The sequence below is a fragment of the Rattus norvegicus genome, chromosome 8, assembly GCF_036323735.1.
Source record: "Rattus norvegicus strain BN/NHsdMcwi chromosome 8, GRCr8, whole genome shotgun sequence".
Classification (NCBI taxonomy): Eukaryota; Metazoa; Chordata; class Mammalia; order Rodentia; family Muridae; genus Rattus; species Rattus norvegicus.
The window spans coordinates 101,405,870-101,477,958 of record NC_086026.1 but is presented as its reverse complement, the minus strand read 5'-3'; positions in this window follow the sequence as shown (position 1 = coordinate 101,477,958).

Sequence of the window (72,089 nt, the reverse complement as noted above, 5' to 3'; positions counted from 1 at the left end):
TACTTGGTGTATATCTATATCTATATCTATATCTATATCTATATCTATATCTATATCTATCTATCTATCTCTCTCTCTCTCTCTCTCTCTATATATATATATATATATATATATATATATATATATATATATATATATATATATATATATATATCAAAAGCTAGCAGGCAAACGAGTTCAAGAGGTCCTGGATGGAGATTACTGAGACGGTTAGTTCCTGCAAGTGCTGACCTGCTGAGACAGGGTAGTAGGTCATACAGTTATCCTCACCATGCTCCAAGGAGGAAGCCTGCTGTGGTTAAAGTCTGTATTCTTATTAAAAATATACTGTATGGAGCATCTGTTGTTCCTTTTAAACTCCTGCCTAGAAAAGTTGCCTGTAAACAAGCATTACATTAATGCCTCCATAGACCTCTTACAGGTAAAACTGTATGACATTAACCAAATGGGTACTTTTTATTTGTTTTTTTCCCCTTGGCACAGATGTTAATATTCACTTTGATATAAATATGCAATATTAGGCATTTATAAAGCTCAGCGAACTACTTTGAGAATATACCCTTGTATACTTATGTCTGTCTTGATCAAACCTTGCTTTTGTTTCTATTAATAACAATGGAATATTGGGATCCTCCAGTTTGTAGGAAGGTCTTGATTCTTTTTGCAGAAACTGAATGTTCTTTGAAAGGAAAGCAAGAACAGCTGAACTCTCTTTGAGCATATGTAACAGGTTAAAATGGTGCAGGATAAACTGTTGACTGAATCTGACTGAAGGGAGACGGTTTATTTAGAGTGACTTTAATTGAATGTTTTTCCTACCACAGGAAAATGAAAACTACGGTGATAAATATAAAATGCTTTCAAATGGAATCACTATGTAACCCAGAGCATGACATTGACTTACTGTAGCAGATGTTTCTGATTCCGAATTCAAGAATCAATATATTTTAACATCGCTGCAAACCTCTAAGGAACTGTATGCCAATAACAGATCTAAAGATGCCCCCATTTATCTTTGCATATTTTGTGACTTAAACTTATTAGTATTATAAACATAAATACTATAATAATAAAGCAAATAAATTAATATTGCCTCAATGTTTGTGATGTATTTATAATTGTTATTTTTAAAAGATTACCACTAACAATTACTATAGAGTTGCAATAAAATCTTGCAAAGGTGATGCCTTTTTTTTCCCCTTATCCTTGGCATATGAACTATTTGCTTCTAAAATGAAGCTATTTTATCCCTTGTCATCACACAGCCATAAAAATTGCAAGCAGTCAGAGGTTAGCAATGGCGGCTCTGCAGACGCAAAGCAAAGCTTAGTAACAGATTTTCTAAGCAGTTCAAAGAGTCCGGCTTCCATCTGTGTTTGGTGAAGGATGCACAGACCTTGGGGCATCGGAGGCTCAGCTTCATCTCTAACACTTGGAATAACAAAGGTGTTAGCTTTCAAAGCTGCCTTCTCCCCTCCTGGGGTGGCTCTGCAGACCCAGTTCATCGAAAGTGGGAGACTTCAGAGGAGACATTCTCCTCCTAGACTTTGCCTCCTTCTGGGGGATCTTTGGAGGGTGTCACAATGGTGGCCTCCTCAACATGGGTTATTGCCAGTAGAGGCCATGAGCTAATGAACCTTATAAACAAATCCCCTTTTCTGATGTCTTGAGCAAATTGTCCACATAACCGCAGCCATTTCTTTTCCTCCAGATGAGTGGTGCTATTTAATCAGGAGAAAGTAGAGGGTGCTCTCTACCCACGATAAAGTGATGAATGCAGAATGAATATCAATTTTTCCTTTGATTCAATTGCTTTCCAAAAACCAAAGCGAGGTATTATTTGCTGGGAAAGGGCTAAGAATCCGTGTCTTTGGTATGTTTCAAATGAGTGTTAGATTCCAACGAAAACAAATCTACAGCATATGCATGCGTAGAGAAATAGTCTTTCTTAACTTTGTTTCATATCCCTTGTGGTGGTTGTCTGGCTTCTTGACATGGTGTCTTCACGAAGATAAGGTAATGTAAATGCGACACAGTTAGCAGGCTCATATTAAATGAGTGTATTTGTGATTTTTATGATAATCTGTCTACAAAACAAGATGGAAAAGTCAAGAAGCTATTTTCATTTCCACGTGGTAATTGTTTGATATCCTGAGATATCAAAAGGTCTCCCAAACTATATTCTCAGTTTCTTTTAGAAAATTCAAAACAATCTCAAATTGTTCTTCAATGAACTCCAAATTCTAGTAACAATAACTTAAGAAATTTTGAGAATATGTCTAAATCATGTGTATGAAGTATTGTTGTCTGATATTTTACGTGTTAACCATCTGTTTTTATTTTGAAAGATGAATAAAATGCAATTTAATATAAGAAAAATGGATTCAATATCATATGCAATAACATTTGTATATAAGGATTATGTCCTTATGTCAAGGATAATTGTTTTTAGAAATAGCTTATAAAGAAAAAGTAACGAATATATGTAAACTGACAAGTAAAAATACATTTACTTAATTAAAATCACAGAAAACAAAATTTAAAAGAGTAAACTGTACTTCCAACATCAAAACTTAAATTATTCTTTCCGTATAACAAAACATTTTGTCTGAAGTAAAAATAAATCTTAGGGAACAGATAAAAATATAGGGTAAATTAAAGCAACCTATACATTTGCAAAAAGACATGAAAATATGTTCAGCTTTTGTGTATGAACAAGGCAGAGAGGAAATGTGGAAGGCTTTACTGATCTCCAGTTGGAAATAATATCCTGTCATTCTCCAGCAGCAATAGCTCTCAATGTGTGCCAGCAAGAAGATGTGCATTCAGAACCAGCCAGAAGACAGTGCTCTATTCTTAATGCTTCTGCGTGTGAAACTTTCATTTCATTTAGATAAATGATAAACTTTCATTTCATTTAGATAAATTTCTTTTCATATTTCTCTTTCCTTACTAAAATTCAAAATTACAAAAGTCATGCACAGTAATAGCATCAAACAGTGCAAAATAAGATATTTTGGGACAATATCTTGAAGGGATTGGGAATATGAGTGAATAATCACAATCATTAAGTGCCTGTGTCATCCTTACTTCTCATACTTACAGCTTAATGAGGAAGGAAAATAAATTAAAATAACAGTGTCATTGATAATTGTAGAAATACAGATGGTGCATGTGACAAGGGCACCTGATCTAACTATAAGGAAAATGAGTTGTCACTTAAGGCTCCATTTTTATGTTAGTATATGCTAAGCTAGTTGAGCTGAAAAGATGATTATTTTTACAATTTTAGGATCTTTTATCTCCACCTAATTTTTGTGAATTATTTCCCAAGTATTGATCCTTGCTCACAACCACTCTTTTAGCCTTCACGTTGACATTAAAGGCATTTGGGTGGTTAAGGAGTTACTCTATTAACTTTAAACAGCATATATTCACGAGATTTTTTTTTCTGGGTTCAGACCTTGGAAAAGGGATACTGGTTTTATATGATATTCATGTACATTCACTTCATAGTAAACGTTATAAAGGCATTTATTAAAATGTTTAAAAAACCACATTCTTTGCAACTATGAAACTTAAATTGTTGCGAAAGCAGATCCTGACAGTGAAGCAACTTTGTGAAAGTGAAGTCAGTTGATTGTCATAGAACGTTTGAGTGGAACTGACTCAATACACACCTCTGGCTCGGGACTAGCAGTTTCGAAAGGTGTTCATGAGGAATGATGCCTTAATTCAAGGGCATCACAAGCAAGTTTGGATAGCAGTTATTTCTATCTTTTGCATCTTCACTATGCTAGTCAGATGCCACTGGTAAAAAAAAAACCCTGTGTGGTCAGCTGATGGTCATTTACCCAATCACTTTCTAGCTATGACTATCCTCTCTAGGGCATGATGAAAGAGTATGAGGACGGTATTTATCTTAGTGACAGAATGAGAGAAGTATGCCACTAATATTTGGTAGGTTGAATAGGGAAAGGAATGTTACATATGGTACACTTAGCATAGTCCAGGGAAAAAGAAATTTTAAAAAATTAAAGTCTTCTTGTGCTTCCCAGGTAACTCACAAACTTTCTAAGTTCCTGTCTCCACTGAAGCCTGGGATAAAAAAAGAGAGTTCCACTATAACTACCAAGACCAATTTTGTTATAAATGTAATTTGCATGTCTAGAAGTGGTCAAGAATTTTATGTTGTAGTTGTTATGTTTTTACAGTATAACTTACAGTTCATATGTAAAGTCTAAAGTACAGTCAAACACGTAAAATATTATGAGTTAATTGTACTTTTAATAGTAAATATAGTGTATATTCATAATTGTATAGTAAGAAATTAAAGTTATGTTTAATTTCACCCCCTGGATATTCAGAAAATTTTGGTGTTTTTCTTTTCATGCATCTATTTTCACATTCATTTTTACAATTATCACCAAGTTTTGCATATGGTTTATAAGATAATTTTGTTAACTCAATAATAAATCAAAGTTAATGAACTTAAAAGACTACAAATAGAGGAGGGAGAAGATGGCTTTTCCCTCAGTGTCTTCTGGACACATTAGTGCAGCCATAGATAGGAACTTCCAGCAGTTATGGTCACAGACACATACATGACTTGTATAAGGTTAGGCCAACCCAACTTCCAGTTACTTTTTAAAAATAACCGAACTTACTAGGTACAGATTCATTTTTCTAACATCGATCTCTGTGAAACATTTCTTTGGTTGATACCTTGTCCTTAATATGCGACTGATTGTCTTCAAAACTCTGTTATCACAACAGGTGGGCGTGAAATGCCATTTGGTGAAATCATTGTGACAAACATTGTCAAGAGAGGCACCAGAAGGTTAATTACTAACACTTTTTAGTAAAAAAATCAGACTAAAATCTAAATATTAGGTCAACATTTGAAGCTTTTTAGACAATTTTAGTAAAACTGGTATGAACAAAAATGTTTCAGAAGACACTGCTTTCTCGTCTGTAGTCTCTCGTCGCCTCTGGGCTTACTCTCACTCCATATTTCTTTTTCTGCAAAGATCTTTATGATTTTGCAGGAAAGCATGCAATGTAGATGTCACTATAGGGTTGAGCATTCTACAGTATGTTACTTTTGTTAAATCAAAGTTAATGAATTTAAAAGCCTATGACTGGACATGGGTTGGCACCTTGGGCAATTATAGTTTCTGTGTTAACCACCATCTATTGCAAATAGAGGTTTCTTCACAAAATCCTACCTCTAGCCAAGGAAATTTTTAGCAATTCCTAGCTGCCAGGGGATGGAGATTATATTTACCTATAGTATAGGCACTATTAAGTCAACCACAGTACAGTAATTTAGCCATGTGCTCAAGAAAAAAAATCACATATTGGATTTTATACCTCTAAAAAGTAATGAAATGCTAAGTTGGATGGGGAGAAAGGGGACTAGGATCTGAGAAGGAATGGAAGAAGGTGAATATGATGAAAATGCATTGCATACAATTCTCAAAGAACTAACAAAAGGTCAATAGAATTGTATTACATTCTATTGACTGTGAAGTGTTAACATACCCACTTTGATGTTAATATATTGCATGGATCTAAAATAATTTCCATGCTCGCCAGCATAGCACCGAAACAAATTCATAGAAGGTATTTGATTTGCAAGATTCAAGCATTGTTTTTCTTCTATTATGAACTTGTCATAACCTAGACCCACCGGGGAAGAGAATTTTAGTAAAAAATTGCCTGTACTAAGTTGACATGTGGGTATGTCTGTGAGGGATTTTTTTTATAACTGGGTTAATTGGGGGGAAGACTTATCCCAAATGACTCAACATTAATAAAATCTCATAATGTGAGTGAGCATCTTAAAATGAACATTTTTGTTAACCTAGAGTAATTCAAATTATTGTTGGGGAAATATACCCAAGATGCAGCAGGTGCAGCAATCACATGTGTATGATATCCCCTTTGCCTCAGGAGAAGTAAATCTGTTAATAAATTCTAACTACTGGAAATTGAACCTGAGTCCTCTCAAAGAGCATCCGGAGCTCTTAATTCTTGAGACATTTCTTCTAATATGTGCATATATGAACTTATCTAACTGAACTCACCAAATAATGAGAGGTGACTGAACCCTACCCAAACATCTCTTGTCACTCAAGGAAGCTTTCAATATTGGAAATATGTTACATCTAATTGAATTGTTGGCCAAAGCAAGGGGACCAGAAACACCTGCTATTTGCCAAAGCGATTTGTTGGCCTCCACATATTGACAGTAAGACCCTATTACTGGAGTCAACAGGATACAACTCTTTGAACACAGACAACTCAAAATCGCTGGTGCCTACTTCGAGCCTTCACGGCTATGGAATTGTGCTTACTGTACTTTCACACTACCAAAGGGCAAAGGTAAACACCAAACCAGCTGTAAAACCTGTGATCTATAAACTGTAAGGTTATTATAATCTATAAAATTATTATATATAATATAATATTATATATAATATAATCTGTGCTCAGAGAGGATGCTAAAAGACTGTATAAGCCAGATGCTGGATGGGGGTTTGAGGAAACAAGGCACTCCAAAAACATGCCTGCAAAATGTGTAAGTGCAATAGTGGTACAAAACTTGTGATCGTAACCATTCAATATCTGTTTAGATTTAAGTCCCCCTCTGTGAGATGGAACCCATCTCTAAGACTGCTTAGGTGACCAAGAATCCTGGATAGGCCAGAAACCAAAGAGAAATAAAATTCTACTGTTTTACTAAAGTACCATAGCTACAAACGACTCTTTTTTTCCTTTTAAAAAATGGATATTTTTTATTTACATTTCAAATGTTATTCATTTCCAAGTTTCCTGGCCATAAGGCCCCATCCCATTCTCCTCCCCTTCTTTCATGAGGGTGTTTCCCCTCTTCAGCCATCCCCCATTCCTGCTGGACTGGGCGTTCCAGCCTTGGATATGGAGACAAAGTTTGGAGCAGAGACTGAAGGAATGGCCATTCAGAGCCTGCCCCACCTGGGGATCCAGCCCATATATATATAGTCGCCACAGCTAGATAATATCTATGAAGCCAAAAAGTACATAATGACAGTAGCCTAATATAGCTGTCCTGAGAGGCTCAGCTAGAGCATTTCAAATACAGAGGCAAATGCTTGCAGCAAACCATTGAAATGAGAATGGGGTCCCCATTAGAGGACCTAGAGAAAGGATTGAAGGAGCTGAAGGGGCTTGCAACCCCCTAAGAACAACATTACCAACCAACCAGAGATCCCAGGCACTAGACCACTATTCAAAGACTACACATGGACCGACCCATGGCTCCATGGACACCAATGGGAGGAAATGACTCTTAACACGACTTTCCATCCCACAATCCCTTGTGCCCTTTCTTTCCAACTTGTGCCTGGCAGAATGGCTCCTGCAAAGAAGGGTGGCAAGAAGGGCCATTCTGCTATCAACAAGGTGGTGACCCAAGAATACACCATCAACATTCACAAGTACAACCATGGAGTGGGCTTCAAAAGGCATCCTCCTGGGATACTCAAAGAAATTCTGAAATTTGCCACAAAGGAAATGGGGGCTCGAGATGCACATATTGACACCAGGCTCAATAAAACCATCTGGGCCAAGAGAATAATGAAAGTCCATTCCACGTCCAAGTACGTTTGTCCAGAAAGCATAATGAGGATGAAGTTTTACCAAACAAACTCTACACTCAGGTAATTTACATGGCTGTTACCATATTCAAAAATCTACAGTCAATGTGGATAAGCGCTAACCTGCTGAATGTCTAACATTGCAGAACTGCCAAAAAACAAAAACAAACAAAAAACAATATTCTGCTCTGTTTTTAATCAGTGCCTTTCTCAGCCTTTGTGAGAGAAGCTTCCTTCTGCATCAGATGGAAACAAATACAGAGACCAACAGCCAGACAGTTTGCAGAGTGAGAGATCTTGGAACACTCAACTCCTAATGGAAAGTCTCCAGCAAACCCCTTCCCTCAGGGATCCTGAAACCATGAAGAAGAGAAGGCTGAAGGGTTGTAGAAATCAGAGGCTGGATGGGGACAGGAAACACGCCTTTCTAAACAGAACTGGACCAATGAACACTCAGAGACTGTGACAGCATACAGAAGGCCTGAACAAGTCTGGACCAGATGAGGTACCAATGATCAAAAAAGTGGACACAAACCCCCGTCCATACCCTAAAAGTTATCTCCAATTGATAAACACTTGCAAATGAAAATTATTTTCTTCCAATGGAGTCTCACTGGGGATAAAAAACAAAAATCAATGGCCTTATGTAACATCTTAAAGTTTGAATTACCTAGAACAAACATTGGAATGACATTTTAAGATACAGATGTAAGTGTATTACAATAAAATAGGAATTAATCCCAAAGATTAACAAATGAGATATTATGAAATTAAATTCTTTGATAAGAAAAAATGGATAATTACCCAAATGAAGACACAGTCTAGAGAAGGGCAAAAACTGTCTTTCATAAGTATCTATCAGAGAACAGAATAATATCTAGAATATATGAAGTACCAAACCCAAATACCCCCAAATTCAATCAGTAGATGAGCTAATAAGTTGAATAAGCTCTCAAAAGATTCATAAAAATGAGAATAAATACTTGAGAAACTGGTCAACATTCTCTAGTCATTGAGAAAATTCAACCAGGGTCATTTTTTTTTTCATGTGCCCTGGACTACCTACCTTTGGGGGTTGGAGGTGAGGTGGCACTGAGTCAACAACAAAGACTCCAGGAATGGGTGAGAAACACCACAGCAAGCTTTCTGAACACTGTTGTAAGCTCCTTTAATACTCTCCACTCCTGTCACCACTGGTATCAAGAAAATATCTTTTCTAAACAACAGTTTTGAATTGGCTGACATTGTCTGCACCAGCAATCCTTGGTCTCTCAGACAGTCCTTAATTAGCTCCTCCTATAGGAGATGGTCTTATGGCTGCACGGAATTCAATGCTCAATCCCTTTTGGAGCTAAGTGTTCTAAGATCTCTCATTTCCTGCATGCTGTCTGTCTGTAGGTCCCTGAATTTCTACCCATCTACTGAAGGAGGAAGATTCTCTGATGATCAATAAGGCAATGATTTATAAGTATAATAAAATGTTACTTGGACATCATTAGTCATCAGGAAAATGCAAATCAAAACAACCCTGAGATTCCACCTCATACCAATCAGAATGGCTAAGATAAAAAATTCAGGTGTCGGGGTTGGGGATTTAGCTCAGTGGTAGAGTGCTTGCCTAGCGAGCACAAGGCCCTGGGTTCGGTTTCCAGCTCCGAAAAAAAGAAAAGGAAAAAAAAATTCAGGTGTCAATATATGCTGGCGAAGATATGGAGAAAGAGGAACACTCCTTCATTGCTGGTGGGATTGCAAACTGGTACAATCACTCTGGAAATCAGTCTGGAGGTTCCTCAGAAAATTGGACATAGTACTACCTAAGGACCCAGCTATACCACTCTTGGGTGCATATACCCAAATGATGATCCAACATACAACAAGGACACATGCTCCACTATGTTCATAGCAGCCTTATTTATAATAGCCAGAAACTGGAAAGAACTCAGATGCCCTTCAACAGAAGAATGGATACAGAAAATGTGGTACATCTACACAACGGAGTACTACTCAGCTATCAAAAATGATGACTTCATGGAATTCTTAGGCAAATGGATGGAACTAGAAAGTAGCATCCTGAGGTAACCCAATCACAAAAACACACAGATGGTATGCACTCACTGATAAGTGAGTGAGTGCTAGCCCAAAAGCTGGAATTACCCAAGATATAGTCCACAGACCACATGAAGCTCAAGAAGAAGGACGAGCAAAGTGCAGATGCTTCACTCCTTCTTACAAGGGTGAACAAAAATATTTATAGGAGGGGATATGGAGACAAAGTTAGGAGCAGACTGAAGAAATGGCCATTCAGAACCTGCCCTACCTGGGTATGCAGCCCATATATATACAGCCACCACAACTAGATAATATTGATGAAGTCAAGAAGTGCATGCTAACAGGAACCTGAAATAGCTATCTCCTGACAGGCTCAGCCAGAGCATGTTAAATACAGAGGCAAATGCTAGCAGCAAACCATTGAACTGAGAATGGGGTCCCTGTTGAAGGAATTAGAGAAAGGATTGAAGGAGCTGAAGAGACTTGCAACCCCATAACAACAACAATACTAACCAACCAGAGCTCTCAGGGACTAAACCTCTACCCAGCGACTACACATTGGCAGACCCATGGCTCCAGCTGCATATGTAGATGAGGATAGCCTTGTTGGGCAACAATAGGAGGAGAAACCCTTGGTCCTGCTAAGGCTGGACCCCCCCCCCAGTGAAGGGGAATGCCAGGGCAGGGTGGGAAAGGAGAGTGGTTGGCGAGGGGGAATGCACTTATAGAAGGGAAAAGGGATGGGATAGGGGGCTTATGACCAGGAAACCGGGAAATGGAGTAACATTTGAAAAGTAAATAAAAAATATCCAATAAAAAATGTTACTTGGAGTCATACAATTGCTAGTTTCTTTTAGCAGAACAGTAGTATTTGGGTTCATCTTAGGACTTTAGGCTACCCTGGTTATATTTCTTCAATGACTAGAGAATGTTGACCAATTTCTAAAGCATTTACTCTTGCATTTCTTATAAATTAAGGGAAAAAACTGCTTTTGGAGTCTCACCCCCATCAAAATGCTCATCAAGAGAGAAAATTATGGAGAGGGTAGGGGAAAACGCAAATCCCTGTTCATTGCTGGGGGTCTTGCTTATGCACATTCTATGAAAATCACTGTACTGCCTGGTTGTGTGTGTCAACGTGACACATGGTAGATTCACCAGAGAGGAAGGAGTCTAAGTTGAAGAAATGCCTCCATGAGATCCATTGAGGCATTTTCTCAATTATTGATCACTGACACAGGATCCAGATAATTGTGGGATCCCTCCCTGGGTTGGTAGCCTTGGGTTCTATAAGAAAGCAGACTGAGTAAGCCATCAGAAGCAAGCTAGTAAGCAGCAACCCTCCATGGTTCTGCATGAGCATCTGCCCCCAGAATTCTTGTCCTGACTTCCTTTGGTGATGAACAGCAATGTGGAAATATAAGCTGAATAAACCCTTTCCTCCCCAATTTGCCTTTTAGTCACAGGGTTTTATTGCGGCAATAGAAACCCTAACTAAAACATTAATATAGAAATGCTAAACTACCATGTAGGATTTCCTTATCACTTCTATATATATGCCCAAAGACTCAAAATACTCTAGACTCACATGCGCACTAAAGTTTATTGCTGCATTATCAGAACAGTCAGAAAATGGAACCATTAGATTCCCATTGACAGAATGGGAGTGGCACATCTACACATTTTATGCAGTCATAAATAAATTAGTCATGACATTTGAGGGAAGATGGATATAAGTGAAAAATACTATTTTAAGCAAAATAAAACATGTTCGGCAAGGGTATGAGGAACACTTATCTAAAATTATATGTCAAACCAAGATATCAAAATTTATATACATGTGCACATAGGTATATGCATTTAATTCTATGTAGGTATATGGGGAAGACCAAAAACTAGAAAGAAGGAAGAGTTACTAAAAAGGGGGGGTGGAATTAAGTAATAGAACATATGTAATAGGAATGCAGAAAGTAGACTCACTGGAGAAAAAAAGAAAACCTGCAGACGTTGAGAAGGAGCGTGGTGGATGGTAGCAAGGGAGAATAATGATGAGCATGAGCAAATAACATGTATGAAGATGGTATGATGATACTCATGACTTCATGAGCCAGCCCAAATATTAATTAAAAGTCATTACCTACTTGTATGTGAGTGATATATGTATGTATCTGTTCTTGTGCGTGAGGGTGAATATGTACTCGTGTGCATGTGAAGTCTTCCAGTTGGTGCTGGGTATCTTGTTCAATTACTTCAGATTATATTTTGAGGCAAGGTCCCTTTCCATACCCAGCACTCACTGATTTGTTAGACTTGCTGGTAAGCAAACTCCGGGGCTCCTTGTTTCTGATTCTTCAGTGCAGGCTCCTTATAGGATCCTCTAGTTGCTTTTTATCATGGATGCTGTGAATAATGTCCTCATGTTTGTATAGCAAGTGCTTTATAAAGAGCTGCCTCGTCATCATCCAAATAACCAATTTTTAATAATACGTTGGAAATATTAGCAATGGACTGCTTTATGGTATGGATGGAAACTATAGTAATTTTGATTGACAGTTGAATCTGTGACATTGATTACTCTTCACAGGTATTAAGCATTGTTGTATTTTATTGTATATATGTATTAACTGTTTTTCAACAGTACACTCCATAAAGATCTGAAAATAATGTGTCATAAACATCTTGGAAACAACATGGTAGTATGGCAGAATAATATCTTAAATTAAATTCTGGTTCAATGATATTTTATGCATTGAGCAAATACACATTTGTTTACTACTTGTTTGTAAATGTGTGTAATTATAAAGGTGTTTATTGTAGCATTTAACATGCATTTTACATTTATGCAATATGAAAGGATACCTTATCAGCACCACACGTGAGTGCATATCCAACCAAATCTCTGGTAATAATATTTTGACTAATTTGATGATGTTAACTGTTGGTGGGATCATTCTCCCATTTTCTGTTGGCCGAAAGGTGATTCTCACTCTAATTCTGCTCTTAGGGAGCCTTCCACAAGGGATTGACCCTGCTATGGATTAGAACCTCTGACACTGTCTCTAACTGCTTAACACTGTACTACTCTTGTACTTTTAATGAACTATATAGAGGGAAACAGAGAGATAGGAAAGGGATAGGGCAAGCTATGCAATGTGCCATTGTTTCTAGATGTTTTGTTGACTTTTTTTTACATGGCAGAAGACAAGAAAAACTAATGATTGCTTAGTAGCCAGTCCAATGTAATATTTATTATTAAAATTCTAAACACATTGCTTCCAAGGCATTGACACCTAAACACTGCCAGAAGTATCAAATGACTTCTCATTAATAACCATTATATTAATCACTGTTGCCCAGAATGAGAATCTGACTGCGAAATCCCCTGGTAGAAATTGCTATAATCGTTCAAACTACAGGAATGAATATTTTTCCACATAATTATTGCTGTCATCTTATTGAAAAATATCCCATTAGAAGGCAGCTTTTAGTTACGTAAATCGTGTTGATTAATTTTTAATTTTCTGCATTTATATGACATTGCACAAGTAAAGATCTTTGATAATTTAAATGGTTAGCTGAGCAATTATTAAAATAACTCACAGCAATTCAAACATTCATTTACTTAGTAGAAGTGCCATACATCATTAACTACTGATTAAAACAAAGTTTGGGGAATTGCAAAAGCTAAATTGATCGCAAAAATATGTATTTCAGGGTCTCTCTTTGCATGTCATGCAGTGTGCCTCAGCTGCAGGGAGAAAACGGACAGAGCTCTGGTGGGAATGTTTCAGAGCAAGGGGAGTCTAGGGTACAGTAGCATTCTAAAATGCTAGCCTTGTTTTCAAGCACATATTTGCCCCTCTAAGCAGATGATATAAGCCATCTCCAACAAAGAACTATTTAGTTATCTCAGTTTCTCTTTTATTGAAAACAAACACAAGATTGGGGACATGTGACTGGAGAATGAGTTCTCAGCTTTAGATGTTTACTATATGCTTCACTGATGTTCTCGAGTCTTCATAATAAGCACGAATTCTTGTTTGTACATTGTAGGGTATCCTACTGAATTCATAATGCTACACTGAATGCCATCATTTCTCAGTATACATAATTGCTTAGTGCTTAGGGAAAACTGAATAATAAGTGACAGACCCCTGGGATATCTCCATTATCATTCTTCAAATATACAACCGCCTCTCAATGACAGGGATACACTCTGTACAACAGGAGTTGTCATCACAGGATACAGGACATGGCCTCTTGATGTAAGCAAGAGATATAGGAAATATGAGGCCTGGGAGGCTGTTGCCATTATGACTTGGAAGACTATTGTTGGTACACTGGCTTTAATAAGTAGAAGAAACATAGGGTTAGGGTTAGGGTTAGGGTTAGGGTTAGGGTTAGGGTTTAGAAAAAAAAGTAGAAGAAACATTCCATAAAATAATGATTACACATTAAATATAGGCCTGGGCCTTAGTCATTTATTGTCACCCTTAGTTGTTACAAGATACATAACTAAATGCATGCGGTGTAACTTTGTACTCTTCTGAAGAATGTTAATTAATATAAGCATGGCTGTAAACATTGAATAATGCATTGTACTGTGAAATTAGCATTACTACAATGCCAGCAGCATCCATTTTGATTCAAACATCTTCATTTAAACTTCTTTCAAGGGACAGTTAACTGGGTTGTTAAGGTGTAAGAATTTCAAAGAAAATGTTTGAAACAAAAACATTTGTGGGAAAAATGATTGATAAGTGTATATAGTAATATTATAATGGCTATTTCTGGTTGTCAACTGGACTATATCTGGAATGAACTACAATCCAAAATTGGAGGGCTCAATTGAGATCCAGATCTTGAAGATGGAGGAAACAAGTTTCTGACCTGGATCTTGGCATGGAGAACTTGAGGCATAGTGGCCATGAAAAGCTTAGGTCCAGGCAAGTCTTTAATCCTAGGAGATTGAGGCAAGCAGATCTCTGAATTCAAGGTCAGCCTAGAACAAAGCAAGTCCCAGATACAGACATGGTGGTTTGATCTGGGCCACACCTTCTGCTGGAGACCTACATGTGACATCCAGAAAGGAAGATTTCACTCTTCACCTCTTGCACTCACTTGCCAGCGCATCGGTTGGAGCCTATTTCTACAGAAGACCAGCTGAAACAACTAGCGTAGTGGGACTAAGCAACTACCAGATTCTTGGACTTCCCGTTCACAGCTGGCCGTTGTTGGGTTAGTTGAATACAGACTGTAAGTCATCACAATATATTCCCTCAATATAGCAATATAGACAGACATTTCAAAAGTTCTGTGTCTCTAAAGAACCCTGGCTAATACAAATATAAATGGATATTATTCTATGTACCTACGTTCTGGAATATTGCAGATGCCCAGTAAATATCCTTGAATGTGAATTTCAAAGAAGAAGGAGGAGGAGGAGGAGGAGGAGGAGGAGGAGGAGGAGGAGGAGGAGGAGGAGGAGGAGGAGGAGGAGGAGGAGAAGAAGAAGAAGAAGAAGAAGAAGAAGAAGAAGAAGAAGAAGAAGAAGGGAAGAAAAAAGGAAGGAAAAAAAGAAAAGAAAATAGAAGGAAAGGGAAAAATGGCTTTAAAATCTTTTTATTTTTCTAATTTCTAGGAAGTACTTTTTTAACATCGTAAGTCCTATTTTTACACTTGTGATTCACAGATTTTATCTGCAAACCATCCAGGAACCATATCTCCTTTAATCCTCCAATCTGAAATTATGTCTGATTTTTCCTCTGTAAACAGTTCAGGACGTGTTTACCTGCAGTGTTACAACATAGTCCACTCTGAGAATGACTGTTCTTAATTAAGAGAGTCCTGCTTGTGTGAGGTCAATCTTTGGCTTCTATGAGGTGGATTTACTCCCTCTGTGCTGCTTGCTTCTGTTGATCCAGCACAAATCAAGGGGAGGCAGTACAGGGGAGTAGAGGACAAGATGAAAAATAACAGGACAATGTCCTTATGGTGGTCACAAATCGCACAAAATAGACACATTGTATGATTTACCTAAACCAGGGCTCTTTCTTTTTTCTTCTTTTATTGGATATTTCCTTTATTTACATTTCAAATGTTAGCCTCTTTCCCCTTCAGAAACCCACTATTCCCTCCCCCTGCTTCTATGAGGGTGATTCCGCACCCACCCATCCACTCCTTCCCTCCCAACTCCCCATGCTGTCATTCCCCTACACTGAGGGGGGATTGTCCAGCCTTGACAGCAAGGGCTTCTCTTCCCTTTGGTGCCCAACAAGGCCATCCTCTGCTACATATGGGGCTGGAGCCATGGGTCACTCCATATGTACTCTGCTTGGTGGCTTAGTTACTGGAAGCTCTAGCGTGTTTGGTTGGTTGATATTGTTGTTCTTCCTATGGGGTTGCAAACTTCTTCAGCTCCTTCAGTCCTGTCTCTAATTCCTATTTGTCAGGCTCTGACAGAGTCTCTCAGGAGACTGCTATATCAGGCTCCTGTCAGCATGCACCTCTTGCCATCAGCAATAGTGTCTGGGTTTGATGATTGTATATGGGATGGATCTCCAGGTGAGGCAGGCTCTGAACGGCCATTACTTTAGTCTCTGTGTCCACACTTCGTCTCCATATTTCCTCATTGTTAGTATTTTGTTCCCCCTTCTAAGAAGGACTGAAGTATCCACACTTTGGTTGTCCTTTTTTTTGAGCTTCAAGTGGTCTGTAAATTATATCTTGGGTATTCTCAGCTTTTGGGCTAATATCTACTTATCAGCAAGTACATACCATGTATGTTCTTTTGTGACTGGGTTACCTCACTCAGGATGAGTTCCACCCATTTGCGTAAGAATTTCATGAAGTCACTGTTTTTAATAGCTGAGTAGTATTCCATTGTGTAAATGCACCACATTTTCTGTATCCATTCCTCTGTTGAAGGACATCTTGGTTCTTTCCAGCTTCCGGCTATTATAAATAAGACTATGAACATAGTGGAGTATGTAGTAGTAGTAAAGTAGTAGTCTTTGTTGTATGTTGGATCATCATTTGGGTATATGCGCCCAAGAGTGTTATAGCTGGGTCCTCAGGTAGTACTATGTCCAATTTTCTGAGGACCCAGCAGACTGATTTCCACAGTAGTTCTACCAGCTTGCAATCCTACCAATGATGGAGGAGTGTGCCTCTTTTTCCATATCTTTGCCAGCATCTGCTGTCACCTGAGTTTTTGATCTTAACCATTCTGACTGGTGTGAGGTAAAATCTCAGGGTTGGTTTGATTTGCATTTTCCTGATGACTAAGGATGTTGAACATTTGTGTAGGTGTTTCTCAGCCATTTGATATTCCTCAGTTGAGAATTCTTTGTTTAGCTTGTACCCCAATTTTTAATAGGGTTATTTGATTCCCTGGAGTCTAACTTCTTATGTTCTTTGTATAAATTGAACATAATAGCACCATTTCATTGAGTTTTCTGCTCTCGAGTATTTAGATGTTAATTTTAGAGGCTTAAACATTAAATGCTTCTCTGGAGACTGAGACAAGATTGAAAGTCTAATTCTGACCTGAACAAGTTAGAAAAAAAAGTCTGGATCTATAAACTCAGTGATGAAGTTCTTGCGTATACAATGACCTACATTTCATCTTAACACTGTATACAAATAAGCCAAAATATGTTTTGTTGTGTTACAGTTGCTCTCTACAACAAAGCTGTCTCATTAATATGTATGACAAAGAACTTATAAACTGAAACTCACGAGAAGACAAAAATATGGAAAAGGGAACAAAAACAGCAATAATAAAACATCATTGTACCACTAAGAGTTTGTGTGTGTGTGTGTGTGTGTGTGTGTGTGTGTGTGTGTTAATACTTTGAAGAGTTAATCTTGGACTAAATGAATTGGGCTTTCTTCTCAGTCTTTGGTAGGCAAACCTTGTCTTTGGTTCAGTTGGGCCACTACTAGGTGCCCTCATTTTAGCCATTTTTGCTGCATTTCTGCAAATTGTGTAATCGCCAGGACTGTGTTCATGGTCAAAGAGTGAAAAGGACAAAGCGTATACAATCAAAGTGTACCTCTTTTTTCTGTATTGGTTTTATTTCCTCTGATGATGAGATGTGATGAGAGCTGTACCCAAGCTGTAAGAATACATGGCTTGGGTTGAGCCTAGAGTGTTTCTATCTCTGTACGACTGATCTAAAAGTCATGCTTATCTAATCTCTAACTCATTCTGTCAAATATTTCTCTCATTTATCACTTTGTCTGCCCCTCAATTAATTTTCACTTTCAAACTCGGCTGCTTCCTTCTTCAAACTAACTTTACTCTGACTGTTTGGTACTTAAGGTGTATACTAAAGTCAAGTCTATATTCCATCCAGATCATACTGTAATCCAGCGTGTGTCCACATTCCTGCCAGGTCACATGTGCCCAGAAGGTCTTTGGATGTGATCCCTTGCCAGAACAACCATGTTGCTGGAGAAAAATTCTTCTACAGTTTTCCCCTGAAGATAAAGCATTTCCAGAGTTCTTAGTGGACTTTGTGTAAGTCCACTCATCAGAAAGAATGCCAAATAACCACAGCTCTTCAGTGGTAGTGAACAAAGCAAACCTTTATATTTTTGAGGTAGCTTATGAAGCCTGGAAACTGAGAAAAGAAGGAAAATGAATGATGGAGCCAAACATTGGAGGATGAAAAGGAGGGGTCATTTTAGTGGAGATGGGTACACCAATCATGAAGGTTGTAAGAGCTGTTGATGGTAAATCTTTACACTGAAGGAATCATTTAGACAAATGTCTCAATTTTGACACATAAAATTCAAAGATGTTGGATGAAACATGATATACACATACATAGCAAGAAACAATCATAATTTAGTTTTCTTAAGAGGAAAACTGTATCCCCCACCCCTCTCCCTATTTTTATCTCTTTTTATATATCAATCTCTTATTTTACAATAAACTTTTGTTACCACTAAAAAAAAAAAAAAAAAAGAGGAAAACTGTAGAAATGTACTGAACCTTATACATGATAGAAAATAAATTTTTGTATTGGAGTAATTTCCCAAACATTTTTAATAATAATAATAATAATAATAATAATAATAATAATAATAATAATACTTTGGCTCATTGTTGCCTTCAAGCAATATTTTGGCACAATGTTAGAGTGGTTTGTCTTCCAAGTACATTAAACGTAATTAATTCTGATGATTTGTAATAAGTTCTGCAATGGATGATCACAGTAAATGTGACTAATATGTTGTTTATTCTGTTAGTAAATGTTATTTAAATATCCTGCTTTTATTTAATTTTATGTTTTCTACCACTTTCAGCCTGTTATCTAATCCAAAATAGATATTCATTTGTCAGTCTTAGCTACTTTATTAGCATTTTCCTTTCCTTGATAAACTAGCAAGGTTCTTGTAAGGCAAATAAAGCACCTTGGGACAGAGAAATTCTAGGCTACCCTGCCCCAAGTGCCATGTGAGAAAAGGGTTCCCTAAACAATCTATTTTATGACATAAAAACTGGGCTGTGTCAGTTATTGGGTAAAGGCGGACTAGAATCCATGCTCCCCCTTATTTTTTTTTGTTTTACCACCACAACTGCCAGATACACATTGGATCAGCTCAGGCTTTTGAAAGAACTCTTCCACAGAAAATGCTCCTCTTCTCTCCATGACAATGAGAATTTGACTCAGAGATCTGGAGATAACCACCAGCTTCTGAAGCTCAGAGTTAATGGATCTTATGTGTAATTTTTTTTTACATATTATCAATTTATTTGAATAGCTATTAATTTAAAAATGTCATCGCTGTAGGAATAACTTCATATTCTACAAAGTGCAAAGATTTATTTTGATAACATTTAAAAATATGTCTTGGACTTTCAAGAGCCCTTAAAATTTTAACTATTAACAATTCCATTTGAATGATTATTTCTGTAAGCAAGAATTTGGTGAAGCCTCTTAACTAGACCACTGCTAGTGTAGAAAGAAAGCTTTGTGGGGGATCAAATTGCCAAGGCTATCTCTTTGGGGATAAAGAGAAGCAAAATGGTGAAAAAGCAAACAGATTTTATATGACAGTCAGCAGGGTGGTGGCTTTGCATTGATACGAGTTTTTCAGATTGAACATTAACTGGATGTCCTTGTCCAAGGCAGGGATGCATCAGATTAAGTGAGGTTCCAGTAAACAGAAACCTGTCTTATGAGATTCCTAAGGAATGCTGAATTTAGACTTCTGTTTACCCAATAACAATTCTTCAGTTTACTCAGTCATAGTCCATCTGCTTAGGACATTTTCACCAGCACTGCCATTTTGAGTGCCTATTTTGAACCTACCTGTTGCTTCACAGACTAGTAATTAAATTTTGATAGCTTTTTTAAAAAAAATAATAACATTTAAAAGTAGGGGGTTTGTGGAGGGGAAACTGGGAAGGGGGATAATACTTGAAATGTAAATGAACAAAATTATCAATAAAAAAGCCACTTTTAGTCATAAAATAAAACTTTCATATATAACTTTTATTTCAATAGATTATAGTTATATACTGAGACTATGTTTACATAATCTTCTATTTGACATATTTGCACCATTTAGTGTGGTTTTTAATAGGCATCCAAATTTTAGTATCCTGATATTTTAGCATACTCCCAGAATTAAGTGAGACAAAGAAACATTATTCTTTTGTGTTTAAAGATAAATATTTATTTCGTTAGCTTTCTGGGCTTGGAACTAGTCACAGTACCAATAAGTGAAAGAGACAGATATTTATAAGTTAATTTACTTAAGAACTTATACATATTACATAAATCATCTGATTTGTATTTGTAGTATGCAAGATAATAAAGCACAGGATATTTCTCTGGAAGAGAGAAAGCCAATGTTGGATCATCATTTTGTTAAAATAAAGTCACTTCTTAAATTAAACCATTTGCTCTTTGCTTAAAATTAGCTTAACTTTGAGGTAGTTGTAATCAGCATTTCAAAGTTTTTAATTCACAGCGTGACCGAGTAGGGGAGGAGTCCCAAGGTCACTTTCTTTAGTGCAATTTTTTCTGAAGTGATAACATCATTAAAGATAACATCATTAAAATCCACCATCTACCTTTGCCTACATAATAGTTTTGCCCTTTGTGGCTATGTTTTTATAAACAAGAAAGCAGAACAAATGTGAGCATTTATATGAAATAATATTGAGAGATACCTTGTGATGTTTGATCAAAGTGATGGTAGCTCCATCTTCCAAATTTGACTGTGGAAAAAAAATCATATTTGGACAGATAAGTGAGGATCCCAGAAGATAGGGAAGCAGTCTTTGTGACTCTCTGAAAAAGAACGTGTGGTAGAAATTTCTAGAAGAGGAGAAGATGGACTACAGGTAATCTTTCAGAACTCATCTCCACCCACTCTGGCATGTATCTTTGGGTTATCACCAAGGCCTTTAATCTAAATGAAATTTAAATATGTGATGACTGATGAAATGCTATACCCAGTCCACCAAATCATCTGGTTTAGCAGAGTTTAACCATGACTGGTTAGTGCACTTGAATCACGGGGAATGTTTGGTAATGATTATTTTATTGCCCATAGGAAGAGAGATTCAAACTGGTGGGATTGATACAAAGTCTGTCTCTGGCCACAATCCCATAAAATAGGGTGGTTGCTGATATTCCAAGAGAAAATGACCTTGTATACTAAGCATCTAAATGTCTAAGGAAAAAATTCTTTCAAAAGAAAGGCAATCAATAGAAATCTGGATTGTCTATCACGAAGGGAGATACAAGGACAAATCACAAATGTCCAGTATGTGGCATTAACTGATGGTAAGAAAAACTTAAAGCAGGGCTGGACAGATGGTTTAGCATTAAGAATACTTTCTGCTCTAGCAGTGAACCTGAGTTTGATTCTAACTCCCATCGTGGGTGGCTTACTCCTTCCTGTAACCACAACACCAAGGTATTTCATATCCTCTTCTGGATTCTAGAGACACTACATTCATACTACACACACACACACACACACACACACACACACACACACACACACGCACGCACACACACACACACATACACACACACATACACACACATACACACACACATACACACACACACACAATTAAATAATAAGGTTAAAAAAAGAAGATAAAGTAAGATTGCCATTGCCATGCCTACAGGGGAGAACAAAAACTGAGAAATCAAAAATGTAGGTTCTAAAGCTTTATTATTTTTACATGGATTTCAGAATGGAAAGAAGACATGTGACTTATATTGTCAGTGTTTATAAACAATTTTAAATACAGCAATACAACAGTTTAAGATATTTATATTACTGTGGACCTCTTATTCCAAAGAATATACCATGGATCCATCAGATATGTACACTTTCATGTGCAATAAACAGGAAGAGAGCTAGGTTCTTGAAGAACTGTCCAAGGAAATGGAAAATCAACCATAGAACAATCAACATGAGCCTTTGCTTGTGTCTAAAGAGCATAGAGAAAGCACAATCAAAACTAAATAGGATTGTGAAAATACTTATATGTAATATCATTCTCCTTTCCTACGTGATACTGAAATAAAATGAATTTTTTGCTGCTTGAAAAAAGAAAGGGAGGAGTGGAGAGTTGACTCAGCAGTTAAGGATACACTCTGCCTTTTGGGAGGGTCTGAATGTGGTTCCCAGTAACCATGTCAAGAGGCTCTCAACTGTTTGTCACTACAGAACCAGGAGCTCCAATTCCCTTTTCTGGCCTCTGTTGGCACCAGTACAGAGCATGTTCCCCACAGAGATACATATATGAACATAATTATAAAATCTTCAAAAGCTAAGCAAGATCTGTGCTCCATTTTTTATCCCTGAATTTCTTTTAGTCAGGAGCAATACTGGGTCAAACATTTTGAAGGGAGGTTGGTAACACCATCCCTCCACTGGAGGCCCTGTCTACCTACTAGAGGTGGTCTCTTTAGGCTCCTTCTCCCTACTGTTGGGCATTTCAGCTATGGTTACCTCCACTGCGTCCTGGGCACTGATGACAATCCAGGCCTCTGGGACTTTCTAGAGGTGTCCCCACCTCACACACCACATAACTGCATATTTCCATTCATTCTGGGTTTCTCACCTGTTTCCCCACATACCTGATGCTGTGCCCTTTTCCCTCCCCCTCCTCTTTCTCACCCAGATCCCTCCCCTCCCTCTGTCTCCCATGATTATTTTGTTCCCCTTTCTAGGTTGAATTGAAGCATCCTTACTTGTGCCTTCCTTCTTGTTAAACTTTTTACAGTCTGTGTGTCGTATCGTGAGTATTCTCTATTTTTTGGCTAATATCCACTTATCAGTGAGAACATACCATGCATGTCCTTTTGGGTCTGAGTTACCTCACTTGAGATACTATTTTCTAGTTCCATACATTTGCCTACATTATTAATGGCTAAATAGTATTCCATTGTGTAAATAGACCACATTTTCTGTATCCATTCTTCGGTTGAGGGACATTTGGATTGTTTCCAATTTCTGGATATTACAAATAAGGCTGCTATGAACATATGCATTACATGTCCTTGTGGTATGGTGGAACATTTTGGGTATATGCCCAGGAGCAGTATAGCTGGGTCTTCAGGTGGATTATTTTTCCAATTTTTTTGAAGAACCTCAAGATTGATTTCCAGAGTGGTTGTTCCCGTCCGCATTCCCAGCAGCAATGGAGGAGTGCTCCTCTAAATGGAGAGAGATTGGGAGAAAAGCCACCCAGTAACTCTCTCTACTTGTGATTTATCCCGTGGACGAGCACCAAATTCTGACACTATCATTGATGTCATGTTGTATTTGCAGACAGAGGCTGTCCTCTGAGAAACAATACCAGTACCTGACTGAGATAAATACAGATATTTACAGCCAACCATTGGCCTGAGGTTGGGGACCCTTGTGAAAGAGTTAGGTGAAGGACTGAAGGTGTTGAAGTGGATAACAACCCCATGGGAGACCAATAGTAACAACCAGCCAAGGCCTCTGGGAGCTTCCAGAGACTAATCCACCAACCAAAGAGCATGCATGGGCTGGTCTTTGGCCCCCGGCACATATGCCATGCTGGCCTGAGTGGGAGAGGATGTGCCTAATCCTGTAGATGCTTAATGCCCCAGGGAAGGGGGATGTGTGTGTGTGTGTGTGTGTGTGTGTGTGTGTGTGTGTGTGTGTGTGTGTGTGTGTGTAAAGTAATTGACCATGGAATGGAGGAAATAGATATATCATCCCTTCTAGTATACACACACTGGGGGAGAACAAATAAGTTAGTGAACAGAAAAGACACAGTAAACTTCAGACATCTAGTCAAGAAGTGGCAAGACTGATATTGAGGCAGTTAAATAGAAATGCAGCTATTTCCAAACTTTAATCATAAATCATTTTCGTGCCAAAATTCTTAGCTGTGAATCAATGATCTTGAAATATAATGAGGTCTATAGGACAGAAACTCCTCTTGTAAATTATTTATCATGCCACTACATGTTCTCAGGGAAATCTGTCTTTCTGCATTTTTACTGAAGGGGTTAAATCCTCTGCTATACTATCTAACGAACAGTTCAATGGAAGATATGTTTCTAAGAGTTCAAAAAGCACCATCATTCTTCTACTGCTTTTTATGCACACAGAGCCTGTGTTAGTTTGTATCAAAATGGCCCACACAGGCTCATAGAGGATAAGTAGCTTTATTTGAAGGATTGGGACCTGTGGTTTTGTTGAAGTAGGTGTGGCCTTACTGGAGGAAGTATGTCAAGATGGGCTTGACGTTTCAAATGTGAAAGCTAGGCCTAGTGCCACTTTCTCTCTTCCTGTTGCTGATATTGAAGACTTAGGTACTCCCCATCATCACCTGCATCTCCAGAAGCCTACACACCACCATGCTTCCAGCCATGTTGATAATGGACTAAATATCTCCACTGTAAGACAGCCCCCAACTAAATATTTTACTTTATAAGAACTGCTGTGGTTGTGGTGTCTCTTCATAGCAATAGGAACCCTAAGACACAGTCTATTTTCATCAAAACGTTAATTTCATCCTTATTTCCTTCTTTCTTTCCTCCCTCCCTCCCCTTCCTTTCTCTCTCTCTATAACTTCCTTTCTATCTCTGTCTTGCTTTTCCCATCATCTTTTCCTTTCAGTAAAGATTGAATTTGGGGCCCCAAATACCATGGGAAAATAATTATTATGTTCATGTTTTTCTCATATTTGGTTACTGAAGATCTATTTAAGATTGGTAAGTTTAAAAATAGAAAGGGTTCTTTTTTGACAATTTGCTGAAAAAACTCATTTTTTTTTGGTGTTTGTGTGTGGGGGTCACAAAATACCAACATCATGTAACTATGTTTAATGTTTCTTTCTACAAATTGAGATATTGGAAAAAAATAAATACCATCCACACTGTAAATAATAATATTTCATGAGTTAGTGTCATTTGAATTCATAAACTAGATTAACATGCACAGATACAATTTCTATATAAAAAAAGACTTTTTGAAGAAACTCTTGAAAATAATTATTTCCATGGCCTCCTCTTGCCCTCTTTCTCCTCGGTGGTCGCTCATTCTTTTTGTTTAAGAGCCCCAGAAGTGGTAGGGGGTAGGAAGAAGAGGTAGACAAGGCTATTTTGTGTACAGTTATAGGTACAGGCTTTTGTGGTTTCAGTTTTGAAGCTGTAGCCTATGGTTCTCTGAATCTATTTACACAGATGTTGAGGAAGACGGATTGTAACCATCTACCACTGGCCTCATGGTCACCTTTGCCTTTGAGCAATCTCTGGGAGGTACATTAATAATGACTGCGTTAGACACTCATTTCTAAGTTACCATGTTTTTATTCCATGCTGTCCATTTGGAATGTAACCTAACCCATATTCTTTAGTCTCAGCCATGTTTATTTAGTATTATATTAGTCCACTTGGAAATTTGTAGTTTTCTCATTAATTTCAGGATACTGTACAATGTATACACAAGGCACACTGATTCGGCTATTCAAATGAATGTTTTGAAAAGCTTATGATTGAATTTTGATGTTGAATGACAACATTTAGCAATAGAAAGAAAATAAATATTACCTGATTTAACGGTTTAAGATTCTGATATTGAAAGTATTCTAAGAATGTACTATTGAGCAGAATGCTAACTGCATGCTAAGCTACATTACAGTCATTAGTTGAACTGGCCACTGAAGGGCATTTAGTTCCACCTTTTCCAGAATCCTGTTATATTGGTTACTGTATGACAACTTCATAGGAATTCAAAGAGATAGAATCTTGTGTTTAATTATTCCCTTCCTCCCTCCCTTCCTTCCTTCCTCCCTCCCTCCCTCCCTCCCTCCCTCCCTTCCTCCCTCCCTCCCTTCCTCCCTCTTCTCCATCCCAATATGGATTAAAATGGCTAGGTTTTCCATGACCTTTTCTCTCTCTCTCTCTCTCTCTCTCTCTCTTTCTCTCTCTCTCTCCCTTCGTCCCTCCCTCCCTCCCTCCCTCCCTTCCTCCCTCCCTCCCTTCCTCCCTCTTCTCCATCCCAATATGGATTAAAATGGCTAGGTTTTCCATGACCTTTTCTCTCTCTCTCTCTCTCTCTCTCTCTCTCTCTCTCTCTCTCTCTTTCTCTCTCTCTCTCCCTTCGTCCCTCCCTCCCTCCCTTTCTCTCTCTCTCCCTCTCCTTTCTCCTTTTTTAAAAATATAAGAATGTTTTCTCTACATTACAGGATCTCAAATCCTGCTGTTATGCCAAATGCCCCATTCTGCAGGGAGTTTTCACGCTGCCAGCATTGTGATACTGAGCTGAGGATGTACACTAAACAGGGCTGCCAGGGCAATGTTCTCAGAGCAGTCTTTCCACCATCCAAATCAGAAGCTTGCCATCCTTGACGGCACTGCGGAGCCTGGGAAGGTGCTGGGCATAGCTCTATGTCAGGACTCTGATCTTGCTCACAAACTGGTCATATGGACCTCCTGCTGCCATGCCTAATAACTCAAGCACACATGCCTACCTCTTTTCTCACCTTTTACCAGGAAGGAAGCATTGTCTCTGATTGTCCATCAGGACTAATCCTCTCTCAGCATGATACTTGTTCGCATAATTACAGAGAGTGAGCCAAAAATGTACATTAGGAGCTGCTGCTTTTCAAAAAAAAATAGTATATGTATATATGAAAAGGTCATTTTATTCATTTCACTTCTCTCATAGTTAAAATTTCATCCACTATTATATTTTTAACCTTTATGCTTTTATTATTTGTGTTTAATTAAAACCACATTCAACTCCAATAAGCTTTCATAACACCTTTTATGAATGTTATCATAGCCTGAGACATTTAAAGACTTACCCTGGCTCTCGGAAAATATTAGGCATTTGTTCTGGGCATTTTTGTGCCAGTTTTAGTTATAAAACTGAGCTGTTCATAATGCTCCCGAAAATAGAGCAGAATGACTCAGTCAAAAGGCCTCTTTCCAAAAAGCTATACAGTCACTGGGATCCCTTTTAATTGGCCTACAGAGAATAAAAGGGTAGGAAGTGCATATCTCCATAGAAAGAATGCGGTCCAAGCACAGAAAACAAGACAAAACGAGGAAGCAGGAGTAAAGGTTCAAATAAGTATAATTTCTACTTACTAAAAAAGTTATAGTGGACTTCAGAAAAACGTCTCAAATTTTGTAACCAATAAAAAGGGAAGAAATTACAGCTATTACTCTGACTTAGGAAAGTGTGATGTTCACTGTAAAAAATACTGGTAAAGAAGATTAGATATGTCAAATCATACTGTGGTCATTCATTCATGGCATATTCTTGGCCATACCATGGCACATTTTATGTTAATATCTGCATAAGATTCAGAAAGAGTACAGGGTCAGGAAAATAATTGAAGACACATGAAGCTTCATATTGTCCAGTTTGTAAAGAAAGGAAAAGAATGCAGTTGGAAGGTTTGTTGAAGGCTCAGGCAGGGTGTGTAATACAGATTGAGTAGTGTCCAAAATATTAAGATTTCCAGAGTATTTACTAGAGTGAGTTAGTTCTTTTTCTCTCACCTTCCAGTATGTCTACGAGTGTGTAGAATCTTTCGACATCATTGCTTCTGTAGAGCTTCAATCATAGTTTTTGAAAGTGTAACTCTCAGCCTTTCATGTTTGAAGACGTGATTTTTTAAGCTCTTGGTTTAACTCAATTTCTACTCCAGGAAGGAGAAACATTAGCTCGCTAAAGGTTATAGCATGCAAACACTCCTCATTATGTCTTCAGGTTTAGCATTTAATAGAGGCATCTTGATAGCATGAAGGCTAAAAGTTTTGAGGAGATACTCATCTAATCCTATAATGTTAATATAAAGAAATAAAAATATATGTATTGTTTGTGAATTGCATGGTTGCTAAAATTGTATGACTTAAAATTGATTTATCAAGAGCTCTTCATTGTAATGAATAGAAAACAATTTAAAATTCCACTTTTATGCTTACTGATTTTGAGGATGTCTTAGAGTGTATCTTTAATTTATGGTGTGAAGGAGACTTGATTTCCTATGCAGGATCTCGCTGCTCTGATGCCCATTTGTGTAGTTTTCTCAACTAACACTGGCTGACCAGTTACATGTCCTCCGATGTCTCCCATATTCCCCAAACCCCTAAAGTGCTGATCTGTGTCTCAGCCTGGAAGTCTGGAACTGCCAGGCAGACACATGACATTGATTGTTACCCTCAGGCCAGATGCTTCAGGCAGCTGCTACAGGAGTCCTTCTGCTTAACACATGCAAGGCAGAAGGTAAAACTTAGTCTGTGAGAAAGGAGCCATATCAATAGCATAAATGATCTCAGGGTAGAACGCGACTAACAAACTCAGATCTTCTTTGAGATCATTCCATGCTTTTCCTTATCACAAGTAAGAAACCCAAGAGGAAATTCAGGCGTGCCTCTTCCCTCAAAAGTAAGACGGAGCAGAACACACGTCTCTGCCTCATGATTTCTCCTCCCTTTACCTTCCATCACAATATGCTGTAAGATTCATATATGTTCACAGCCCACGAACCAATAATCATTTGTAGTGGTAAATCCACAATGAAAATGAAGCATAGCTGCCATGGGAAACTTGTCAGAATGCTGTCAAACATTCATAAATACGTGTTATTTTTTCAAGATCCTGTAGCCTTGGCTGTGTCCCTTCCAACCTTAAAAATCATCTCATTGTCACATGACCCATCCTATTTTCCAACTCGGAATTAGAATAGAGTCAATGACACTTGTAGCAGGAAATGATCTTTAAGTCTTGACATTAGTTTGGATAAAGTATCAAGGATTTCAGGGCAAGTCATTAGGTGCAACATCAACTCAAAGTTGAATCTTTCCCAATAGTGGTTATAGTTTGGCTAATTCTTTTGATTTTCTGAGCTATCACTGTAAAGTTGGATCTCATGCCACAAAACTGAGTGCATACTATTGCTCTCATGACAAGCTTACAGCTGGTAAAACAATGGCAACCTTACCCCTGTTCCAAGCACTTGACTTTCTCTCTTCTTGGTCTATCTATGCCCAGATTAACTCGAACTACATTTCAACTCATTTTAACAAATAGTAATAATGAATATGTTTAAAAGTAAAACTTTCATTAGTATTTTATATTAAAGTCAACTACTTTAACTATATCACTGCATTTACAAAGAAAGGATATGTATAAAGAAACATATTTTTTATTTTTTGTACCTGTTTTGCATATGTCCAGTACTTGAACATTGTGATAAGATGTCTGCAAAATTCACTCTTGAGACCACACAGTTAAATTACAATATGTAAAGAAAACAACCTTCTGAATTCCTTTTGTTTATGATCTTGTGTTAAACACATTCTTTGCTATTCTTTGCTGTGTGAAACCTGTGAGTCAAGGATGGGCCTGTTGAAGACCTTAATAAAATGGGCTCTCTATTGAATGGTAATTATCAGCTTAATGAAAGGAGCATGTAAAAAACCAGAGTACGTAAATATTCTGAATATTTTTCCCTTTGTATTATGCTTATTTTATTTTATGTGTATGTCTGGTGACTATATGTATGTATATGTAACACTCTAGTGCTTAGTGCCTTTCAGAAGACAGAAGAGAGCAAGAGATTCCCAGGAACTGATGTTACCAATTTTGTGGCAATGAGGCTGGTGTTACCAACTCCATGTTGTTCTGAGCTAGTTATACATAAATATTTCTTTGCTGTAACACTGTGACTATAAGCCACTCTATGGGTGCTTGAAATCGAGCCCACCTCCTGTGGAAGAGCAGCTAGGGCTCTTTTTCCTCACTTACTGAAAATTGATTCTTTTGTCATATAATATATCCCAGTTCCAATTTCTCCTTCCTCTGCCCCTCCCAGTTCCTCAGTGCTATCAAGCACTGATCCATCTCTCCAGCCCCAGGATTCGTTTACAAATACATTGTTGTTTCAGTTTGTTCACGAGTGCATGTGTGTGCTTGTGTTTGTGACTGTTCGTTTGTTCGTGTATTGTGTATGTTTGTTTATTTGTGCGCACATGTAAACACGAATGTGTGAACATATGTAATCACATGTGCCTGGTTGCCTGGTGGTCTCATGTGTGCACATGTGCACATGATTATGTGTTTGAATGCGTATATAATATAACTAGTACTTTTGTATTTCTTAGAGATTAGATACAAGACAAGTAACTAGAACAAATTCTCTGTAATTAAAACAGGAAATGAATACTCCTTGAATAAGATTTGTTTCAAAGTGAAACTAAATAAGGACACCCCCTGTTTCAGGGAAAAGTTGTGGAATCCTTTTCCAGACTGTTCCCCCTCAATGACCTGATGTTGACCCTTACTGAAGGAATAGATTTGTTTTGGCAGACCCCTGTAGCCAGCTACCTGCAGAGACAAGGCAATCCCAGCTCAGGGAATGCCTAATAAAATAGTCAAATATTCTTTTCATTTGGGTATAGCTTTCACATATGGTCTTCTCTTCTGGTCAGCATAATTTACACATGTGATTTTTTTTAAAACATAGTATTTTAGGATCTAAAACAATTATAAAATGATCAGTAATATAATCATATATTCTGCATTGTAACATTCCAGTCTAACAATTCCATCCTAGAATAATTGCAAATAAGATGTAAAATGAATGAGAGAAAAACATAACAAAAATGTACCAGATAGCTTTCCTGTAGTAGCTACCCCTATATCTTTCTTTGTTAGCTTTTCCTTAAAGATTGAGTGCCGGGGATATCGCTTGATCCACAGTAGATGGCCATGCATCATATACCCCCTTGTGGATATCATCCTCAGAAGATTTATTGTAATAAAGAAGATAGAAAGGGACAGCACAGCATATATGTTAAATTCTGCAGCAGCAAGTGTTAATATGTAGTTAGACGCTCTCTTCAAGGGGGTTCTTATCACTGTCTCCCTGGGTAGTGTAAAGATTAATTAGTCAAAGTTTGGAGGCTCTTTGAAGCTAGAAAACACCGAAGAAGTGCTAAGCATTATCGTGGTAACTGGTGAGTGAAGCAGACGAGATTTGCAATCTCAACAGTTCTTTGGAATGTGTGTCTATCCTGATTCACAGTTTTTTTTCCTTACAGTGTTTTATGGATTGAAAAGTTCTTATCGGATTTTGAAGATGAAAAAGCCAGATACAGAGGTGTATGTCTTTAACACCAGCAGTAGGTAGATAGAGACCGATCCTGTAAGTCATTTTTCAGCCTTTGACCTCTACAAATACATACATGGGTAAGTGTGTACACACACATGCACACACACACACGCGCGCACACACACACACACACACACACACGCACACACACGCATGCACACGACAGATACCAAAGGCAAATATTCATGAATTCTATAAAGTTTATAGATATTTTGTTAGTATGATTCAATCATTAATGATTCTAGTAATCTCAAATATGAAATGCAATCAATTGTTTCTTTTAAGACCTATAATTAACTAAACAAATATTATTTTCTTTATTCATAAAGCAAATTCTGTACATATTCTTCTCTCCCAATGATTTTTATAGGATGTAATGATTTCATAGAAATAATGAGCTAAGAAATGTGCTAGTTATATATTTTATTTTATATTTATACTCATAATGTTTTAAAGTACTGTAATTTTCATGATTCGAGGCCCTAGGAGGTAGAGATAGATGGTCATAGGAAATTTTAAAGAAGATAATTATTCAATAAGGCCAATTTTAGTTATACTGAACATTTTAATGGCTAATATTCATTATGAACTTATTTTTGCTTCTAAGTAAAATTTAAAAAGTATGAATACAGAATCAAGTAGTTCCAGCAACAAGAAACTATTGATAGGAACTTTGTTCTGCTTATCTTACATAGCATTAAATACCACAGATTCACTCTCTTTTATCCCTCTCTGTAAGGGCCATCATGATAAAACTAGAATTTACCTTTCTATTATTATATTCACTGGAATATATTCACTTATTAATACTATTTATGAGCTCAGAATGGGTTCCCCTTCACAATTTTTTTTTTTTGGCAGAAACTTGCTGTTACTAACAAAACAGGCTGCTGTGTTCTCTTGTGCTTCATAATGTGTTTCACACACAATGAAATCCATTCCTGCCTGTAGGCTCTCATTTGTAAGAGCATCTAATGAATATACTAGAAGAACAGCTGGGCACAGACTCATCTGTAAGGAGACCCCCTATACAACTTTTCCTCCAGGAATGTCACCGTGACACTGTAATCTACACACTCAGAATGGCTTAACATATGCCCCAGATTTGCACATTTTTATCGGAAGTAACAAAAGGAACTTGCATGGTTAAAACCAACATTGATTTGTTTCATGTTCTTGTCTCAAGAACATCCTTTCTCTGACATCATAGCTCTACCAATATATGATACAGATGAAGTAATAACAAATCTGGCTATAGTAGGAGATGAACACAAAACTTGCCCTTATTTGCTTGTCCCATTACACATAAAGCATAGCTGTTGCCCCTTAGGTATGGACAATGTGCAGGACTCATCAGGATAAAGCACTTTGTACTAGATCAGTCATGTTAAGCAAGGACTAAGTTTTTTTTTTTTTTTTTGGTTCTTTTTTTCGGAGCTGGGGACCGAACCCAGGGCCTTGCGCTTCCTAGGTAAGCGCTCTACCACTGAGCTAAATCCCCAGCCCCAAGGACTAAGTTTTGACAAGTTTACATGGCACTGTGGGCAGGAATATTTTTACTAAAGGATTTTCTAAAGTTTTTCACCTACACTAGAACCACCCTCCCCCGCCAAACACACAAACAAACAAACAAAGGACGACGACAACAAAGCAAGAAGACCACTATGCCACCATATTGTAGGTTTGGCATTAGATGCATGCAAGATAGTAGCTCAGGACAGAGAGTGACTAGACACATGTGAGATAGTAGCTAAGGACACAGGGTGACCCCAGGACCTTGTGTATTAGTTTTAAACCTTGCATTTATCTAACTTATTAGTTTATTGAGTTGTTTGGCAGTGATGACTTATTTTATAAAATTATCTTGAATATTTTTTACAGTCCAGTTATTATTGCCCTCCTGGTCTGCCCTCTGACAGTTCCTCATCTTATTCCTCTTCCCATGTCTCCAAAGGGATGGCCACACCTCATGCCCCTGCCAGGCCTTTCTACTTATGACTTCCAAGTCTCTCAAGTGTTAGGTGCTTCTTCTCTCATTGAGGACAGACGAGGCAGTCCTCTAATGTGTGTTTGTATGTGTGTGTGTGTGTGTGTGTGTGTGTGTGTGTGTGTGTGTGTGTGTGTGTGTGTGCGTGCTGGGGGCCTTGTACCAACTAGTATATGCTGCTTGGTTGGTGGCTCATTGTCTGAAAAATCTCGAGATCCAAGTTAGTTGAGACTGCTAGTTTTCCTATAAAGTTGCCCTCCTCAACTTTTTCTGGCCTTTCCCTATTTCAACCACAGGATTCCCCAACTTCAGTCCATTGATTGGGTGTAAGTATCTGCACCTGCCTCAGTCAGCTGCTTGTTGGGCCTCTTGGGGAGCAGCCACGTTAAACTTCTGTTTGTAAGCATACCATAGCATTAGTAATAGTCATAGCTGTCCCTTGAGATTTAATTGCAATTGGGGTCTGACACTGAACCTCCTTTCCCTCAGTCTCTTCTCTATTTTTGTCTCTGCAGTCTTTTAGATAGGAACAATTGTGGGCCAGAGTTTTTGACTGTGGGCTGGCATCCCCATTCCTCCACTTGATGCCCTGTCTTTCTATGGAGGTAGACTCTACAGGTTCCCTCTCCCCACTGTTGGGCATTTCATCTGAAGTCCCTCTCTTTGAATCCTGATAGTCTCTCACTTCCCATGTGTCTGGTATATTCTAGAGGGACCCTCCCATGTCCCATCTTCTCAGGTTGCATATTTCCATTTATTCTACTGGACATCAGGGCTAACATACTCAAACTTATAGGGCAAAATTAAAGCAGTGATAAGACGAAAATGCATAGTGCTAAGTACCCTCATAAAGAAATTGGAGAGATTCTACACTAGCAACTTAACAGCACACCTGAATGTCCTAGAATAAAAAGAAGCAAACACACCCAAATGAAGTGGGAGGCAGGAAATAGTCAAACTGAGGGCCAAAATGAACTAAATAGAAACTAAGAGAACCATACAAAAAATTGACAAAACCAAAAGGTGGTTCTTTGAGAAAATCAACAAGACAGACTAACTAATGGGCATGGAAATAGTATGCAGTATTCAAGTAACAAAATCAGAAATGAAAAGGAAGATATAACAACAGAAACTAAGGAAATTCAAGAAATCATCAGATTCTACTACAAGAGTCCATACTCAACAAAACTAGAAATTCTAAATGAAATGGACAATTTTCTAGACAGATACTACATACCAATGTTAAATCGGGAGCATGTAAACTATCTAAATAGGCCCATATTCCCTAAGGAAATGGAAGTCATTAAAAACCTCCGAACCAAATAAATAAAGCCCAGGGCCAGATGGCTTTACTGCAGATTCTAGTAGACCTCTAAAGAAGAGCTAATACCACACACTCCTCAAACTATTCCATAAAATAGAAACAGAATGAGCACTACCTACTTCATTCTATGAAACCACAATTACTCTGATATCTAAACCACACAAGGTCCCAACAAAGAAAGAATCTCAGACCAATCTCACTTATGAGTATCCATGCAAAAATACTCAATAAAATTCTAGCAAACTGAATCCAAGAACATATCAAAAACCATCATTTACCACAATCAAGCAGGCTTCATCCCAGGGATGCAAGCTTGGTTCAATATATGAAAATCCATTAACATAATCCAATAGATAAACAAACTCAAAGAAAAAGTCACACGATCACCTCCTTAGATGCAGAAAAAGCATTTGACAAAATACAACCCCTTCATGCTAAAATATCTGAGAGATCAGGTATTCAAGGCCCATACCTAAACATAATAAAAGCTATTTACTGCAAACCAACAGCCAATATCAAATTAAATGGGGAGATACTTGAGGTAATCTCACTAAAATTGGGAACAAGACAAGGAAGCTCACTCTCCCCATATCTTTTCAATATAGTACTCAAAGTTCTAGCTACAGCAATAAGACAACAAAAGGAGATCAAGGGGGATACAAATTGGCAAAGAATAAACCAAGGTGTCTATTTGCAGATGATAGAATAGTATACATAAGGGATCCCAAAAATTCTGCCACAGATTCTATCCTACAGATAGATGATAAGCAACCTCAGCAAAGTGGCCAGATATAAAATTAACTCCAATCAATCAGTAAGACTTCCTTTATACAACTAATAAAGAGGCCGAGAAAGAAAATAGGCAAACAATGATGACTTACGTAGGAAAGAAAATCTTTTTTAGCAGCCATTATTATTAAATGAAAATATAGATTGACTGAACAACTAATGAATTGAATTCCCTTTCAAAAAATCTTTATGACAGTCATAATACTTCTATATCTGTAGTGTTTTCTTTCTAGTGTAATCACTGCAATAACATAATCTCATTAATCCAAAGGGTGTAAGTTAGAGGGGCAAATTAGCTGCAATCTCAAAAACACTATATTGGCTAGATTAAGAAAATTCTACTGGAGGATGATATTTTCACTCTGATAAATATGGCTTTTCACTTTGATAATACTAGTAGATTTTAAAATCCTGTTAATTTTTTAAAACTATTTTTGTATTCACAAAATATCTAGTTAAATCCGTTACTATATTGGCTTCATTATTAGCAATGAAAGAAATCTAGCCTTTCATTCATGACTAAACATTCAACTCAGTAGAAAGGAAAGAAAGGGAAGGGAGAAGGAAGGAAGGAAGGAAGGAAAGAAGGAAGGAAGGAAGGAAGGAACTAAAGAATATCTAAATGAATTTACTTAAAGATATCACATGGACAATTTAGCCTTAGGGATGAAGAGATAGCTCACAAGTAAAATTCTTGCCATGCAAGAATGAATACTGTTTTGGAATTCTCAGCACTTATGTAAAAAGCAAGTCCCTTGAGGAGGCATCTGTAACTCCAGCCTATGACAGGGATAGAATGGAGTGGTAGAGGGACTGGCAGATCCTCAAAGCTAACTGGCCAGTTAACTGAGTCAATTAATTAGCTCCAACTTCAATGAGAGGCACCGTCTCAAAAAATAATGTGGTAAATGATTGAGAAAAGACACCCAGTGATAACTTTTTACCTCAACACACATACACACATACACACACACAATCACACAATCACACACATACAGAGAGAGAGAGAGAGAGAGAGAGAGAGAGAGAGAGAGAGAGATTGAGAACAGAAAAAATAGCTTTGAAAATAGTGGTACTTAAGTATTTGAAATTAGCATTATGGAATTAGTTTCCAATTAGCAGTACTCAATTAAATGTTTGGAAGCTTGTTCTGCTAGAAAAGAAGCATTTGATAATTTAACAGATTTTAAAAGTTTGGCTGACAAGTCAAATATAAATGATAATTAGAATATTTTTAAATGCTTTGAAAATGTCATACTTAGTATTTTGTTCATGTCACTAACCCAACTTCTCCTAAACCCACCTCACTTTCCTATCCACCAAAATTTGTATAATACCTCTATCTATCTATCTATCTATCTATCTATCTATCTATCTATCTATCTATCTATCTATCTATCCTCTGTCTATATTTAAATAGACAGACACTGTGTGTATATGTATGCATGTGGTGTGTGCATGAAAGAGAGTGTGTATGTGTGGTGCAGTTTAATATCAAACCCATGTAGAGGAATTTTGATCCAGCAACATGTCTGCTTTGACAAGGGAATCACACCCAAAGAGCTTCTAGGTCTATATGGTCCAGCTGGAATACAGACGTGTCCTGGATTACAGTATGATTTGGCTGGAACACAGACACGACCTTAGCACATATCTTTAATCCCAAACAATGACATCAAATTGAGGTGCAGACAAAGTGACCAATCTGAGAAAGATTTGATGAAATGAGTGAGAAATAGGATACACCCAACTCTCACGAGAAACAGTATGGGAAAGACAGGTTACTTGACAGCAGTGCAGAGTGAGTCAGGAGGGAGGGCAGTCTATTGCCTGCAGTTCAATTGAGAGCAATGCAGTGGAGTAGAATTGAGTTGAATTCAGTCTGTTAAGGCAGGTGAGTTGAGTTCAGTGAGTCAGTGCATTGGAGTTTAGTTCGTGAGGTTCAGTGCAGGTCAGCAGAAGCAGTTGAAGACAAGAGAATAAGAAGGAGCCAGAAGATTAGAACAAATCTCCAGAGTTAGTTAGAAGCTAAGCAGAGCAATTCAGTGAGAAGGCAAAAGAAGCCAGATTGAATCAATAATCTTAGAGAAGAGTTTTGACCCAGAACAGCTGAGGTGAATCAGGCAACCAGAGTTCAGAAAGAACTAGAAAGAGTAAGCTTATTCAGCAGTAAGTCTCTAAGACTACAATTACATCTGGAAAATAAAAGTTACTTTTACAAATCCCCCAAGCTGTTATGTGTTAATTAAAAATTAGAAGGACAAACAGAAAATAACTGCACATGACATTAATAGGGTTAGTGTTGTGTAACACTATTGCTGGGGAGAGGGGAACATATATCTACTAATCCTAGACAGAAAACTAATGGCAATCCAAGATATGAACAGTACCTACACAAGACCTGAAAATGTGAATACTACCTACACAAAGCCTGTGCAAACCGGTCAATATTCTAGCATGGTTCAGGAAGGGTTCATGAGTTCTCACTCTTAACTGAGTAGCTATGAACAGTGTGTGTGTGTGTGTGTGTGTGTGTGTGTGTGTGTGTGTATGTGTGTGTGTGCGTGTGCACACGCGCGTGCGTTCATGTGTGCATGCACACATGCATGTACGCACATGTGTGTATACACACACGCTGTTCATGCAGCAAATTTTATACTGTACAGAGTACACAGTACATTTTAGTAAATCATGACAAGTCTTTAACTGGCTTAACAGTAAAGTTTGGAACCAATCAGCTCCTCTCTGGCAATACAACACTGTGACTTACTCCTTCTGTTTGTGTCATAATCTCTGTTATTAAACATCCTCTTTACCTTTTCCCATACTTTCCAATCTTTAGGTGGAGAAATTCCATTATTCAGAACGACCCTTTTTACCTCCACATATGAGACACAGCGTGTGTTGCTTTTCTTATATCCCATTCAACAGTGAGGATTTCTTTGTTCATTGTGGCTTGAAAACACTGCACCATGCATCTACATTATATTTTTCTTAGCAAGTGATCCACTGATGTCCATTTAAATTGATTTCACATGTTGAAAGCTATAGTGTTAAATAAGCATAGAAATGACTGCATCTCTTATGTATTAATTGCATTTTGTATCTATCCTAGGTATTAGGTAGATATTTTTTCCTTTGTTTTCTTGTAGAAGTTTCATAATTTCAGGGCTTCTATTTAGATCTTCGACCTGTTCTGAGACTTAATTCTTGTGCCAGGTGAGAGCCAGACACAGTTTCAGATTCCTGTTTGTGAATTCTAATTTCTCCAGCATACTGAAGAGTCTTTTTTTCTCTATTGAAGACTTTGGCAACTTTCATTGAGTAGTCTTGGTTTTCATCAGTTGGATGTAGGTTTGTCAGCCTATTCCTATAATTCCCCACCTGGCTCATTGTTCTATGTGTTTTTAAGCCAGCTTCATGACAGATTAGATTCTATAGCTTTCTGCAATATGACTGAGATCAGTATTATTATGTCTCCAACTTGGTTTGTTTTCTTTGAAATTAGTTCAGTTGTTCAGAGACTTTTGTGCCTTTGAACAAATTTTAGCCAGTAATGTTTTTTTTTTTGGTTCTTTTTTTTTTTTTTTTTTTCGGAGCTGGGGACCGAAACCAGGACCTTGTGCTTCCTAGGAAAGCGCTCTACCACTGAGCTAAATCCCCAACCCCAGCCAGTAATGTTTTAATGAGGATTTAATTGAATCTGTTGATTGCCTTGTATATGTATTAAAATTTAAAACAATATTTATTTTTCTAATATGTGAATATGAAAAGTAATTCCCCTTTTGTTTTTATTGGGATTTTATAACATTTAATATAGAGGTATCTGACTTCCTTAGTGAAACTATTTACCCTGATAAATTTCTCTGTGTGTGTGTGTGTGTGTGTGTGTATGTGCATGCATGTGCATGCGTGTGGTGATAAAGTGTGTGGTGGAATGTACTCGGAGACCCTTTCTGTCTCTAGGACTCCAGGGAGATGGAGTGGATTCTAGTGCCCAAAGCAGATACACTACATGGAGAACTCAATACAAAGTTGTCACAGGGAGTGACAGTAAATGACACTGTGGAAATAGTGGATTCTCAATGCAACAGCACAGAGGAACCATGAAAAGCAGAACATATGCTTTAAGGCCAAGCAAATTTTTCTACTGACCATAGCCAGGTATAGCATTGGTACTGGGATGGCATGAAAATAGGACCAAGTACATATTTGATGGTGGATTAGTATTATAGTTTGGCCCTAACAATGTTTCTATGGTGCAATAGCCTGGGCTATGCTAGTTCTAAATGCAACCCAAGCTTGTTCCTTAAAGCAAAGTAGTGATTCACAACTCCAGACCTTAAATGGCTTCCAAGTCTGTAAGAGTATATAATTACCTGGTTTCTAAGTTCACTGCTGTCTGTAATGATACAGCCCCCTAGGACTCTTTGTGTATGCCTTGGCATCTTGTGAGGTGTATCCTTCCCCAGAAGAGGGATCAGGGTCACAGTCACTGGGGCACTTCATTCTTCTGAGTATGACAATGTCTTCAGTCTTGTCCTTTTCAGGTTTCTCCCTTCCTTTGCTCACTCCCAGTGACTCTCATAATTAGATGGAGTTATTTTCTTTTGTAACTGGCTCTTTGTAGAGGATGAATAAACAATGGATGCTTTTCAAATAATTGTAAGATTCTGTCATAGACATTGTCTTTAAATTGTCATTTCAGTAAGATACCCATTATTACAGAAAACAACCTGAATGTACTATCCAGCATGTCAGTGATCTACAGCATACTTCAAGTTATCTTTCTGATTACAATCCTCTGATGATTTGTTAAACACACAAGATTTTCTAAATCCTATTTTAGATTACATAATGAGAAAAAGTAAACAATAAAATTAATTATAAATTTGAATTATATTTGGTTTTCTAATTTATGCATTTTATTACTTTTATTATAATACAGTATAGTATTATGTGCTCTGTATTATGTATTATAATTTTTTATCTTATTATTTATGTGTTTATTTGTTCAGTGTGCATATGTAAGTGGACATTCCCACATGTGCCATGCATAAGGATGCCAGAAGTCAACCTTGGTGCCTTCTGCAGTCTTTTTGTTGGTTGTTGTTTTGCTTTGTTTTGATACGGTTTCTCTTTCTGATAGGAGGTTGGTGAAGTAGGCTCGGCTTGTTAGGTAATGAAGATTAAGTATCTGACTATCTCCATCTCCTTATGCTTGGACAACAAGGCATGTGCCACTGTGCGCAGTGTTTTATGTGAGGTCTGGGAACATATCTCTGCTCTTCATGCTTGTAACACAAGGACTGAGATAACTTCTGGTCTGTGAATTTGGATATTTGAAGTAATAAAGTAATGTCACCAATACTGCTTTGGTACACAAAGAAAACAGAATAGACAGGAAATCAAGGTAGAGTGTAATACCTTATTTTCTTTTCGTTTCAGTTTTCCAAACCATGTGCCTTCATTTTCTTTGGCAGTATATGTGAATACAACATCAACTATTCCGAATTTCAAAGAAGTGAGACATATATAGGTTTCGAGTTTAACAAAAAGTAAGAAACTACTTTGGGACATTTTCTTTAGGGCCATAATATGTGTGACTATCCATCTGCATGTTCTACACTCTTCATTTCCAGCCACAAAATAATAGCAACTGCATTTCAACTCTGGTACAAAGTTTTCTTCTGTAAACCTTCCACAGATTGTAATAAAGTGCTGAAAATCTGGAAAAGGACACTGCTTTTTCACACATTCTTGGAAGATGGGACAGCAACCTGAGTTTTAAAATGGGTGAGGGGGAAAATACTGATGCTTAGTAGCTCCTAAATGGTTTTGTAGTCAATTATTGGGTATTGAATAAAAAACAGGGCAAGGAAGTATGACCGTTTGTGATGGTTTATATATGCTTGGGCTTACTAGTGGGACTATTAGAAGGTATGGCCCTGTTGAAGTAGATATGGAACTCTTGAAGTAGGTATAGCTTTGCTGGAGTAGGGGTGTGTGTGAGAGTGGGTGTGGGCTTAAGATCCTCATGCTAACTGCTTGGAAGGCAGTGTTCAGCTAGCAGTCTTCAGATGAAGATGTAGAGACACTTCTGGTTTGTGCCTGTGCCTGGAGCTTAACCACTCCCACAGCTCTCTGTACCCAAATCATAGGGGAGAGAGCTGGACTCTCAGAAGTGCAGATAATCCTGAGAGCTCATGGGAGACCACCACTTCTGTTCACATTCCTGGCCCAAGAGGAACCTGCCTAGTGCCCGCTGGATATAGGAACCTAGGAGAAGTCAGGAGCAGAACCTAGTTTCTGCCTGTGCCAAGAGCCAAAAGACAGTCACCTGGAGCTCTGACTTACCTGAGAGCAGAGGTAAGACCAACTCTTCTGCTCTAAGCGACTCACCTAGAGGTATCAGGTCACACAAAGCCAGGAACAGCTCTCTGTTCCCAGATATAGCTGAAAGAAAACAGGTCTATAGTTGGGTCAAGTCACTGTCAAGACAGCAAGACAAGCTAACACCAGAGAAAACCTTATGGCAAGAGGCAAGCACAGGAACCTAAGCAAAAGAAACCAAGATTACTTGGCATCATCAGAGACCAGTTCTCCCACCAAAGCAAAGACTGGATATCCAAACACACCAGAAAAGCAAGATTTGGATTTAAAATCACATCTCATGATGATGATAGAGGACTTTAAGAAGGACATGAATAACTCCCTTAAAGAAATACAGGACAACACAGCTAAACAGTTAAATGTTGTCCTTTATAAGACTTGTCTTGGTCATGGTGTCTGTTCACAGCAGTAAAAACCCAATGAAGACACCGTTGTAGAAGGTCTGTGAATTGTAGATATCCATCTCTTTATAGGACCACATTGATTCTTCAGTAGAAACTTTGAGGAACAGGCAACTCTGTTGTCAGGCAATAGACTTTAAAGAGGTTAACTAAATCGTTGAATCTCAAGTATAATATAGACATAAAGGTTAACAGTAGTGCCTGAGTGTGTCTATAAAGATTATATATTAAAATAATGTCGATTGACAACATTTTCTTCTCATTTTATCCCTAACAGCTGTAACCCATTACTATTTTCCCTGTATATAATCATGTGAGTGCTTTTAAGGACTATCCTCTTATTGACAAATGAAAGTTATACTAGAAGACTATGACATTTAGTATAACATTACAAAGTTCTACTATTCTAAATGGAAACTTCTATGAGTTAAAAAAAAATGAATGGGTTGGGATAATTGTAGCTTACATAGGATGTTGTCATTACTTACTAAATTTCATCCAGGATACATAGTTCCTACAGAACAGTGAGACAGGTCAACTCTAACTGGGAAAAATCTTCCCTAGGCGATATGGGCTATGTGCTTTAAATGTCCAGTTGAAATATGCACACACAACATTGATAACTTCTGATCTACTAGAACACACCAGGAGGAGCAATGTAACAGGAGCAAAAATAAGGATTGTGGAATTGACAACTGGAGATATGAAGAGGTTGGGCATCCAAAATGCAGAACACAAAGTAAATTCTGTCTCAGTAATGCAAATTCACCAATGATCAGCACTAAAATGGTGCTTAAAGCCTTGGGATTGCCTAAAGACAGTAATGATTAAAGTCTGAACAATCCCGGATGCAGAGTTGGAGTAGAATAGCCAACATCAAATCCAATGTAACATTAATGGAAAAGATAAAATTGCCGAGAGGTAATCTGTCAGGAAGCTATTAGCTAGCCAGTTGGAGCGACAAGTAACTTATTAATATTCTGAATCAGGTTCAAATATACAATAGTAACCCCATTGAATGTTAGAGGTAAATATGTACAATTTAAGTAAGTTTAAAGACAACCTCATATAAGCAGAAATGAGTTAATTATTCCAAACAAATAAAAATTGTTATATTAACAAGTAACATGTTCTCTGTTACCCTCTTGCTTCTCAAGTTATTTTTATGCAATTTAAACTCACTAAAGTCTTCTCTTGCCTCAAGTATTACTTTTTATTCAACAATCCCCTCTGACTTCTCTTTTAAGTATGTATAATATTAGATTTCCCAGTAGAGAAAAAATACTGAATTTGGACTTGTAACTAAATGTTTTACTTTTTTGAATTGAACTTCTGTAATGTGGTTTCTTTAGGGATTTTCATCAGATCTTGTTTTTTTCTTTTATTTTGTGTGTACGTTTTATTTTGCTGTTTTATATTTCTATGATTAATTTTTACAGAATAAATTCTCCTTTGATGGTGATAACAACTATAAAATTGAAATTATTTTGGGTTTTATGAAATATTGAGTAAGTGGATTTGAAGCTTCTAAATTTAAGGTTTCAATAGCATTACTACCTTCTGAGTTCTCTCCTCCCTCTCCTGAGTGTACCAATAGTTTTCTCTCTCTCAGACCAGATATTATATCAAAGAACATTGTTCACTTGTGACGCTTGTCTGTCATAATGAAAGCAAACTAAAAACAAAGACGTTTTCCGTGTGTTTCAAGCTTATATTCTGGTCTGAGATGAGCTAAGCAGTAAAATCAAAATTACTCCAGAGTTCGTCCTAGTTTACCCTTTCTCTTCTAGGAACTTCTTCCAATTCTTTGTGTACAATCCAGACAACTATGCTCCAAGAAATAAATTTCATTTTTAAAATATTTACATATAGGCTATTTGATTTTCTAATAAAACATATTTTAAAACAAAATGGTTCCATACTCTGCATACTGTTCTGTGACATTATTGTTGTTTTTCTCCACCTAAATTACATTCATGATAGAGAACATGTGACTGCAATGGGGCTATCCCTAGACCTCTGTACAGACATTTTATATCATCTATTGATTAAATAGAAAATGGAAAAAAAACCCTGCACATATCAAGAAATGATTGTTCTCAGTAGCTTACTTTTATACATTAAATAAGTTTCATGTTTGGAAATTTCTTACTAACTTTTCTCAGGCTAGCCTCGAACTCCAGATCCTCCTGCCTCTGCCTCTACAGATAAGCACGAAAGCAAGATAGAAAGCCAGGGGGAAAACACTTATGGCTGAATGTTTTTGAGACCTGTGAAGAATCTTCAGGATAAAGTTGAAAATAAAAATGAATGTCTCATCTTGAGGAAATAAACCTTTTTTTTGTGCTCTGCTGCACTTGTCAAATGTATAATTAATGGCTGTTTCAGTTAGGGTCTTATTGCTGCGAACCGTGACCAATGTAAGTTTTATAAGGACAACATTGAATTGGACACTGACTTACAGGTTTAGAGGTTCAGAGGTTCAGTCCATTATCATCAAGGCGGGAACATGGCAGCAGCATCTCATCTAGGCAGGCATGGTGCAGCACTGAGTTCTACATCTTCACTCAAAGGAAGCCACGGGTAGTCTGATCATCCTCAGGCAGCGAGGAGGAGTGTCTCCAAGCCCACACCTACAGGGACACACTTCCTCTGACAAGGCCACACCTTCTAATAGTGCCACTCCCTGGGCCAAGCATATGCAAACCATCACAGTGGCCAATTTGTTTTCTGAGGCAACATATTAGTGAAGACTTGCAAATCAGTGGTATCCTACTAAGGTCTTATGCTCCGCATCCTCTTTTCAGCCTTTGGTTGTGTTAAGTTTTTAAACATTAGTAAACACTAAACAGTAGTCAAGCGGAAGGTCATTTGAGGGCACTTTAAATTTCCTTTTTATTTCTAGTCGTCTGAGAAAAGGCCAAGTTGATTTCCGAGTGGTTGTGCCAGTTAGCAATCCCACTAGCAGTGGAGGAGTGTTGCCATTGTTCTATGTCATCACTAGCATGTGCTGTCCTTTGACTTTGATCCTAGCCATTCCGATGGGTATAATATGGAATCTCAGAGTTGTTTTGGTTTTCATTTCCCTGATGACTAAGGATATTGACGGTTTCTTTAGGGGCTTCTCTACCACTCATGATTTCTCTGTTGATAATTCTCAGGTTTGAATATTTTTAATATTATCTTTCTGTCAGATGTAGGGTTAGTGAAGATCTTTTCCCAATCTATAGGCTGTCATTTCTCTGAATGATGATGTAAAGCTGGACGTATAACCAAAAGATGCTTCAACATCCCACAAGGACACTTTCTCAACTATGTTCATTGCAGCTTTTTAATTAATTGTCAGAAACTGAAAACAACCTAGATGTCTCTCAACTGAAGAATGGATATAGAAAATGTGGTATATCTACACAATGGAATACTACCCAGCCATTAAAAATAAGGACATCATGAATTTCATAGGCAAATGGATGCAACTAAAAAATACTATCTTCAATGAGGTAACTCAGACCCAAAAGAATGTGCATGATATGTACTCACTTATAAGTGAATATTAGCCATAGGGTATAGGATAACAATGCTATAATCAACAGACCCAAAGAAGCCAAAATAATAAGGAAGGATTAAGAAAGGATGGTTGAATCTTTCTTGGAAGGGGAAACAAACTAGTTATCGGATGTCTATTGAAGGAGGAACTGAGTGGAAGAGGAGATAAGGAGTGGAGCAGGACAGGTGGGGAGAAGATTATAAGTAAGAAGAACCAGGAAGAAAGAAGGAGATCAGTATCAGTGACAGGGCAGGTGATCTCTAGGATGTGCCGGAGACCTGGGATGAGGGAGTTCCAGAGTGTCTATGGGGTGACTCTTGCTGAGGCTCTAATCAGTAGAAGCTATTAATCCAGAAGCGGTCACTTCCTGTAGCTAGGCGGGACTCCCAGTAAAGAGATAAGGAGAGCAAACCACACACACACACACACACACACACACACACACACACACACACACACACAAACACACACACACAAAACCCTTTGACTCAAAATGTGTCTTGTCTATAAGATGTGCAGGGACAAAGATAGATCGGAGACAGAGGGAATGGCCAACCAATGACTGCTCCAATTAAGACTCATCCCATGGACAAGAACTAATCCCTGACACTATGAATGATACTCTGTTATTCCCACAGTCAGGAAGCAAGCATAACTATCCTCTGAGAGATCCCAATAGAAAGATGTCAACTGAAAGATGTAGAGAATCACACCAAAACATCAGATGGAACCCTGCAATCTTATGGAAGAGTTAAGAGAACAATTTAGAGATGCAAAGAGGACAGCTACGCTATAGGAAGAGTAATATTCCAACAGAAACAACCAACCTGGAACCTTGGGGGATCCCAGAGACTGATTCAACAACTAAAGAGGAAGCAAAGGCTAGACCTAGGCCCCTGCAAATATGTAGCAGATGAGCAGCTTAGTCTTCAGGTGGATCCCCCAACAATTAGAGCAGGGGCTGTCCCTAAGCCTATTGCCTGCTTGCTGCCTGCTTGTGGATCCCGTACCCCTAAATGGGTATCATTATCTGATCTCAGTGGGAAATGATGGGCCTAGTCCCTCAGCAACTTGATGAGGAGGGGATGGTGGATGTGTTGTGGTATCAGGGGGTTCTGTGTTAGTGGGGTGTGTGTGACACACAGAGTGGGGCTTCCCCTTTTCACAAGAGAAGGGGTGGTTGGGATGAGTGGAGGACTTGCATAAAGGGGTACCATATTTTCTATATCCACTCTTGTATTGAGGGACATCTGGGTTGTTTCCAGCTTCTGGCTATTATAAATAAGGCTGTATGAACAGAGTAGAGCACGTGTCCTTGTAATATGGTGGAGCATCCTTTGAGTGTATGCCCAGGAGTGGTATAGCTGGAATTTTAGGTAGAGTTATTTCTGACTTCCTGAGGAACCCACTGGATTTATTTCCAAAGTGGTTGTATCAGCTTGCAATCCCACTAGCAATGGAGGAGTGTTCCTCTTTCTCCACATCTTTGCCGATATGTTCAAATACCTGTGTTTTTGATCTTAGCCATTCTGATTAGTATGAGATGGAATCTCAGAGTTGTTATGATTTTCATTTCCCTAATGACTAAGGATGTTGAACATTTCTTTAGGTACTTCTCAGTCATTCGGGATTCCTCAGTTGAGAATTCTTTTTTTTTCAGCTCTGTACCCCATTGTTTAATTGGGTTATTTGGTTTTCTGGAGTCTAACTTCTTGAGTTCTTTGTATATTTTGTATTTTAGCCCTCTATCAGATGTAGGATTGATAAAGATCTTTTCCCAATCTCTTGGTTGCCATTTTGCCCTATTGACAGTGTCCTTTGCCTTTCAGAAGCTTTTCAATTTTATGAGATCCCATTTGTCAATTCTTGATTTTAGAGCATAAGCCACTGGTATTATGTTCAGGAAAATTTCCCCTGTGCCCATGTGTTCAAGACTATTTCCCAATTTCTTTTCCATTAATTTCAGTGCATCTGGTTTTATGTGGAGGTCCTTAATCCACATGAACTTGAGCTTTGTACACGGTGATAGAAATGGATCAATTTGCATTCTTCTTCATGCAGACCGACAGTTAGACTACCAACATTTGTTAAAAGTGCTTTATTTTTTTTCATGGAATACTTCTGGGTTCTTTGTCGAAGATAAAAGGTCCATAGGTGTGTGGGATCATTTCTGGTTGTTCAATTCTATTCCGTTGATCAACCTGCACACAAGAACCTGGAAAATCAGAAGCTGCCTTCCAGACTCAGTAGCCTCTTATACCCTTTTGCTTAATTCCTACATCTGAGAGTTAATCTTGAGATAGTATTATAATTAGTGTAAAGGTCATCCATTTATAAAAATCTTTTTCTAGTTATTTTTATTTTTAACAAAATAAATTTTAATACAATATATTCTATTTTTAAGATTATATTCTCTATTGGTTATCTCTGTATACATCTGCTTTTTAAATAGAAATTGTGATTATAAGACTGAGAATTAATACATTTCATCAGAAAACTGCTCAATGATTACCTCCTTATGTGTATATTATCTAATCAATCTATTTTTCCCCTGGATTTCCCGTTGGCAGCTTATTGGTGGTGACATATTCTTTGCCTCTTAGTCTTTTAATACTGTCTCTATACATTCTACTCCATTGTTCGATTTCAATGAACTTATTTTGTATTATTTTATATTTCTTTAATTTTACCCTTGACCTATTACTTTCTCTCACTAGTTTTATTTCTACTCATTCTCTATTTTAATATAGATATTTTATCCCTTTAAAAATTCTGTTCCTTTTTATGTCTTATTCTCTTCCTACTGTCTTAATTCTAAAAGTAATTGCATTATTGTTATTAACCAAATTCTTTCAGGTGATCATTCTTAAATGTTTCCCCTCCTCACAGGATATCTTGATGCTTCCTGATTTTCTTCACTGTGGAAACCTGTGCTATGACTCATAGAAAACATCCTCAGTTGTTAGATAAAACCCTTCTCTTTGTGTCCTCAAGGAAAATAAGTACCTGCCAATTGTAATTTTAATGTTCCACACTTGCCAGTTGTCCAGGTGAATCAATGAGACAAGGCAGCCTCTTTTCCAATATGGTATTTTTAAAATTACAACTCACACTTAGTAGAAGTGTGTGTGTGTGTGTGTGTGTGTGTGTGTGTGTGTGTGTTTTACCTATTTTGTGAGAACACATGTTTTTCCAGGCTGGTTCTGCAGTTTACACACAAGTCTCTTAGAGCTGTTTGATAATCAGCTTTTAGATCAATTTCTGTGTGTCATAACTATTGAAAGCTACAATTGCTATTGATTTGTACCCGAATTTCATACTTGGAGCTCTTGGGCGCTATCTTTTTATTGTCCAGGAAGGATCTGTTCTTAGAAAAGAAAATTATTTGAAGGCTCACATCACACAGGCCACATGGTCTATTCCTGCGTGCTACATGAAGGTGGGAAAGTACTTTATTATTTTCTCCAGGGTAGCTGCTCTAAATAGCTCACATGCCCCTTCTCAACACTGCTCAGCATCTCCTCCAATCCTGAGTTCTCTGGACTTTCTTATCAGTGAGTTCAGTGGTTTCAATATTGTCTTCTAACCTCCCGTCTCTAATTTCTTTGACACCAAGGGCTTTGTGTATTTGATTATTTTCTGAGTTTGTTCAGTTCTAACAACATCTGTTTTCAGTTATTTCATTTGGTAGGAAATAACTTTCACGACGAGTTTAGACCACAGGTTCAATATATCCTTAAGTTTTTCTTTGATTTTTAGTTGGTTCCTTTTGTATCCTTGATATTATCTTATTTGTTTTGTATGTCTTTGGTCGAGCGAGGTAAAGAATTATGAGCGATGAGAATTCTCTTTGGTCTGGCTCTTGGACTGCGTGAAGAAGTTTGCTCTTCTTCCAGCTTTTTCTCATTTGCCTGTTTCTCATCTGCTTTGGTGTCTGCCTGTCTTTTAACACCTTCATTATGCCTCTCAACATCAGAGTGGCTTTCTTTCTTCCTTTTTTCTTCTCTTCCAGTTATCATCTCTCTTCATTCACATTTTATTCCCGAGGCTTTTTGAGTTTTCATCTTTCCAGTGCCTTCTTTGATTCGACTGAAGCCATTAATACTTGCCCTTGAATATTCAGAGAGGCCACATTTTAGTTACAGTTTAAGATTTTATTCTCTATTATGAACATTGCATTAATTGTTTTTTAATTTTTTTGTCATTCCCCTCTTTACCCCTTCTCGTATCTTTATAGTTTTTATACTAGCTACTTTTGGAAAATTGCTGGCCAACTGTGGTGTGGGAGATGGTGAAAGCTTGGAAAATGAGCAAGGAAACAGCAACGTCTCTCTTTCTCTAACTTTTAACCTTGTCTTTTCATATTTTTTGGAGTATTGATAACAAATAATGTCTGCTATCAATATCATAAAGATAAGTGATGGAAATAATCTATTTTTTTCACCTTTTCTGAGCCAATTAAAGATGCCACATACATATCCAAAACCGTGCAGGTGTAAATCAGGGCAAAAGGCCAGGGGGCATACATACATATCATCCGTGCCATCAGGAAGGAGATTTAAACAACAAAGGAGGTGGCCGCAATGCAGGACTGTGAGCCCCAGGTGGGAGGGATTGACACTGAGGCCAGGACCTAACTTATTCAAGCAAGTTTTAAGATAAAGTTGCTTTTCTTTCTATGTTTTCTGAAAAACTGAAAAAAAGAATCTCTTTAGTTCATGCATTTTTTCCTATTATAGCCATTATAGCTATGGAAAAATTAAAATGTACAATATGATACTTACATATAAGTAAACACTCTAAACATACTATTCGTGTTGTGGGACATATTTGATCTCAGTAAACATTAGGATAGATGCAACTAATCTTTCACCTCATGGCTATTTTAGCAAGCATGCACCACACCTACTCGCACCAAACGCAAATTTCAAGCGTACTCTAGAATATAGACATGGTGCCTATCCTAAGCCCTTGTCTGTTTTTACGAGGTTATGGGATTGTTTGGTAAGGAACGAAGTGCTAGTCTCGTGACTGTCTATGAACTGTGAGACTGCTTCTCTGCATCCACAGATCAGTCGTTCTACAGCTTGATTCCTTCCCAGCATGTCTTCATTCTCCAAAACCCCAACAGATGTTTCTACAAATAGACCCTTAATAAGTTCTACATACTCCGCCACTGTGAAACATTTTATACAAGCATTTGACACAAACGAAGTGGCACACGAGGATCTGGCTACTCTAAGGGACAGGATGTAATGCGCACGGTGCAGAACGCTGCCTTCTTGAGGGAGCCTTGCATCTTGCCTGATGCACTTTCTCTGATTCTTTTATGTCACCAGGAGTCTAACATGAAGCATCCATGTCGAGCAGCCTTTACTCGAAGTTTGTGGATGAGGATGAGTGCCGAGCTCATGAGCGTGCAGTTAGCAAAAGCAAACCAAAAAAACCAATGCTCACTGTAAAACAAGAGCTTCAAGACAGGCTCTTTAAATCTCTGGTAAGTTCATTTAAGGCAGTCCTTGTGGATTTCTCAAATACCTTGGGCAGTCTTAGCCACTACTTCTGTTGAAAATTATTTCATTTTTTTCTTAAGTAATTTTTTCCCTTTCTTTGAGTATTTTTATTGTTAATTTTTAATTTTTATTGTTAATTTTATTGTTAATTGTCTATGTAATCTTTTCACAGAAATAATCTGTTAAATTACACAAGAGATGTGTTTATATGTATGTATTAAGAATGTTTGATTTATTTTTACTGTCTTGTCATGAAATCAGAACATCAATAGGGGATATTTATATTCTTACCAACTAAAATGTATAGAAATAGATTTTGTGACACTAAAAATTAAAGCAAATTACCTTCTTTGTGAAGCTAATAATTTTTTTTGTGTATGGAAAGATTATTTTAAAATACATTTGTCAATTTTAGACCATACACATTATATTTAATACTATTATTTAATTTTTAATTTGTTGATGTTACTGTTTATCCTGCATGCATGTTCTATGTTCCACATGCAGGCCAGCTGCTTACAGAGGCCAGAAGAGGGTGTCAGAAGAGGGTGTCAGATGCCCTGGGTTTGGCTTTACAGACATTTCTGAGCTGCCACATGCTAAAATTGAGCCAACGTCCACTGGAAGACTGCCAGTGACCTTAATCACTTTGACATCTTTCCAGACCTGCCCCCCTTTTAAAAATTCATATATAAGCATTTTTTTACTTTTATATTTCTAATTTGTTTTCTTATTATGTTTTCTACAAAGTTAGCCTCATATTACCTTCGAAAACTGAAACCATTTTTAAACGCATGTACACAGTAAATATGCTGGTATGTGTGTACTTGCAGAGGTAGAAGTCAGAGTTGAACCTCTTCTTGTGTGACTGACTCTCCACCTTACCTGTAAACCACAGGGCTGACAGGCACATGCTCTCCATCGAGCTTACTCCATGGGTCCGGAGAATAAGAAACTCAGATTTCTTTCTTGCACAGCCCTCGGCTCTGCTAACTCCTCCAGCAGCAGCTCAAATGGTTTTAGTGCACAGACTCCGCTTGATCACAAAATACCAACTTGTTTTATAAGTATTCTTTCCTCTGTGTGCACATTCTTCAAGATTTCAAAATACTGAGGCCCAATAAGTCAATCGTCACCTAGTTATATGATCTAGCTAGTCTTACTCGATCAGGTTTCTACGTGGATCATTTCAAGACCTTACATTTTAAATGAAAGAGAAGCTAAGCCAGACTGAATTCAGAACATGTCCCCACAGTCACCTTGTACTTTGGCCCAATCAGGATCATTTTAAAGCCAATATGAGGTATCAGAGCAAGTATAAAGTTAGGTACAGTTGGACATTTATTTGAACACTAGAAAGGAGGACCAACAGAGCTACAAAAAAACCACAAGATAATCAGATGAACTATTTTGCTGTATTTTTCTATTAAATCAATTCTACAATGTAGGGAGCATAACATAAGGAAATGATGCCCTATTATCCTTTCTAGCTGTTTCTGGCTTTAACAGCCAACTTGTATGCGTCTATAATGTCTTGAGTATGGAATCCTGCTTGCTTGTGCCTTTATTGCTTTCGTGGTATCTAGCTTGTCTTATTAACCATAATTCACTTTCAACTGCTGGATCTACTGTTTATGTCTTTCAGTGTTTCTATAGAAACTCTGTTATAGAAAAGATGTCTCTACTGGCATCTTCTTCCACATTTTATTTTGATCCCCCCCCCGACACCATGCTTTGTGTTAGGCCATAAATTTCTTCTTTCCATTCACATGTAAGCTACAATTCAGATGGAGTTATTTATGAACATTGTACAAACCTCCTTACATATCTTCATTCACTTCCTCATACTGTTTATTAATTCTCCCTTCTTGTGTTCTAAATCCCTTTTCAAACAGATCTTGTTAGCTAACCCCTCCCCACCCTCCTGTTAGCCTTATAGTTGGAAGCTGCTCTTCCAACCCTGTGGATCTAATCAGTGCTCCATGGAGCATTAGTAAATTTCAAGTCAATGAGTTACATAGAATCATTAAAACCACATCACTTATTGTAAGAATAAATTTCAGCATCATAGTAGAGGGGCTTTTCCAAACAGTAATACTTCCTTGCCTCATGTTTTAATAATCAAGTGATAGAAAAAAGTTACTGCATCCTCAATGACAGCAGTGTTAAAACAGATACCTTAAACACCTGAGGTACATTAAAAGACAACTCTTTGCACAGCATTGCCTAGGTAACACGGGCTTTTATCATGAAAAGATGTTCTACGGTGGATCTCTAGATTCTCCAAGTGGCTTTAGAAAGGTTTGTGATTTTGCATCAACAGTTACAGTAACTAGAGAAGAATTATTACTTCCTTAACTTTGTGGTTCTGTCTGCCGACAGAAAAATAGCTAAAAATATCAAAGCCAGATGGCTCTAAAGGAAATGCCTCTGATGCTTTGGCTGTTGTTAAGACACCCCAGGAGGGACTCTTTTATGGCTAGTCACCATGGACTGCCTCACTGGCCCATCTGCTCACTAAATCTTGTGTAAGAGCATTCGTGGACTCTGTTACCTTTAACTGAGTAGCAATGTGCTTGTTCTGTGATATCTGACTTTAAAATTAAATTTAAAATTGGGTGGAGAGGGGTAGGTTAAAAGAAACAGGCAACACAGTATCTTAAATGTGTCCACAGGCTCATAAACCTTTAGCTAAGCCAGAAGAGAGAAATCTGAGAGTAACTGAGGTATCAATTTTAACTCCATAGAATTTTCTCTGATCATTTTGCATGTGATCAGATAGAGGAGAAAGGCATGGAAGGGCTGTGAAAATCCATTTCCATCCCCAGGGACTTGCAGGAAATGATGTTTTATAGCTTTACATGACCACTTGCATGGACGTGGTAAGGTATGAGTCTGGCTGGTTATATTTGATCCAACATCCCTCCACTTCAGTCAAGTTGATAGACAGCATTGTTAAGAAATGGCTACATCTGGTAAAACCCAGAGCATGTTGGTACCTGTCTTCTGAGGTGGGGAAGCCCTGATTTATAATCTTAGTAAAGTTTCATGATGTAACTTGTAACCTATTTAAAGTTATCAAGGTTTTAAGCACTGGTTTTCAAAATCCCTAAATATTTAAATTCAGGTCCCAGAGCCTTAATTTAGTGAACTCCAGGTCACAACTAGATAGTTTCAAATAACTGTTATATGGTCATGGTGTTTAAAGGAATTTCCAAGAAGGCAGAATGTTTGCTGTTATTTATTTGTTTGTTTGTTTGTTTATTTTATTTGCAAACCTATGATGGGAAAGATGTACACGGCATTCTTTAAAATTAATCTTATAAAGAAATCCAGAAGGGGAATTTATTTCAAGTCTTCATTGCTGTTCAAAAATAAGTAATGACATTACTGTGTTATGTCACATAAGAATTTTCCTATAAAAATTCAGAGTTAAGATAGCTTAAAAGCCTTAGGCGATGTTGTAGCTTAGGTCTATAAGAGGAAATGATCTGATGATACCTCATGTGAAGTACAAAAATTATAGCAGAAAACTAGCTCATCTCAATATTGGCAATTTATTTCTAATTTATTGGTTGATCCAATTGGTGTTGTCATGTGTGTAATTGAACTTAAGTATGAATATGGCAATAACTATGCACACTTGGGGACTTTGGCCCCTGATTGACAACAGCAGAAACAGATGCACCTAAGGGTTCAGAGATCTTTTTGGGGATGGAGAGCAGGGCAGACTTCAGAGGTCATGGCCACTATATTTTCGGTTTTGCAAACTCTGTAAAAGTTATTTTCCACATACCTAATAAACCATACAAATAAATCAAGGACAGGTTTGTTTTTTAAAGTCCTCTCATATGGTGCTGATAAACCTAGGACCTATTATTTAAAGCAAAGCCTCGCTTGCTTACAACGGTTTCACTAACTTGACCAATCAAGGTAAAGACAGAAATATACATTGCTCTATGTCAGATTAATGTGTTTTAAATTTTTTAAGGTTTATCGATTGGCATTTTATGTGTATTAGTGTTTAGCATGCAAATATTTCTGTGCACCATGAACATTCAGTGCATAAGGAGGCCGGAGGAGGGCATCAGATCCCCTGGAACTTGAGTTAGCATTATTGTTAGCTAGGTGCTAAGAATTGAAAATGGATCTTCTGGAAGACCAACCAATGCTCCTAACTGTCCAGCTTACAATATTTTTGAAGTGACTTTTTATAAATGAATCCTGAAGTGTGTTATACTTTTGTAAACTTGTGATGAATACATCTAAATGTATTTTTTCTTTCGCTCAGTATGTGTTTGATTTAATGAAATTGGCCCATAAATGTAGTTTGCTTTGGTTAAAATTTCAGTTCACAGGTAGTTTCCTTTAAAAGCAAATAAAAGTATACTCTGATATCTTTACTATCCTAGCACATTAAATTTTGTCTGACCTAGGAAGTTAAGCAGTTCCAGGCCAGGATAGTGCTCAGTGGGGAGATCATAGAAACTCATTTTCTCTTCAGTTACCGTATGTTTAAATATGTGTGATGACGATATTTATATGCCTGCATAGGATTATTATGAAAATTCCATGAGTTGACATATGTGTACATTCTATTGGCAAGAAAAGGATCGCCAACCTCCCCAATTTCAGTTTGGAATGCTTTTACTACATTTAGGAAATGCTATACATTCATAGTTTTTTGTTTCATGGAAGAATACTTTCAATGTTTCAAGTACATGGAACAGGATGGAGGAATTGTTCTCATGTTTTAAAAGCCTATATTCTTGCCTCGGGCAGTCTCTTGGAGGCTACATCTCACAAAGGACCTGGGAGTCTAATTTAACAGTAGCACACCCGGTCAGAACTCATAATTACTATGCCTCTTAATTTTCAATGTTTGGTGTCTGAGTTTCTGCCCTTCCTTCAAACTATTGAGTCAATTACTTAGTGAGATACCATTCATTTTGTTATTGGCGTTGCACGCAGAATGGCTCAACAAAGCAAACGAATAAAATAGACTTTGCAGAATAAAAAAAAAAAGTATTAGAGAAAACGAAGAATGCCAAAGGGTCTGTTTCTAACAGGAGCAATGGAAACTAACGTGCGTCTCTGACGAAGGCAACAGCACGCAGAACCTCTTCGTGGTTTCACAGGAAAAGGTGGCAACCCGACCTCAGCATGGTAGCAATCATGTAAAAGAATAATGCATTCTCAGCTTCAGGGTGATCGTGCTTATATTTTTAGGTGCAGTGTGATTTTTAACTATGTCAAGCTGATAATTAAAATTAAGGTAGGTGCATGAATAATTCATGGCAAATGAAAATGGCTCGCATACAAAAAAAAAATGACAGAAGTCATGCACTCAGGAATTTAAAAAATGTTCTCCCCGTTCAGATATTTGTTTCATACAATGATAAGTGTCAAGGAGCACATTCCTGAAGGAAACTGAAAGTCTTTTTTGGGGGGAGGGATTTCAATGTGCCTGGTCTTCACCAATTTATCTCCTTCCTGAGCCCTACTCTAGGAGCACAAACAAGGATGGAATTCTTAGATAATTTTACAAGTGCAATTGTTAAGTATATTGGAATATATTAATAATATGTTGGTGCCTATCAATGATTTAATTTAGGGTGACTCTGCGTTTTTCTGTAATGCTGAAGACTATTTTGATAAAATAAATCAATCTTCCAGGATAACTGTTTGGAGGATATTTTTAGTTGAAATACTAAAAGGTACAGAAGAAGTTGTGCAGTTGATGCAGGATCTCCAGACTTGTGGAAGATGACTGAGCACTATAGAACAGCCCAGAATTCTATACACTATCCTATTTACATTATCAAAATCGTCCTCAAAAGTGTTCTGCTCCCTGCCATTCACAGGGGAGTGGGATACTCTTCTTTTTTCACGCATAAGAACAAAAAAGAGTTGATCACTGTAACTCACACATAGCTGCTCAGTGTCTTTGTGTTGTATTTATATTATAACTCTGTATTTATATTATAGCTCTCGTTGGGTGTAGCTTTTGCTGTCCTTCTGGGTGAGGTTTGTATTTGTAATTTCCATGGCATCCTACTGTGTCTTGAATTTGCAAACTATTCATATTTGAAATGTTTAGTTCTCTATGATAGGCTGATTAATTCCAGGCTTTTAGTGATAATGAACTATAGATATCATCTAAACACCATTAGTTAAATATTGGGACACTCTCTTGTCTACTTATATTGTATCATATTTTTTTAAAAAATTCACTAAATGTACTTATAAAATGATACTCTAAGAATAGTACTACTAAATAAATATACTTATTTATTTTTTAGTTCATTATTACAAGAGTCCTAAAATATGTAAAGTAGATATCATAATGCTTACCATTATCTTATATTACAAGCAATATTAATGTCAAACTTTGCTTATGGAAATTATTTTGTACCATATATTAATGATTTAACCTTTGTTTTTAATGTTTAAGACATAAAGTCACTTATAGATAGCTAATAAATTATTGCAATAAAAATTTAACAAATCAAACATTTTACATTTTTGTCAGAAATTTTCCTATTGCTTATATTAATTAATTTTACAATACTTAAGTTAATATAAACTATAATATTAAAACAACAAATTTATTATGAAACTCCTCATCCCAAAATTCAACACACATACAGAAATACATGCACATCATTATCTCTCTTCCTTAGTTATTGAAAAGAGATAATATGGGTTGGGGATGTAGTACAGCAAGGCAGTAAGTATTTAATATGTTTAAAGAACTGGGATGGCTCTTAAGCACTACACACACACACACACACACACACACACACACACCCTAAATTGTGTTACGAAGACTTTAGTTTGTTTTTTAACACATAATTTTTCATATGTTAATGTTACAAGCATTAGTAAAACAAAATAAATCATAGATTTTTGTTTATTTACAAGACTGAAGTCTACTGAATCATGATATTCAGAACATGAGTCACTTTGATGGTGAAATACCTTGGAAAGGTCTGGAAGAACTGGATGAGAGCAGTCAGTGGAAGTGAGTTGGTACCTGAATATCTCAGCAGCATGGAGATAGGTCTGTGGATGCCAACTTTGGAAAGAAAAGTATTGTATGCAAGTGGGTCATCATTTCACTGTTCACACAAAGTGTCTGTGGGGTCATTATATTAAATTACACTAGTAACTTTGTATTAAAATATATTTACAGCTTTCTAGACAGGATTACACCTCCTTGTCCTTTCCTTGCTCGGCTCCATGGGGTATTGGTTCATGGAAGAAAAGAAAGGTTGTGATTTTCTGGCAATTGGGGTTGTCATTCTTTCTTCCTATGAAAATACTTAGCAGTTTGTTTAAACAGAATACTGTTGAGTAGATTAAAAGAAAACAGCACAGTTTAGTTTAGTTTAGATGAACACATCAACAGCTACAAAGTTAAAAACATAACAGCAACAATGTAATTCCATGTTTCTAAAATGCCAGAGTTTCTTCATGGTGATTATGCAACATTGTTGAAACAGTGTTCCAACTGGTACTCTCTTTACTAAACAAAAACATTAGTTACAACGAGGAAACATTTGGTATAAAAAAATGGCTTAACTATGCTTACTCAAGGAAATCTGAAGCAAGTTGTGTTCACTAGAATCTTGGATGATGATCATCTTGGCAACTGCCAGTCAAGCAGAATTATGTGTTTTATTTCCTTTGTTTTTTTCAACTTTTTTTATAACCACCTAATTTAAAAGATGAATTGAATACTTTAACTTTACTAATTTGGAAATGCCAAATTAACATATAAATTAGGCCCTGCATTTCCCCTAAATTCAGCTTACTCATCTTTTTCCTGAAAGTAAGTTTCTCCAAGCTGCAGCTTATCCAGTAAACCCTGTCCTGATAGGAAGAGAAACACTTGAGGTCCTGTCTGTGATAGAAGTGACAACAAAGGTAGATCTACTTGTCAATATTGTAAAACGTTGCCTCTGTGAATGATGCTTTTCTCATTGTTCCTATAGTTAGGCAGGACTTAGCTCTTTAAGTGAGCAAATATCTGTCATTGGGAAATATGGTGGTTAACCTTGATTGTCAACTTGCTGAGTCTTTGAATCATCTTGGAGACATCTTTCTGGGTACGTCTTTGAACATGTTTCCAAGGAAGCTTAATTTAGGAGGGAAAGAGCACGGACAGGCAGACTCCCATTGAGTGAAGTTGTTTATTAACATTCTCCTAGCCCCCAAAACTGTGGAGAATGTCAATGGAAAATTTAATAATTACAATGACTATGAGATCATAACTGATAATACGATCACTATGAAGTGTTTATTCTTTCCATAAATGAACATGATCTTTCAGTCTTCTAGAGCCTTCTTCATTGTTTAGCAAATCACTCTTGATAAAAAACAAACAGACCAAAAACTAAAAGTGGTTAAGAGCTATCACAATTGAATTCAAATGACAGAAAACAGAACTTTTAGTTTGAAGCACGTCTCCAGAAGATGGCAGTGCTTTGGGATGCTGTGGAACCTTTTTGGATAAGAAGCTTGAGTGGAAAATATTTGACCTGGGATGGGCCTTGGATGGTATAATCCTTCCCTGCTTCCATCTAAGACCTCAAAATTTCATCTTTTCTATGATGGAAAGCCACCACCCCCACCAGTGATTGAGTCTACCCCAGCCCCTGTGTACTCTCCACCATAATATTCTCTGAAATGGGAGACAAATTTCCTAATTTTGGACAGGTATTTGACCACAGTGATGAGAAAAGAATGATAATGAAAAAGGCAGTGTGTGGGTACTGCACACATGGATACGGCAGAAGACACAGAGGTATACCCACACAGCTGTGCTCGCCTGGCCACAAGCAAATTGCCCAAAGAAAAACCAAATGGGGAAAATTATCTAGACTCATCTGGATGGTTACATAGGAAACGGATCCGTATCTTTCACCTTGTATAAAAACCAGTGCTTAGTAGGGTAGAAAGCATGCTGGCTGCTGCTTCCTCCTTTGGAGACTTGCAGGTGCCTCTGGTACCATAAAACCTAGTCCCCAGGGAGGGAGAAATCAAGTCAGTTCCAACCTCAGGGTCTCTGTTTCTGAAGGGCACAGTGTCTTAAGTAATAGGACTTACCTTCCATCTCCAGAGTAGCCAGGGGCAAAAGCAATAGGTTGCATGTTTGGGGAATCTTCCTCTCTCTCTTTTTATTATTTTATTTATTTTCATTCCAAATGTTGCCCCCCCTTCCCACTCCCCCTCCAAGATTTCTTCATTCCCTCTCCACTTCCCTTTGCCTCTGAGAGGGTACTATCCCCTACCTCCACCTGTGCACCCCCCTTACTCCGCCCACTCACCTACCCTCAGCTAACTCCCTACCACCATATCTCCCTTCCCTGGGGCATCACGTCTCTACAGGATTAGGCACATCCTCTCCCACTGAGGCCAGACAAGGCCGTCCTCTGCTACGTATGTAACAAGGACAAAGAGCTAGCCTTTTTATGCTCTTTGGTTTGTGGCTTAGCCTCTGGGAGCTCCCAGGGGTCCAGGTTCATTGATACTGTTGGTCTTCCTATGGGGTTGCCCATCCACTTCCATTCCTTCAATCCTTCCCCTAACTTTTCCATAGGGTCCTTGACTTCAGTCCAATGCTTGACTGTGTCTGAATCTGTCTCAGTCAGTTGCTGATAGTTTCTCAGAGGATTCCCATGCTAGGCTCCTATCTGCAAGCACAACATGGCATCAGCAATAATGTCAGGATTTGGTGCCTACTCATGGGTTAAATCCCAAGTTGGACTTGTCCCTGTATTTCTTTTAGTCAGGAACAATTCTGGGTCAAAACTTTTGAAGGTAGGTTGGCTTTGTCTATCTACTGGAGATTGTCTGTTTAGGTTTCATCTTCCCATTGTTGGGCATTTTGGCTAAGGTCATCCCTTCGAGTCCTGGGAGCTTCTCACATTCCAGTTCTCTGGGACTTTCTAGAGGTTTTCCCGCTCCACCCCATGCAACTGCATATTTCCATTCATTATCCTGACACCTCTGGGCTTCTCTGCAGTCTCATGCCGTAACTGATCCTGCTCCCTTTCCTTCTCCTTCCCCTATCCTACCCAGGTCCCTTTCCCCCTCTTCCTCCCATGATTATTTTGTTCCCCTTTCTAAGTGGGATTGAAACATCCTCATTTGGGCCTTTCTTCTTGTTAAACTTCTTACTGTCTGTGGTTTGTTTCAAGGGTACTCTGTACTCTTTGGCTAACATCCATTTATCAGTGAGTACATACCAGGCCTGTCCTTTTGGGTCTGGGTTACCTCTCTCAGGATGATATGTTCTAATTCCATCCATTTGTATGCAAAATTCATGATGTCTGTATTTTTAATAGCTTGATAGAATTTCATTGTGTTAATGAACCACATTTTCTGTACCCATTCTTTGGTTGAGGGGCAGTTGGGGTGTTTTCCAGCTTTTGTCTTTTTGGAGAGTCTCTTAGACACCCCGGACAACAATTTTAAAGAGGGCTGCCAAGGCCTTTTTTGTTTTATTGTTTGTTTTTGTTTTTAAAAACTATTTTTGACTTTTGAAGGGAGAACTTTTTGTTTAAATAAGGAAAGTTCATTAAAACTATATATGTAGTTTTATGGTTATTTTGATAAATGGTTAATAGTATGAGTTCATGTGGTCTTTTCAGACATTCCTATTGTTATTTGATCCTATGAGCTACACCAATGACCAGCATGGCATGATACCCATGTAGGTAGAGTAGTGACAGGCACACTTTGGATGTAACCAACAGCTCTTTAATTGGACATCAGACCTGCTCAACAAAATATATCCTATGCCTGTTACTAGGAACAGACCTAACTACTCAGTGATAATGAAAACATGGATAGTTGAGGAGAATCTAAAACCACTAAGTTACTAAATACATATGTTCCCTAATATCAATCTACAAACGCATGTCCTTATATCCAAAGGTAAGTGTAGTCTTTACCATTCATCAGACAACCTTCTCTTTACCACAGAGACCACCACAAGAAATCACAACCCATCAAAATACAGAGTTGTAGAGCCTAGTTCCAATGTCTACATCCATTAAAACTCTACTGTACTCAAGGTTTAGGCAATACTATGGAAGAAAGAAGTTGAAAGAGTATAAGAGCCAGAGAGGATCAGCGACTTAGCTGTTAGATTGTGTCTTCTAGTAACATCAGAAGTTACAGGAAGGAGGTCTCACTAACATACCTCTCCAAATGAACAAGAATGATCTCAATAGGCATGCCAAACTAGGTGGGGGAAAAGCCTAGGAAGCCTCAACCATAAACAAAGGCTATAGACAATTGAGTAAAGCTTGGAGTGGGAGACATGGTTCTTTCCAGAGAAGAACACAATTTTTCTTACAGTATCAAATCTTCAACCCCCAAAACATCCTTACAAGTAACATTATATAGACTCGAGAGGAATTTAAGAATACATATGTATATACAAATACATATATGCACTTAATAACAATTAATGAAAAAATCCACAGACTTGGAAAGTATATATAAAGGTTTTTAGAGAAGAAAGGGGAGGAGAGAAATGTAATTCAATGGCAATCTCAAAAGCAAACAAACAAAAATTCAAAGTTTCTCAAAGGCCTAAATATAAAATCTTAAGATGTTGAAACTATTAGTAGAAAGCACAAGGATGTGTTTGAAGATATATACATGGGCATGACTCTCTGATAAATTGTGAAGTAACTATGACATTAATAAATGAGATCAAATTAAAAGGCTTCTGTCTCGGAAATAGTGAAGTAAAGAGACAGCATTCAGGATAGGAGCAACCCTTTGACAGGTGGTCATCTGGCAAGAAGTTCATAAATAGACTTCGTGAAGAATTCATAACAACTCAACCTATGAAATTTAGCAAATATTTACTAGAAGTACAAATGGTCAGGAAGTATATCAAAGTGGTTTAACACCATCTATCACAGGATGATGCAGGTTAAAAACTGACTTCAGTTTCCTTCTTTTCTCAGTCAGAATGGCTGCATTCAAAAAAAATAAACTAAACCAAAACAACAATAAACAAAACAAACAAACAAATAAACAAAATCCTGTGAGGCTCCCCAGGAGGGGGAATTTTATACACTGTTGGCATTAATGTAATTAGCACAGGCACTGTTATAATCCATCTGAAATTTAATTTCAAAGTGTGAGAAATAGGATACTATCTCGCTTAATACTCCTGGGTACATGTCTGAAATAATAGATGTCAGCAAAAATCAAAATCTGCATACCTATGTTTATTACAACATTATTCATCATAGATAACTTATAATTGAAATTAGCTAACGTGGCCATAAAGGGATGAATGGTTAAAAAATATTAAGTATTTACCCTAGAGTATTATTTATGCACAAAGAAATAACAAAATTAGGCTATTTTCAGGAAAAATATGCAAATAGAGATGTTTGTGTGTATAAATTCAGATTCAGAAAGACAAGTGACTTCTGTTATGAAGAATTCACAAAAGCTAGAAATGGTAAGGGACACAAACAGGAATATTGATTAGAAGAGAGACATGGAGTAATGAGAGCAAAACTGACTAGACCATTGTGTATAAGTGTGGACAGCCAGATTATATAAGACAACACTATCCAATGGATAAATGTGCAAATTAATTAAACAAACACTCATCAGAAGAAGTACAAATGGTATCATTTATAAGTGGAATTAGAAATGATCAATAATCACACTTACAAAGTATAGTGTATATACTATATACAAAGTATAGTAAGTAGTAAAATATTTTAATAAAGAAATTACATACAGTACCAGATTATGAAATGGTCTCTCATGCTCATGGATTAAAAAGTTTAACAGTGTGAAAACGGTCATCCTATCCAAAGCAAGATTCTATGCAGTCCCTGTCATAATTCCAACTCAATTCTTCACAGAAGTTGACAAAGTAATTACACATAGAAACACAAATGACCAAGTATACGTAAGACAACCCTAAACAATAAAGAGTCCGCTATCGGTATCACCATCCCAGGTATCAAGTTACACGACAGAGCTACAGTAGTACAAATACAACATTTAAAATCATTTAGTTTTATGAGTTCCATTTATTAATTATTGGTCTTCATTCATTTACTATTGGCGTTTTGGTCAGAAAGCCCATTTTCTGTATCAATTCAAGTGTATTCCCCAATTTCTCTTGTATCAGATTCAGGATATCAGGTCATGCTTTGAAGTCCTCTGTCCACTTGGCATTGAGTTTTGTGCACAGTGAAAGATGAGGATCTGGTTTGCTCTTTTCTGTAAAGCTGTCTGGTTGCACTGTCAAAGATGCTGTCCTTTCCCCAATGGGTATTGTTGGCCTCCTTGCCCAGAATCCTGCTCATTGCTGTTCTTTTCTCAATGACTGATAAATTGAAAAATCTAAGATTTACATCAACAGAAGAATGGATAAAAAGTTTGCATGTGTATGCAACAGAACATTATTTAGCAGTAAATTAAAGTGAAATTATGCCATTCCCTGGTGAATGGAATGAATTGGAAAGAATCGTTCTGAGTGAATTAGCCCAGACCAATGACATTTAACACATGTTTTCTTTCATTTCATGTTAGCTTTGAACTGCAAATATGTGTGTTCTATTTGGAATACCCATAGAGGTGACAGAATTAAGTTCCAGTGGCTATGGGCTTTCAAGAGAGGAAAGACAGAGCAAAGTAGCACAAAGTGTGAAAGGGGAATAATTGAACATGAAGTGTTAAATTGGGGTGGGGAGGGTGAATGGAGGGTAGAGAAGGCATCATAGAAGGAGGAACAATTAACACTAACGGCCTTTCCAAAAAGTCATATAGAAACCCACTACTGTACAAGCTTCTAAAACATATACACACATACGCTTATGAAGAGTTTCAGTGGTGTTATCCTATAATGGGATACACAAATGAGATTTCACAGAATAAGAAAAAAATCTCCATGCTGCAAGTGTGTTACATCTTTTGGATATTTTAGCCAATGAGTTTCCATAGACCTTAAAACATTAGTAGATATTCCCAGTGCTCCAAGTTACCCCCAAAACTTGACAGAGGGATCCTATTGGTGACTATACAACATATATAAGTCATAAAGCAGAAAGAAATAAATGAGATCCAAATTGGAAGGTTCATTTCTATGGGCTTTGATAGTGCCAGAAAATATGATACATGCCAGCAGATGAGACAAGTGACCATCAGTCCTGCCTGGCTCTAAATCCCAGCAGGTACAACAATGGCTTACCTGTCAACATACTCACTGGTACAATTGTAACATAAATCATAGGCATAACCAACCATCTTCTGTTTGGATCTAAGGGCAGCTCCACCATGTGCAACTCATACCTTGCACTGTTACTGGTACCAAAACCTCTAGCTAGACAGGTCTGTAGGAAAGCCTGCAAAGAAGAACCTAATTCTTTTCTTCTCCTAAATGAATACAGTATTAACCAAATCTTATGACCTTACAACCTAATGATGCGTTATACTCATAGGCCTTGTACTTGTCAACTCTCATCAGAGAAGCTTGTTTTAGCAGCAGATAATGACTAACAGAGAGACCTCCAAACTGGCCAAAGTGCAGAGAATAGAGTCTCTGGTATACTAGGCCCTTTCGGGACATCAATTCTTAACATCGCATCCCAAGGCTCAGGGACCATTATGGAGAGTGATTCTCAGAGCCACATGCAGTGCATGAATAGGACTCAGTATCTTCAGGACAAATGAGGACAGATACACATACGGATTTACAGAAGTTGCGATAGTATGGACAAGACCTGTGCAAACTCAAGCCAGCATGATTCCAGTATGAAGGCGAAAATTCTGCCCTAACTAAAGTAGAGGGAGGGAGGATGGGTTCTCCTTAAGTGTTTGTCTCATGTTAGGTAGCCCATGCTCCAGTGGAAGGCTGTATATTCAAGCATGCATTGACATCACAAATTGGACTCCTTGGCTAAAATTTAAAATTTAAAATGAAAAAGGACGTGATGTTGGTTTAGTAAGTAAAGATGGGTAAATTTGGGAGGATTTGGATGAAGGGGTGAATATAATAATATTCATTGTATAAAAATCTCAAAAAGTAATAATAATGAAAGCCCCAACTCTTAAAATGAATAGAAATTCCAGGAGTTAGTTGTTCTGTGGCATAGCTGCTCTTTTCCATTCTCACCTCTGACTGGGCTATCCAGTCCCAGACCACTGGACTGTGTGCATAATTTTTTTCCTTGTTGAAAGAACAAGATTTGATAATGAAATCTTAGCAAGGGGAAAGTTAATTTTCCAAACAATGAAAGTCTGGCCCTCCAAGACCTCATTTAACTTACAACACAAGATCTGAATTAAGCCAAGCTTATGGTTTTTTTTTTAAGAGACACAATGTAATTTTTTCAAATACTTGCTTAAATCAGCTAACAGTATTTTCAATTAAGTCTGTCTGAGCTTGTGCCAATGAAGGGACCACATTCACATAGAGATGGTTGCTAGAACTCATCATTTGAAAATACTGATAGCTGTTTCACATATATATCTGGGGGGGGGGAGCCCAATAAGCTACATCTTTTAGAATGCAAACTCAGCTTAATTTAGACTGCTTTCTATTTTAATTCAAACTGTTCCTTGGCTCAATTTTTCAATATTGAATATAAGGCAATGTATGAATTTATATTGTTCACCAATTAATAGTCACAGTAGGTATATCTCAGTAGCAGAAGTACTATCCCTACCCAAGTGTAGTTTTGAGAGTGCTTTATTCTGCATTGTTAATCATATGCAAATATGTATTAGGACTGTTGACACATTCATCTTTTTAATGTCTTTCTAGCTTGTTAAAGTGAAGTTGAAGGAGCTCCTGGAGGAGTGATACACTGCATATAATGGACTTGGGAATGAAAACTTTGGTTCTATATGCTTAATTAGTTTCTAATTTCTCTGTAATCTCATCACGAGTCTCTAACAGAAAGTAATATTGACCATCCATATGGTACAAGTGGGTGCTGGCATTTTAGATCATCCTCTGGAGGGCTCAGTAAATTATTTACTAAGCCTAATGTACTACTAATTCAAATTAAACTTCACCTCCAGTGTAATTGTAAATTTGGTGAGTAAATAGCACCCTATAATCATCATAGGCTTATTATTAGAATTAAGTGAAATCAAATTCACAAGGCCTGTGAATAAAACAAACGAACACCCCACTCTGTTCCATTTAAGAAACTTGTTCAGATAGTCCTTCCTATCAAGACAGTAGAAGACATACTTCATTCCTGAATAATCAAAGAAAGACCATCTAAACACAATGACAGCAATATCAAATATCATTCTTCTAAATTAATTCTACGAATTAAACCAATTTTGGGACCTTTTATGTGTGTGTGTGTGTGTGTGTGTGTGTGTGTGTGTGTATGTGTGTGTATGTGTATGTGTGTGTATGTATGTGGCTGTGCGTGTGTGCATGTATGTGTGTGTATGTATGTGGCTGTGCGTGTGTGCATGTATGTGTGTGTAGGTATGTGGCTGTGCGTGTGTGCATGTGTGTGTATATGTGTGTGTATGTGTGTGAGCATGTGTGCATGTGTGTGTGTATGTGTGTGCATGTGTGTATGTGTGTGTATGTGTGTGTATATGTGTGTGTATGTGTGTGTGTATATGTGTGTGTGTGTGTGTGTGTGTGTGTGTGAGTGTGTGTGAATTTTTTAACATAAATATCCTGATCCTCTTTCTGCAGTGTTGGTCTGTGGAGGCAGATGACAATCTTTCTTAGTTTTCATCACCACAAACCAAATTTATTGATAATTTTCACTGATATGTATTATACATCTATTATATTAAATGTCTACTCTATTTTATTTTGTTTGTAAGTTTAAATACAAATAGCATTGAATCTGTGTGCTGATGAAAACTTTCCTGCAAATAAATTTAGTTTCTCATTTGGGTGTTTTGTTTCTGCATTTACCTTGAACAAATCGGATCTAATATATGCTCATTTAATTATTTCTCCATCACTATTGTTATTGTGCAGTCATTTTCACAGCTTATTAATACATAGACATCTGCACCTACTTTATGCTGTAAGTAATCTTAAGTATCCTCGTGAATATTTCCTTGCAGAAGTGTGAGACATGCAGTAGTCAATGTTCTGCACTTACCGACTCCTGCTGTATAAAACAGTGATGAACGCTCCCCTAGGCCGATATTGTGCTTATGAACACTCTGGCAAGGACTGAGAAATAGTACTATGAAATTGGAATATCTAGCTATCAGTCATGATTCATCAAGTTTCACAGATGTTTAAAAGGTACAGTGTATGTCTAGTCAGCCATAGAAACAATCTCATCTTGAAGCACAGACTGACCACTCCCAATAAACATGTCCTTCTTGTTTGGGACATCATTCTAGATATAATGGCTACTTAGAATACTGTAAGAAATTAGCTAGACTGGTGTTACAGACCAAGTCTTCCTAAAAACACATAATAATTGACTTAAATAAGTATCCCTAGAAAAATCACTGTGAGAGACCAGGAAAAGCCATTAGTGAAGGTGAATCCTCAGTGCACTGGATATTTCAGAACTGTGGAATAACTACTTAGGACCTTGGCAGATGCGAGTAGAGCTTTCACGAGACTACAAGACAATTATGGGATGGTTCAGATGGTAGTACTGGGGTGGTGGGGTAACCCGAGTCCTATAAAGACCAAATGATCATGAATAATTAATTACCAGACATCGGGCAGTGATCTATTAACAGTTAAAGTTTGGTTTTCTCTTGATCATATTGTAATTGTGTACTGGTTGTTCCCTCATGGACGAAGAGTATTTAATCTATTTTGGACTATACATGATCCTACAGTTAAGAATCTTTGGATTTTAAAAGAGGCATTGGACTTTTAAAATGTTGAAAAAATTTAGCGTGTATGATATAACTTTTAAAGTTATATAAAGAGTATTTATATGAAGTTATATAAAGAAGAATATAATTTTTTGGGTAAATATACAAATTTATTTATCTGAGCAAAATACAGTTTAAAAACAGAAGCAGTCCATTAGTATGTTGTTGAAAGCATACGTGTACATTTGAGTGAGTGAATGTGTATGTGTGTCTGTGAGTGTACACACAGGTACACATATCCATGCATGTAAGTATTTAAAGACCAAAGTCAAGTTGTTGAGTTCTATAACGTTTAAATTTATATTAGCACTTATGTTGTGATATTAACATTTGATCTTGGGGATATATAAGAAAAGAAAGGTTATGGTTTAACAGTATTGTGTTTATGTTGCTATGAGTTACAATTCTTAAAAACTAGAACCAGTCTGGATAAAGGTATGAGCAATATATGGGAACCTTCCATCTATTAAGTTTCACATGAATGGTAGAAGAAGCCTTATAGGGATATGCATAGTCAATCTCTCAGTGAGCCTCCTCCTATCTTTTATGGATGCAAAGCATGCATATTTTTCAAAGTATTTTGGGGGCATAGTTTCACATAACCAATTATAACACATCCATTCTTCTGTGAGTTGACATAAAGAGCTCAATCTGTCCTTGGAGGTCAGGTAGTGAGGTAACAGGTTCAGGCACCACCCCACTGCTCTCACATTAAACCCTAAATAACCAATAGTGATTCCTATGACTTGTCAATGCTTTTGGGGCTAGTAAAAAATAATCAGTATTTTATTGTGTGCATTTTCTAGTGTTTATTTGTTTGGTGTTTAAACTACATCATCAGATGTGTGTAGTGTAACATAAAGATGGTCCTCTGAAATTTCATATAATTATATAATACAGGAATTATTCCTAAGTATCTTGTAAGGACAAATGTACATAAACTATGCATCCTTTTATTTATATTTTTCTCAAATAGAAAATATTTTTAGTGTGTGTGTGTGTGTGTGTGTGTGTGTGTATGTGTGTGTGTGTGTAAGTTGACATGCATGTCATAGTATAGTGTGGAGATCAAAGGACAATTCTTTTAATTCTATCACCACATCCCATTTAAATGTGGGTCATGGGAGGGTCAAACTCAGGTTGTTCAGATCATGTGACAAGTACCTCTATCAACTGAGTCATTTCTCTGGTCTGAAACTGTATTTCCTGAAGAATGCATTTAATAACTAAGGATGTATTTTACTATCACAATAACTTTATCATTTTAAAAACTTAGTAATTTAAAAAATAATTGTATCTGAGATAAATTAAGTTATATTCTAATGATTTACTGAAACAATCAATTTTTAATGATAACAACTAAAAGTTGTCAGAAAAATGTGTTACATTGTCATGTTAATTTTCTAAATACTGTGCAGTCTTATTTTTTAGCCATTCTGCATAAAGACAGTTTGCTAACTCTGTAGTTTACATTTGAATTTCGAGATCAATATTTTGATATAAAATATTTTAAGAAAATCACCTGTGACTTGAAATGCATACTCAATTTAAAAAATGAACATCACACAAAATTTACTTTCAATAGTTTTTAAAATATTAAGCTTGAGAAAATCTTTAATTTTATATATTTATAATTTTAAATTTTATATATTTCTTTCAATTGTGTGTATGTTTGTATGTGGAGGGGTCGGATAATGGGTGGAGTATACACTCGAATGCAGGTACCCACAAAGACCAAAAGAAACTGGATCCCTTAGAACCAGAGTTACAGGTGTTTCTGAGCATCCTAATTATGATGTTGGGGTCTCAACTCAACCCTCTGGAAGAATTAGATTTGCTTTTTGCTGCCAATCCATCTCTCTAGCCCTCTTTAAAATATCTTATACATATTTTTATTCTACGTCTCTAAATATTACTTTGCAATTGAATTTCTTATTTACCTTCTGTGACTGTTTTATGCCCTTCTCAGTATTTTGTTGGTCCCAGAATAAATCCTATTAGGAGACATAGAGTCGAATAGGAGGAAGCAACACGCGACCTGTTCTTAAAGAAGAATGGAACTCTGACCTACTTCAAAAAGCTCTCAGTCGCCAGAGTCTAGAACCAACCCAAGGACACCTCCGTCAGCCTGTGTATTTTCTCTGTCGATCACAAAGTTCTCTCATGATGCTGAGACCTCAGGGTCTTGTATATTTTATTCCTTTGGTTCTTGGGGCATTCTAAAGTAGAAAAGGAGATCAATCAAGCAGTCAGTGGACGGAATACAAACAAGAAGAAGAAAACCAGAAGGGCTACTTTTCACTTTCCACTTTAATGGCACTGAGGGGGAAGAAAGGGGGGGAATCTTTAAGGAATTATTTTCTTTATTTTGGCCTAAATTAAGCTTTAAGCTTTAAAAATTACTATAAAATCAACTGTCACCGCACTTCCTGCTACAAACAGAAGAAAGCAATCCTTGTAGCCAGGACAGCAGGAACCTGGCTCTGTGAAATTGCAATCAGGGCGGCTGCTCTGATCAGCCAGGATGGCTCTCGAGTGCTTATCTGGGAGCTTGCCACACCATGATGCTTTCAACTGAGTTAGCTCACACCCCCTTCCAAGATGAAATCTGTCTTCTACGAGGAACCATCAGCACCATCAGGGTGATGAACCCAAACAAAAGCGTCCCCTTTCCCCCCCAAATCCTATTATGAATTAAATGCATTTTGAAATTGGCTCTCATTGAGTTTTGCCCATTTTGAAGTCAAATGCAGAAAGTTATTATATATTTAAAGGTCTTGTTTGCCCCATGCTAAGCATACCGATATGGAATTTATATTGCACTATATTTTCAAATTTAGACTGGACATAGAATTGTAAAGGTTCGCATGATCTCAGAAAATAAAGATGCCTTCCTCCAACTAAG